General features: G+C 37.5%; 7 protein-coding genes across 8 annotated transcripts; 3 read left to right on the forward strand and 4 right to left on the reverse strand.

The window, feature by feature from the left end:
• The first annotated feature begins 23,531 nt into the window (after positions 1-23,531).
• Positions 23,532-24,871, forward strand: LOC122020566 (protein BIG GRAIN 1-like). Its single transcript, XM_042578543.1, has one exon. The coding sequence runs from the start codon at positions 23,666-23,668 to the stop codon at positions 24,692-24,694; it is 1,029 nt and encodes a 342-aa protein (XP_042434477.1). The 5' UTR covers positions 23,532-23,665; the 3' UTR covers positions 24,695-24,871.
• Positions 24,872-25,497: 626 nt separating this feature from the next.
• Positions 25,498-29,392, reverse strand: LOC122020982. Of its 2 annotated transcripts, XM_042579048.1 has the most exons (3): positions 28,779-29,392; positions 28,264-28,706; positions 25,498-25,958 (listed from the first exon to the last, which is right to left on the reverse strand). In XM_042579048.1, the coding sequence occupies exons 1-3, from the start codon at positions 29,170-29,172 to the stop codon at positions 25,602-25,604; spliced, it is 1,194 nt and encodes a 397-aa protein (XP_042434982.1). In that variant the 5' UTR covers positions 29,173-29,392; the 3' UTR covers positions 25,498-25,601. The 2 variants fall into 2 exon arrangements, with proteins under 2 accessions (XP_042434982.1, XP_042434981.1); XM_042579047.1 differs by having other exon boundaries at positions 28,264-29,392.
• Positions 29,393-31,074: 1,682 nt separating this feature from the next.
• Positions 31,075-36,032, reverse strand: LOC122018668. The gene is made up of 3 exons (XM_042576063.1): positions 35,809-36,032; positions 35,664-35,732; positions 31,075-31,642 (listed from the first exon to the last, which is right to left on the reverse strand). Exons 1-3 carry the CDS (start codon positions 36,030-36,032, stop codon positions 31,540-31,542), a joined length of 396 nt encoding a protein of 131 aa, XP_042431997.1. The 3' UTR covers positions 31,075-31,539.
• On the forward strand, positions 35,925-37,150 carry LOC122018667 (zinc finger protein 8-like). The gene has a single exon (XM_042576062.1). The coding sequence runs from the start codon at positions 36,298-36,300 to the stop codon at positions 37,030-37,032; it is 735 nt and encodes a 244-aa protein (XP_042431996.1). The 5' UTR covers positions 35,925-36,297; the 3' UTR covers positions 37,033-37,150.
• A 381-nt stretch (positions 37,151-37,531) lies between these two features.
• Positions 37,532-40,785, reverse strand: LOC122021693 (pentatricopeptide repeat-containing protein At4g21065-like). Its single transcript, XM_042579847.1, has 2 exons — positions 40,177-40,785; positions 37,532-38,956 (listed from the first exon to the last, which is right to left on the reverse strand). The coding sequence occupies exons 1-2, from the start codon at positions 40,725-40,727 to the stop codon at positions 38,107-38,109; spliced, it is 1,401 nt and encodes a 466-aa protein (XP_042435781.1). The 5' UTR covers positions 40,728-40,785; the 3' UTR covers positions 37,532-38,106.
• Positions 40,786-41,494: 709 nt separating this feature from the next.
• On the forward strand, positions 41,495-51,614 carry LOC122021605 (casein kinase 1-like protein HD16). The gene is made up of 16 exons (XM_042579741.1): positions 41,495-42,264; positions 43,914-44,039; positions 44,198-44,271; positions 44,998-45,067; positions 45,223-45,278; positions 46,266-46,337; positions 46,405-46,499; positions 46,624-46,690; positions 46,761-46,890; positions 46,986-47,204; positions 47,282-47,412; positions 49,592-49,766; positions 49,847-49,937; positions 50,688-50,845; positions 51,025-51,213; positions 51,294-51,614. Exons 1-16 carry the CDS (start codon positions 41,839-41,841, stop codon positions 51,351-51,353), a joined length of 2,139 nt encoding a protein of 712 aa, XP_042435675.1. The 5' UTR covers positions 41,495-41,838; the 3' UTR covers positions 51,354-51,614.
• A 378-nt stretch (positions 51,615-51,992) lies between these two features.
• LOC122021606 (metal tolerance protein 4-like) lies at positions 51,993-56,212 on the reverse strand. The gene is made up of 7 exons (XM_042579742.1): positions 55,864-56,212; positions 55,052-55,221; positions 54,665-54,863; positions 54,264-54,442; positions 54,010-54,160; positions 53,575-53,708; positions 51,993-52,431 (listed from the first exon to the last, which is right to left on the reverse strand). The coding sequence occupies exons 1-7, from the start codon at positions 56,063-56,065 to the stop codon at positions 52,252-52,254; spliced, it is 1,215 nt and encodes a 404-aa protein (XP_042435676.1). The 5' UTR covers positions 56,066-56,212; the 3' UTR covers positions 51,993-52,251.
• Positions 56,213-71,144: the final 14,932 nt, after the last annotated feature.

Below are 71,144 nucleotides of genomic sequence, written 5' to 3' on the forward strand. Positions count from 1 at the left end.
ATCTTCCTTGGATTAACAACCACATCGGTTGTAACCAAGTAAATCTTTTGTGCCTCGCTTTTCTTTATGCTTTTAATTTATCTGCTTAACTTAATTATGTAAGTGTTAACCTAAAGAGTTCGAGGAGGGTTTGTTTTCTTTTTTGTGTTAGCAGGATATCTAACAACCCCCTCCTAGCCGGCCCAACGGTCCTACATAACCACCGAACGAAGCAACAAGATGGCCAGATCTAACATTCATCTGCCAAAAAATTCGAGGGGGACTTTGCAAGATGGAAGAAACACATGGAGGTATTTTTCGGTACCGATTTCGATTTATTACTTACAATGGAACTCGGTTTTGAAGCTCCTGAGGGCAAAGCGAAAAATTCATGGACAAAGAAAGAGCACTTACAACTGCTAACAAGAAACCAGAATTCCATCTGCTAAGTGTACTTCCGCCACAAGAAGTCAACTGTATCGGCACTTACAACTCGACAAAGGAGCTTTGGGAGAAGTTCCTTGAACTACACGAAGGAACATCCGAAGCCAAGCTTGCGAGACGGGACTTAATTCGCATCCATCTCACCAACCTCCGTCTTGAAGAAGGTGAAACAATTGCACATCTACACTCAAGGATACAGGAGCTCATCACCGGACTTTCGAATCTCGAAGAAGAGGTAAGTAATCGAGATTCGCTCAGGTACACTTTAAATTCCTTTCCGAGAAATTCAAAATGGGCATCACTAGTAGATGCCTTTTATATTTCAAAAGACCTAGAAAAAGTTTCTTTAGAAGAATTTTTTCGACATTTGAAGTGCACGAATCAAGATGTGCAGGTTCGAAGGAGCCCAAGAACAACATCGCCCTCAAAGCATCGAGAGACGAGCCTGAGTCGGAATCTTCTGTCGACGACGAGGAAATGGTAATGATGGTAAGACGATTTAAGAAGTTATATAATTCTAGAAAAACTAACCATCCACAGGGTAGAAAGAAAAGAACGATCCACTGCTACCATTGCGACGAAGAAGGGCACGTCAAGGACAACTGCCCCAAGCTAAAGAACAAGGATAAAGATAAAGGGAAAAAGCCTGTTCAAAAGCACAAAGCCCTAAAAGCGACGTGGGACGATACATCGTCCGAATCAGAAGTCGAAGCATTCTCCGGACTCGCACTGATGGCGAGTCATCAAGACGACGATTGTGATTCAAGTTCCTTCGAGATGAGCATCGAAAGCATCGATGAAGGGGGAGCTTCATCGGAAGAAAGTAGCAGCTCAGGGGGAGAAACGGATAACGAGATCGACAAGGTAAGTCTGGTACGATCTCTTCCTCCTGATAAAATGTTTAAGTTCGTTAAACTTTTAACAAAAGATTGCTGTAAATTAGAAAGTGAAAATAAAAATTTAAAAGTAATTCTAGCTAAGTCTTGTCCCTTAGAAGAATTAGATAAATTAAAACTAGCAAATGAAAATTTGAAACCTGAAAATGATGATTTGAAAATTCAAGTAGATAACTTGAAAAACTATGCATGTTCATCTAAAACCAATGTTAGAAGATTTAATAATTTAAATTGGTATTATAGATATCACCAGAGACAAATTAGGAATATCTCTAGAAAATATGTCCCTAAGAAATTTTTAATCAACCCATTAGGCTGGAACCTTTATTGGGTTCCTAAATCTTGCTTAATCTAAATATTAAAAAAAGTTAGCGCTTTCAGTGAAAAAATTAAACAATGAATTTCTTTATGAGGCTTTGTCTAAGGAAGTGGTTGTTGCTCCAATAACCAAGAAGGTCTAGTGCCTCGCCACAACCTGGAAGCCAAAATATTGAAATAAATGTTTAATTAACTTTCTGTCAAAGCATTAAAATTAGAATTAATTAATGCTTTCAAAGTTTTTCAAACATTTTTTCAAAATTCTTTTTACTTATAATTTTTTTTTGAAAATTCTCTTTAACACTTAGAAAAATTCTCAGAAGATTTCTTGAGTTAAAGGTTATAATGAAATTGAAAATTTCTACTTCAAGTTTCTTTTAGAAAATAATTTTTTTTATAAATGCCTAAGTTAGAATTTTTTTTTTAATTTCCCTGAGAAAATTTTACTTATTTTTTTCAAAAATTCTTTGTGTGAAAATTATTGCAAATTTTTAAAGATCTCAAAATTTTCTTGAAACCCTTAGATTTTTTTTCTTGAAATCCCATTTTTTTTGTGATCAAAGGGGGAGAAGGATTAGTATAAGTCTAGGGGGAGGTAGACCAAAATATTAACTTATTTTTACCCTTAAATTGCAAATTAAGTTAATTTACTTAATTTTATTTAATGTCTATTTTACCCTAACTTAACTTGGGTTGATCACACCAAAAAGGGGGAGATTGTTGGAACCCCAAGGTTATTTTGGTGTGATCAACAAGTTAAGTTAGGTCCTGTGTGTTTCTAACGTTGTGTCTAAGTGTGCATGAGCTTAGGAGCACAGGTAGTCGAGCGGAAGACGCAGCTAGTGAGAAGGACGGCAGTCCGAGGGACGAGGTGCTGCGGAAGAGTACACCGGCGGACGAGAAGGAAGCGTGTGGTGGTTCCGAGGGGCGAAAGCTAGAGCGGAAGATTTCTCGGGGAGCAAGAGACGCAGCTAGCGAGAAGGACGACACGTGGTACGTCCGAGGGATGAAGACTGTGGATGAGTACGCCAGTGGACGAGAAGGGAACACGCGACGATTCCGAGGGACGAGAAGCCGGAGGGAAGCCCGCTTGAAAAGACCGGAAGTTGGGTTCGGGTGAGCCCTTTTTTGGATGGCAGAGATCACCCGATCAAGCGGATCCGGAGCAGAGGACCCGGACGAAAGTCAACCAGAGTTGACTCAGCATCCGGGGCGCCCGGACCAGCCCAGGGCGCCCGAAGCAGTCCGGGGCGCCCTGAGAAGCCCGGGGCGCCCGGAACCCCTCCGGGCGTCCGGAACCTGAATTTTGACCAGATCGAGCTTTGACTCGATCTGGACGTTGGGGGATAAAATTTATCCCTCCCAGGGTGCCCGAAACCCTTCCAGGTGCCCCGACCAAGGCTATAAATATAGCCTTGGTCCAGAAGCTTAGAATCAACTCAGAAATTTATATTCCAAGCACTTGTGCGCTTCTGTTCTAGTTTAGCTTCTGTCTTTTGTGCTTTCACTGCTGTAAAAGGCTTCTCCGCCTGCAGGAGATATTTTAGTGCACGTTCATTCCTTGGATTAACAACCTCCTTGGTTGTAACCAAGTCAAGTTGTGAGCCTCTTCTTTCTGCTTTTTATTTACTGCTAATTTACTTTATGCAAGTGTTCTGTTGAAAGTTCGAGAAAGGTCTTTTCTGTTTATTTTTTCAGGCTATTCAACCCCCCTTCTAGCCGGCCCAACGGTCCTACAGAAGTCATATACGATAATAAAGGTCGTACGTGAGTTCTCATCAACAGTTTTTCCCCCAAAGAAAGGGAGAGATCAATGTAGCCAAGCGGTTGCACTTCATGTCTTCTGAATCTATATAAAGAGATGTGTATAGGGTGAAGCCCTTCTCCATCAAGTTGCATTTGGTCTAAGACCTTTTTAAAAATAATGTTGACGGAATTACCCATGTCTATGAACACTACTTTCATAGTCTAATTGACGATGAGAGCTTCAATCACTAGAGCATCATTATGAGGAGCCTCTACTACATCCAACTCTCTGGGCCCAACGATGATTAATAGGTCGTTTCCTTTTCCTTGACTAGTGCTAACTCCATAACTCTCTAATCTTTGGCTATGGGTCTTTTTGGTTCAAGTGAAGTCTCTATTCATTGGATCTCCCAAAATCATGTAGACAATTTCTCGAGGATGTTAGATTGCAATTTGAAATTTGACTTCTCTTACTACTTACTTAGCAAGTACACACTTAATTAATTAAAAATAAAATAAAATCATATAATAAGAGATAGAAAGTTACTTGGTTACAACATAAGTAGTTGTTAATCCAAGGCAAGTAGAAGTACTAAAGAACTCCTTCAATAATGTCAGAGGTGGAGAAGCCCCTTATAGTAGTTAGAAGTTCATAAATGAAGTACAGAAATGTGTACAAGATGTGTTTTTAAACTCCTAATTCTATGGTGCTATTTACTCTGGACAAAAGTTATCATTGCTGACATGTCATTGGAGGCACTTCCAATTATATCAAGGGTGCCTCTAATGATATAAAATCTTATCTGCATTACAACAACTCCTCAACAATTTTACAGCATTAGAGGCACCTCTAATCATCTAAAAGTGCCTCAACTACTGTTCATCTGAGGCACCTCCAATCCATCAAAGGCTCCTCAAACCTCATTTGCAGCAGTTTATTTGTTATGCATCTGAGACGCCTCTAATCAACTAAGGAACCTCGAGTCTTCAAGTCAGCTTCTGAGTTGACCATTTTTGGACTCCACTCACTTAGGTGATGCTCCCGTCATTCGGAGTTGAGGTCACGTAAATCAAACTCCGACATTCTTCTCGAACAGGCTTCCTCCTGGCTTATCGTCCCTCGAATATGCCATGTACATCATTCTCACTCCATCGGTGTACTCTTCCTAAACTCCTCGTCCCATGAATGCACTGAGCTTGTCGACTCTCTTCCTGTGTCATCCTTCTCGCTCATTGCGTCTTTGGCTTAACTTATTATGTTTCTAAGTTCTTGCACACTTAGATACAAGACATCAAATACACAATCTCAACTTAACTCAGTTGGTCACATCAAAATTAACCCGGGATATTTACAATTTCTCATTTTTTTAATATGAATCAACCTGAATTAAAATTAGGATAAACAAAGCAAAAATAATTTTAAAATAATAAGTTTTGCAATTAAGTCTAAGCAAATTGTTGTAATTAATCTTCCCTTAACCCTTATAATTTCTCCCGCTTTTATCACATCAAAAATAAGGTAAATAAATGAGAGAAAATTGAAAAAATATGGAAAAAAAAATCTTAGGAGTTGTACATCCAATAAGCAAATTTGTATGTCTCAAAGAATTTTTTTTCTCGAATATATAAATTTCTAGGATTTAAAAACCAGAGTTTCAAAAAAAAGATTGAAAATTATTTTTAACCTTCAAAAAAAACTCAAAATTTTTTTTGTCAATGTAAAAAATAAAGAATATGATCAAAAGAAACAATTTTATGAGAAAATAATTTTTCTTACTGTGAAAAAATAATTTTCTTTATAGAAATGTTGAAATTAAATGCTTAAAAATAGATTTCTATGTCAAAATAACTTGTTAATTTTTTTGAGTATTCAAAATTTTTATCTACAGAAAAAATTGAGTTTTTTAAAATTTTTAATATTAAAAATGTATTTATTGGTAAAGAATTCATAAAAAAATATATATCAATCAAAATTTATTAAAAATATTTCTGCTAACCGATAATATTTTTGTCTGTCACAAAAAAACTTTTAAAAATGAATTAAAATAGGATAGAATGCTTGCAAAAAATTATTTTAAAGTAAATATTAAATTTCTAGCAATTAAAAAAAATCTAATATGTCAGATTTAGGAATCCAAAATAAATTTTTACGTATTAGATTTATTAAGTATTTTAGTGGAATATCATTTTTGACTTTTTTGTAATTTTACTCCACTGATTTCTAATATACCAATAAGTTCTCTATAATATCTAAAAGTTTTTTATGAGGCATACGAGTTTGCACGCAAAATATTTTTCTAATTTAAATTTTCTATTTATTAAGCTAATTTTGCATTTTCAACCTTAAATTTATCAAAATTTTCTTTTAAGCATGAATTTTATTTTTCAAATCGTACTTCACTTACCGTATCAGACTCGTAGGTAAATGCTCCCCTTCATCAATATGTTTCACTGAGGTGTCTTCTATAAGTCCCGGGGGGGAGGGGTGAATAGTCATGCACAAATAAACTCAGTGGCGGATCCAGGAATTTAAGTATGGAGGGGCGATCACGATGAACAGGGAGTGATATCCTCCATCTCCATCGATATAGCCCCATCTACTAGGGGGGCCGACCGCCGATGCTGCCCCCCCCCCCCCTTCGGATCCGCCCCTGAATAAACTCAAATCTTTTTCGACGTTTCAAACTAAATTAAGACGACACTTGTTTAATTAAAAGCATAAACTAAAAATAGAGGCAAGAGAATTTAGTAGATTTGCAATCAAAGGATTGCTAATACTAGACAGATGAAGTTCACTTAAATCTCTTTTGGGCGGAGTAGCCTTTTTACAAACATTGACAACTGATAAAAGTAGTATAACAAAAAGAAATCGTTTATAAGTGTTATTTTGCAACTATTGAAATCGGGATTGTATCTATAACGCTGATCCAGGTACCTAGTGGTGGATAAAATTTTATCCATAATGCAACGGATCGCGACAGCTCGACAAAAGATAAGTTAGCTGATGTTGCATATATATATATATATATAATATTGCATATATGATGTTTTAAACTTGCATATTCATTTATTTCAAATGTCTTATTTTTACCCTAACTTAACTTAGGTTGTTCACATAAAAAAAGGAAAGATTATAAGTACTTTGTAATCAACCAAGTAAGAGTTATGTCCTATTATCTTTTAACTCACCCTCTTTGATCACATTAAAAATATGGGATTAACTAAAATAAATTAAAATTAAAGTCTAAGGAATGCACAAAACATTGACTAAGACTGGAAAAAAATAAAATTTATTCTCAAAATTCTAATTATTGTGTTTCAAAAATAATTTCAATAAAAATAATTTGAAAATTATTGTAGGCGTTGAAAAATTCTGAGAATTTTTATAAGTGTTAAGTAAAAATATCCAAAGTAGTAATAAAATTTTCACAAAAAATAAAATAATTTAAGCAGTAATAAATTATTTACTACATAAAGATAAATTTTTCTTAAAAATGCATAAAAATAGATTTATTATTCAAAAAATCTTGAGAAATAGAATTAATGTTTTTATAAAATAAATAAATTTTTAAAAATTAAATGTTCAAGGATTTTTAATATTAAAAATTAGTATTTAGATAAATAATTCATAGAAAATTAAATATTAGTCAAAATATTTTTAAAATATTTTATTGGATAGAGAATATTATAAGAGTTTATTGAAAAATAAATTTTATAAAAATAACTCTGAGAGATATTTTTAAATTGAAAATAATAATATTTGAAAAATAAATCATAAAAATAATACAATGATAAAAAAATTTGGAAATTTTTTTACAGATAGGAAATAAGATTCCTCTTTTCAAACAAATTAATAACTAATTAATTTTGAACATAACTTATATAAAGAAATTTATTTTAGCACAATGGGCAATTAAAAGGCAAATATTAAACCAAATTAAAATTAAAAATATGCACAAATTAAATTAAGCATGATTTTATAACCCAATATAGGTTCCTTCCTACTGGATTGATCAAGTATTTTCTAGGGATATATATGTTTTATCACTTTTCTGATTTGACCATTATGAAATCTATAATACTAATTTAATCCTTGAGAATATCTTAAATTTGAGCATGCATGCAACATTTTTTAAATTTTTTATTTGATCCTTTAGATTTGCATTTTCAAGTTTCAATTTTTCAAGATCCTCTATTAAGCAAGATTTTTCTAAAAAAAAAAATATTTCTAAGTTTTCCTTTTTTAATATTTCTTTTTTAGTTTTTAATTTGCACATTGATTTAACCATTGATTTAATACCGAGATACAGTTGATCATGAGGTAAGAGGCATACCTCACTTACCATGTTGGATTTGAAGCTTGATTCTCCCCCTGCTTCATTGTATTCATCTGATATAGCTCCCCCTTCATCGATGTTGGTTTCTGAGGTGCTTTGTTCTTCGTGGCTAGCCATCAGTGCTTGTCTGGTGTATGCTTTTATTTTTGACTCGGATGATGAGCTTTCGTCTCAAGTGGCATTCTTGTGCTTGTTTTGTTTGGGCTTCTTGTCTTTTTCCTTTTTGAGTTCTAGGTAGTCCTCCTTTTTAACACTGGTAGCATCGAACCTTTTTTCTATTTATTAGATTTTTTCTATTCTATATTTCTTTAAATTTATTAGATCTAAAAAATTTCCTAAACTTCCTTACCATGTAAGCTTCTTAGTCTCCTTCAAGATTTGAGTCTAACTCAGGTTTGTCCTTTTTGGTGACTTTTAGTGTCAGATTTTGGCTTGATTATTTTGTTGTACCTTCACATCTGATTTTATGTAATTTTAAAGTTGAAAAGAGTTCCTTTAAGGTACTTACCTCCAGGTTCTTCAAGATATAGTAGGCGTCGATTATTGAGGTCCATTCTGAAGTACTGAGAAAAATGTTGAGTGTGTAGAATACCGTGTCCCAGTTGGTTATCGTTTCACCGAGGTCGACCAGTCCGGTGATCAGCTATTTGATCTTCACGTGTAGTTCAGCTATCTTCTCACCTTATTACAGGCAGATGTTCATTAGCTTGTTCCGAAGAATGTCCCGTCGTGCAAGCTTAGCTTCAGATGTTCCTTCGTGGAGTTCAAGGAACTTCTCCCAAAGATCTTTTGTCAATGTGTAGCTTTTGATGCGATTTAATTCTTGAGGCGGTAATACACTTAATAAGTGATATTCCGCTCTACTGTTGGCTATGAAATCACTTTGCTTCTTTATCCAGAAATACTCTTCTTTCTCTATGCATTGTTGATCTTGTTTCTACACCGCCTGTTGGAACCAAATTAAAAATTCAATTATCGTGTTTCTACACTCCTATGCATAACGGAAATTTAAAATTTTATTTGTGATTTAACAATTAAATCAAAGGAGTATTCGTATATGATTTTTAAAACATAATGATATTTATCTAAGCATGCATTACAATCTAACCGTATAAGTAAGATCCTAAAAGCATAACAAAGATAAATTATCATACAATTGATTCATATAATGCTAATTTAATCATTTTATTTAGACATGCTAAATTATCTAAAATAAACATATTAGATCATTTAAGCATAACCAAAATAAAACTATTAACATGCTCATCAATATATATATATATATATATATATATATATATATATATATATATATAGATAGATAGATAGATATATCGCGAAATAACTCTTTGTTGATTGTCATGAGCTCGTATTTCCTTCGTCTAATCTGGTCCACGATCGGAGTCCTCTTTCCAATACCTAATCGCACTAGAGATCAAGTGTCATTTTTCGTCAAGATGATCAAAACGTCTTCCTTAAAGATGAGGAAGGGGCTGCCCAATTACCCCTTCACAAGGGGTTGTCTAATAGTCCTCAACAAGGGACTACACCTTCCAAAATTCGACAAGAAGATGGGCGACAACAATGTTTCTCGGAGAGGAGAAGCAATAACAAAGAGATAGGACTTTTTGATAAAAGAGAGGAAGAAGATCTCTGTCTTCCTTCAAAGAAAGGTGGCTGCCAAAATTCTCAAGGAAGATCAAAAATTTTAATGCTGAAGGCTCCAAGAGGTGCTACTGATGGAGTATATTTTTCATCCCATAAGCTCTATCCGTTGTTCTTCTTTTTGAGTGCTGCCATTTCTTTTCAAAAGGAGTGGAGAGAGTGGCTTAGGTGGAGTGGATAGAGTGGGAAAATGGATAACGTAGAATCAGTGGAAAAGAAAAAAAAATAAAAAAATTCTCTTTGTTTTTTTCATTACACGTTGAAATGAAATTTCCATTTTCAATTTCATGGTGCAAATATTAAAATATTACATTTCCTTTTAGGGTTAGAATTTTCAAAGTCCAATATCTCTTCCATCTTTGTTTATTGGGTTTTTAAAATTTTTCTAGAACCCAATAATATGAGTTCATTGTAATTATATCAACGATCTAATATTGTTGATGCGACAAACATACTTACTCACTATTACAATAATATAAATCTAATTTATATACTTTATGTGGAACTCTTCCACTCATTGTTTCCATTGATTGGAAATCACTATAACATTTGATCATATCAAACTCTCTTTGTCAAATTTTGATTACATCAAACTTTATTCATCAAATTCAACTACTTGAATTTTGACTTTCTCAACGGGAAATAGGGAGACCAATACTTGTATGACCCTCAATGATTCAGGGATACAATTAGTCGTGAGTTCACAACTCTTTGTGATTCAGGATTATACTTGTCTTTTATTCGGGCATACTCTTAATAGCTTCATCCTACGATTAACTTTTTAATTATAGGACGTCAGAACTAATTCTGATTAACACCCAACGAATCATGATAAGAGCATTTAGTAGCACCACCCCATGATTCCCTAGGTATCACTGAATAGTATCTATAAGAACTAATCGATTATGGTTAACGTACAGTTCGGTTCCTTCATCTCATAAATCTCGATCGAATGAATAATTATTGGTACATCAAGAATTGTATATGAAAATAAAAGGAAAAAAAAAGGGAGAGAGGATTGTGACATTTTAGATTAGCACCAAGGCGGCTATTTACCTTGGCTTTGGGAGGTAGTTACATGAAAATAGAAGGGAGACGGAGAAATGATAACAGAGAATATATGATTCAATTCGACCTCATCTCTTATTAGAGATAGTTTGGACAAATTCTAATAACAGTGTAGTATTAGGTTTTAATTAACTAATTTAACTGATAGACCAACAAATGATAATGTTATTACGCTTATTATAATGGACAATGCTAAATGACTCAATTCTAGCCAGCTAGAATGAATTTTTTTATAATTTTTAGGATCATTATATCTAACTTTTAAGATAATATCATATTTTATGAGTCAATTATATCCTTTCTCATCTATTTTCATATTTAATTTTTTAAATAATACCTAATTAATTTTTATTAATAATACTTAATTAATTTTTTAACTAACCTAATTAATTTTTAACTAACTAAATTTATTTTTTCTAGATGATTAGATTTTAATCATCCAGATTTACCGTATTCTAATTATGTTTGTTTTTACCCTGCCTTCGGTTTTTTTTCATTTTACTCCAAAAATTTAACCAACAAGAATTTATTTCTGCTGGCCGTTAATTTGAATGTATAAACTGTAAGTGAAGCTCACCCCCAGCGCCACACCGGGGGATTAAAGACTACCTCCACGCTCAAAATTTGGTTGCCTCGAATCTGGTGCTGTTACGACTTTAAAAGTCCAGCCAACTTGGACAACAATCTAAACTCAAGAAGGGCAGGCAGTCAAAATCTTTGAACAACATGACATATTTTTTATTCATTAATATGGAAATATAAGAAAAAATAAAGGATAGTGAGTATAATAACTTAGTGGATATAAGAAGATAGTGCATGATGCTATATATGAGAGGATCATGAATGCAATTTCAAGTAATAATACTTACTATAAAAGTAAAAATATCGACATAAAATCATCTACTAAACAAATCATAACCAACAACGAAATCTTTCACTCACTAGCTCCGCAAGTATAACTAATAAATCGGGAGTACATACAGTACATTCAAAAACCACTTACATAAACTTAGAATATTTCAAACAAATAACAACTCTTGATTGTGTGCAACAACATACTACCGCGAATGAGTCTTGTGGACAGTCAAGATATCCATTATCTACGGGCGACAATACACGCTACCATCATGTAATCCAGTGGGCAGATAGGACGAGGTAGGTATTTAGTTCCTCAACTACATACTACGGGTGACAATGCACGCTACCAACAACTGGTCCAGTGAGCAATCAGAGCACATAAATGTCACTGTCTACGGACGACAATACATGGTACCACTACCTAGTCTAATAGGCAGATAGGACATGTAGTTATTTAGCTACGGACTGCGAGCGACAATACATGCTACCATTATCTGGTCTAGGAAAACAGATCCTCTGGTTCACAATTTACGAGCAAGAGGATGATCCACTGATGGATTGGTCCATTTTGATGGACCCTGTCTATTAAACAGGTGGGATCCATCATAATCTACCAATCAAATATAGTGGATCATCCTCTGATTCGTAATTTGCAGACCATAGGATCCCATCTAATGGTCTAGTTGGCATTCCAGAGGTAAATGTATATACACAATGATAACCAAACCAATAGAAATAATCACATCTAAAGGTAAAGCTTTACAAACTACACTATAATATCACAAATATAATGACAAAAGTATAAATAGTAATAAATGCATGGATAACAACAAGACTGCATGAATATTAAATAAACTAAATGTAAGAACAAGTAATAAAGTATCAACTCAAGAAGTTAATAAAATAGAGTTAAGGTAAATAGTAATTGCTGCCTAATTAATAAATGATAATAAATAATTATGTACTAAGATAAAAAAAACTAAAGAGATTAAAATAGAAAGTATCCACCTCTATTATAAATTATTCTAACCATCTTCAAGTCTAAGATTCATCTCAAACTCAAATCCTACGAGTATAAGATACAATGCAACACTATGAACTAGAATAATCCTAATTAGAAAGTCAAATAGACTTATGAGCCTATAGATTAATTTATATATTATCCTTTAAATATCTATTAGTTAATCACCAATTCAATTAAAAATTCCATTAAATATCAACTATCAAGTTAAGTAAATCTCAATTATTACTCATAATTTACATTAATCACCCAATTATCACAAATTAATCAATTAACTAACTAGATCTCACTTTAATTAAATTAACTTCTAATTAAATTCAATTACTGTTATACTAATACATCAATTAAATCAAATACTCCTAATTAGTTCATCAATTTAATCCAACTATAAATCAATTAATCAATATTAATTAATCAGAATCTTATTAGTAAATGAATCAACCAGTATTATAATTATCGAATAACAATTCAACTAACTATATTATGTTGGATACCCAAGTTATTTTGATATGATTAATTAAGTTAGGTTAGGTCTTGTTTTGATTTAATCACTGTGTCTAAGTGTGTAGGAGCTTAGGAGCACAGAAAGTCGAGCAGAAGACGTGGTTAGCGAGAAAGATGACACGAGAAAGAGCCGATGGGCTCGGTGCGTCTGAGGGACGAGGTACCGCGGAAGAATACACCCGTGGACGAGAAGAACGTATGCAACATTCGAGGGATGAGAAGCCGGAGCGGAAGCCTACTCGAGGAGAAGGCCGGAAATTAGGTTCGGGTGAGCCCTATTTCGGTTGGCCGCAATCACCCAAGCGAACGGAGCAACGGAAGATCCAAAGGAAAACTAGAACTATTTATACGCTGCAGGTAGAGGGCGCCCTCCATGATGTAGAGGGCGCCCTCCATAGCATTGAGGGCACTGTCGACCTGGCCAAAGTGGTCGTTCATAGCGGATAAAGTTTTATCTGTGCCGCCTCACTGGAGGCACCCTTCATACCCTTGGGAGATGCCCTCAAGCTGTAGATAGAATTTCTAGGAGCTATAAAAAGGCTCTTAGAGTTAGGAAATAATCAATCAACTCTTGTATCAACTTCCTAGCAATAGTCTGAGCGTTTAAAGATTGTAAGAAGCTTCTCCACCTACATGAAGGAGTTTTTCTAGTGCTATCATTGTCTTGGATTAACAATCACTCCGGTTGTAACCAAGTAAAATTCTGAGCCTCTTCTTTCAGTTCTTTTATTGTTTATTTTTATGTTGTTGCTAATAATCTGATTCCAAAGTTCGAGAAAGGTCTTGATTTATTTTTCAAGCTATTTAACCCCCCTTTTAGCTGATCTACCCGGACCTACAAGTGGTATCAAAGCCAAGGTCGCTTCAGGAGGACTAATCGCCGAACGAAACACATGAGATGACCAGATCAACCATTCACCCACCAAAGTTTGAAGGGGACTTCGCCAACTGGAAAAAGAAGATGGAAGTATTTTTCAAGACTGATTTTAATTTATGTTTGATAATGGAGGTTGGTTTTTCAGCACCCGAAGGTAAAGATAAATTCCACTGGACAAAAAAGGAACAAGCCGACTTCGTGGCAAACAGAAAAGTAGAATTTCATCTGCTGAGCATCCTACCGCGACAAGAGATCAACCGGATCGGAGTTTACGAGTCTGCCAAGCAGCTCTGGGAAAAATTCCTGGAACTTCACGAAGGAACCTCGGAGGCAAAACTTGCAAAACAGGACTTACTTCGCAACTAGATTAGCAACCTCCGATTAGAAGAAGACGAGATTGTAGTGTTGGACCCCGTGGGTGTTTTGATGTGATCAACCAAATTAGATTAGATTCTGCTTGTTATTTGATCCATGTGTCTAAGTGTGCAGGAACTTAGGAGCGCAGGAAGTCGAGCAAAAGACGCAACTAGCGAGAAGGATGACATGGGTAGGGAGTCGACGAGCTCGGTGCGTCCGAATGACGAAAGAGTTATGGAAGAGTATACCGGCTGACGAGAAGAACGTGCATGGCGTTCAAAGAACGAGAAGCCGGGTCGGAAGTCTGCTCGAGGAGAAGGCTGGAAATTATGTTCGGGTGAGCCCTATTTCGGTTGGCTGAAATCACCCAAGCGATCGGAGCTTCGAAAGAAGAGGAAAAAGAGAAGTTGAAAGCTATTTATATCATGCAGGTTGAAGGCACCCTCAACATTGAAGGCGCCTCCATCACCTTGAAGGTGCCTCAAACCAGTCCGAGGCTCCTTCAAGGGCATTGGAGGAGCCTCAGACCCAGTTTTCGTGACCGTTTGCAATCGGATCGAGCTTTATCCGGTCAAACTGCTTGGAGGCACCCTCAACCCTCTTGGAGGCGCCTTCAACACTCAGGATAAGATTTCCAGGAGCTATATAAAGGCCCCTGGAGCTAGGAAATTAATCAATCAACTCAATATTCAATTTCTAGCAATAGTTTAGAGCTTTCAGTGTGTAAAAGACTTCTCTGCCTTCAGAGAAAGAGATCTTTCTGAGCTTTTTCATCGCCTTGGATTAACAACCCCTGGATTATAACCAAGTTAAATTCTCTGTCTCCTCTTTATTTCTGTTAGTTTATTTCTTTATTATTATTGTATTTTTTTGAGTTGAAAGAAATGAGGAGGGTATTCTTATTGTGCAGGCAATTTACTCCCCTCTTGCCGACCCCGCTGCACCAACATGTAGCGCATCTTCACTCGAGGATCAAGAAGCTAATCACCGGTCTTTCGAATCTTAGAGAAAAGGTAAGCAACCGAGATGAGCTAAGGTACACACTTAATGTTTTCCCTAGAAATAAAAAATGACCATCATTAATGGATACATATTATATCTCTAAGGACCTTGAATCTGTTACTTTAGATGAATTATTCTCTACTTTTGAAGTTCATGAAACAAGATGTGCAGATTCAAAGAAGGAGCCAAAGCACAATATTCCTCTTAAAGCAAAAAATGGACGAACAAGTGTCAGAATCCTCCTTCGATGATGACGAAACAACGCTGACAGTACGTAAGTTTAAAAAATTATTTAAATATAAGCAATTTAATCAAGTGCAGGGTAGAAGAAGAAGAAAAATAAAATGCTACCACTGCGATGAAGAAGGGCGTGTAAAGGACAACTGCCCTAAATTGAAGAAGAAGGACAAAAGCAAAGACAAGAAGCCTGTCCAAACAAACAAACACAAGACCCTAAAGGCGACGTGGGAGGATGCATCGTCCGAGTCAAAAGTTGAAGCTTTCTCTGAACTTGCGTTGATGGCAAGTTACCAAGAAGTCAAACACGAAGCAAGCTCGTCCGAAAATGAGCATCGAGAGCATTGATGAAGGGGGAGCATCAACAAAAGAAAGCAGCAGTTCAGGAGGAGCAACGGACAATGAGATCGATAAGGTAAGTAAGGTATGATCTCTCCCACCTGACAAATTGTTTAAATTTATAAAATTATTAACTAAAAAATATTACAAGTTAGAAAAAGAAAACATAGATTTAAAAATACAATTGTTCAAAGTATGCCCACTAGATTTATATGATAATATAAAAATAGAAAATAACAAATTGAAAATAGAGATAGAAAATTTAAAAAATCGTGCATGTTCATACAATGAAAATATTAGGAAATATAGAAATCTGAACTGATATCTTAGATTTCATAAAGGTCAAATTAGGAAAATTCCTAAAAGTTATGTACCCTGCAAATTTCTAATTAATCCAGTAGGAAGGAACCTATATTGGGCTCCTAAAGAATATTTGAATTAAAATCTCTATTAGGCTTTCAGATAGTAGATTAAATGTTTAAATTCATTAAGTGGGTTTGTCTAGAAATAGTTGATGATCTAATAACCAAAAAGACCTAGTACCTTGTCACAGTTTGGAAGCCAATTTCTGAATTGAATATTAATTGACAAACTGATAAACATAAAATAGTTAATTAAATTAAAAGATTTCAATTTTTGTCAATGATTCAACATTTATTAAAATATATTTTACTTAACTTGCTAACTTCACTTAGAAATATTTTCAAATTTTACTTAGAATTTTTTTAAAGTTTTTCTTGTTAAAACTATTTTTTTTACCCTTAGATTTTATTAAGTACCCCAATTTTTGTATGATCAAAGGGGGAGAAGGTAAGATTATGTCTAGGGGGAAATAGTTCAAAATTTTAAATTTTGAAAATCTTTGCACCTTATTGCATAATTGTAACTTTATTTACTTAGTATTGCAATTTTATTTCTTTACTTTATGATTGTTTTACCCTAACTTAACTTGGGTTGCTCACATCAAAAAAGGAGAAGATTGTTGGATCCCCAAGGTTGTTTTTGGTGTGATCAACTAAGTTAGGTTAGGTCCTATTTTGGTTTAATCCCTATGTCCAAGTGTGCAGGAGTTTAGGAGCACAGGAAGTCGAGTAGAAGACGCGGCTAGCGTGAAGGACGGTACAAGAGAGAGCCGACGAGCTCGGTGCGTCTGAAGGACGAGGTGCTGCGAAGAGTACATCAGTGGACGAGAAGAATGTACATGATGTTCGAGGGACGAGAAGTCGGAGTGGAAGCCTACTCGAGGAGAAGGCCGAAAATTGGGTTCGAGTAAGCCCTATTTCAGTTGACCACAATCACTCAAGCGAACGGACCAGCGGAAGATCCAAATGAAAGCTGGATCTATTTATATGCTGCAGGTAGAGGGCAAGTACATTTTCCTAACCATCCTATGAAAAGATATGTTAGGAAAGCGTCTCTTACTCTATATCTTAACAGGGCATGCAAATCCCTAACAAGACAGTAGAAGCTTCCGTCATACAATTTACCTGTTGACCATGCCTTGTTGTCAGCGGCATTACCTCCTAGAGAGATATTAAAAGATATGGGAGGGGACCTACTATTTGACCGAGCGAGGAAGCCGGTCGACCAGGATTTCTCGCCCGGTCGACCTCAGCTGTTTTTCTTCGTAGTGATTCGGTTTGGCAGACTATTTCTGGTCCGACCGAACATGTGTTCTGGTTGGCCTAACACTCACTTAGTCAATTGTGAGCATATGATGTTCTGACTGTTCCGTCCAGATGAGTAATTTGTTCGAGCAATCTGAGTACCTTAGGTTTTGATGTTTGGGCAAAGGTTTAAGTTAAGTTTATTATTATATTTGATATGCATTATGAGTGTACATGATACAGGTACAACAAGGAAAGTCCAAGTGTGATCTTGGTAAAGGAGGAAAGTCCAAGGATGAGTCTTGACGATATAAGTCCAAGCATGTAGTCTTGGCAAGGTAAGTCCAAGTGTGACTTGGCAATGGATGAAGTCCCGAAGGCGTAACCTCTTGGCAAAGGAAGACCCGATAATAATGACAAGGCTGATGGAAGCTCCAGAAGGCAAGACGTGAAGGATGGGGAGGTATCCGAGGGACGCAAGGCTGATGGAGGAGGCTAGAAGACTAGGTCTAGGTTGGTCGGGCGAGGACAAGTGCTGAGTGAATGTACTCGAGAGTTAAATCCCAGGATTAGGGTTTTATTGTAGCAGTACTGTAGCAGTCGACTGTGTTTTCATCAGTCGACTGGTGCGATCGACCGGGCAGTCGACTGTGAGCGAACAGAATGCTTCTGTACGTTCGGTTAGTATGGAGCAGTCGACTGATGGAAGTATCAGTCAATTGGTATCGAGCCGTTGGATTTTAATGGTTGAATCTCCACAGAGGACAGTCCACTGATGGTTTTGGCAGTCAACTAGTAGGCGAGGTTTTCCAACTCGTGGCCTATATAACCAAGCATTGGAAACTTGGTTAAGGTTGATGAAAATAGAGATGGTTAACCCCTATTAGAGTCTCCAAGGTCTTCTTGAGTGATCAAGAGCTTGCACGAGTTTGTGGCGAGGTTTCTCCACCCACAAGGAGCTACTCGAGCTAGCCGGAGGTTTTTCGGGGAGTCATCCACCGATGGATCAGGATCATCCACCTTATGGACAGCCGTAGAGTAGGAGCTTCATCTCCGAACCACGTTAAACAACGTGTTAGGTTTGCTTTATTTTATTAGTGTTTATCTTGTATTTCTGCTGTGCACACTAACCATTGTAGGAAGCGACGTTTTGAGTGAGACGGTATTCACCCCCCTCTAACGGACGTCAAGGTCCCAACATAATTTGCTCCCATAAACCTGCTGGTTGATCGGACATTTCTAGACCGATCAGCAGTTGGCGACGAATACTGCTCGTTCCACTTTTGGTGAGCTCGTTGGTCCTCTGGCTTTGACTTTCCTAACTTTGACATCCATGTTGACTGCTGCCTTCGCCCTTGATTCATGCTCGATGGGCTCCCTTTTATCGCTGCAACACAAGTCTTCCCCTCAAATCTAGTCGAAGGAGGCAATAAGTCCGACTAACTGGACAAACAGTCTCTCCGGTGATCTTTACAGCTGATCGGTAATTCTCAGTGTGCAGATGATGTCATTTGTCGAGCACGCTATGTCGCATTTGTAGGGGGAAAGAAGGCGACGACTCCATGTGTTCGCTAATTAAAACTTAGGTTTAAACAATTAAAATCTATGTTTATATTTCAATCAACTTCCACATTAATGGAGTATTTTAAACCGACTTTACATCGTACCCTTTTATCTCTATAAAAGTTAAAATGACTCATTAAAAAACTATAAAAATTTCAAAAAATTCCTAAAAGTCACATAAACTTTTTATATTTATTATTACTTATTTTATCTAACAATTCTATTAGATCAAATTTTAATTGTTTTAGTATTTCTTGTTGGTGCGATATTCCCTAGGTCAAGGTTGACATGGTTGATTGAGCTTGAATTGGTTCAAACTCGAATCTTGATGTTTGAGTTTCGATGTTTGACAATATATGTAGACAATACATGGAGATTACAGGTGTAATTGTTCATGTGGGGAGATTGTGAAAGACAGTTAAATAGGTCAACGTTGACCGGATACTTGACTGGAAAATCCTGATAAGTGATGCCAGGTGAAAGTCCTAACTGGGAGGTTAGGCAGAGTGGAGAATCCTGGGGAGTAAAGCCAGGTGAAAGACCTAGTGAGTGAAACTAAGCAAGTGAAAGTCCTAGTGAGTGAAGTTAGGCAGAAGAAAATCCTGGTGAGTGAAGCCAAGTGAAAGACCTAGTGAGTGAAGCTAGGCAGTATGGAAAATCCTGGTGAGTGAAGCCAGGTGAAAGACCTAATGAGTGAAGTTTGGCAAGTGAAAGTACTGGTGAGTGAAGCCAGGCAGGGGAAAGTCCCGGTGAGTGAAGCCAAGCACGAGGAAATCTAGATAGGTTAAGGTTGACCAAACATCTGGTGAAAGCCCAAGTAGGTCAAAGGGATTGATCGGATACTTGGCACGAGGAGAAAAGTTCAAGTGAACCAAAGGGATTGATCGGACACTTGGTGAGGGAGTCCTAGCAGGTCAAGGGTGATCGGATGCTAGGCATGATGTACCAACAGGTCATGGTTGATCGAATGTTGGTTTAGGGGACTTTGGACTTGGTTTTGGATAAAAACCATGAGCTGGATCGATTAGCCGATCGATTGGCTCATGCTCAATCGATTGGGTGAGTCCCCACGACAAGCCTCCTCCCAATCAATCGGTGGATTTATTGGGAGAAGCTCGCGATCGCACAGAACAGCTTTGGATTGATCAGCGGATTGATTCAGAGCCTCCAATCGATCGCTCGATCGATTGGGAGCTGCAATTTCGCACGATAAGCCCTGGATTGATCGGCCGATCGATCTAGGCAATTCCCGAGAGCACAGAGGCACTCTGGATCGATCGACCGATAGATCCAAAGCCTCCCCAATCGATTGAGAGCAATCCAATCGATTGGGATCTGACCGTTAGCACATATATTAGTCGTTGGCAAGCATTTCTTCGGCAAGCATTTCTTCGGCACTTTTTCGATTCTTCTCCACGGGCAATCATAGCAGTTCTCCACAGCGATCTTTTCTTCCTCACTGCCAGTTCTTGAAGGTTTTTGAAGGCTCATCTAAGTTAAGAGGCGAGTTGCAACAAGAAGAAGAAGAAGTTAGAGTTTTCATTGTAATATTGTAAGATTCATTTGTATTTTGCTTCTTTCTTTCTCATTGTTGTATTGTGAGGTTGTAAGACTTCTCCGCCTTCGGTAGTTACCGAGAAAGAGTGTTTTTATAGTGGAGGGTGCGTGAGTGTGTGGATCTTTGGACTAGTCACCTATTCTTGAGGTGGATACCAAGTAAATCCCTAAAGTTAGCGTTGTTGTTTATGTTTCTTGTATTTTCGTTGCACATCATTCCAAGAAGCGAGCAACGATGAGCACGACGATCGCGACGAGCTATTCACCCTCTCCCCCCTCTAGCTACATTTCGATCCCAACATTTCTCTTCTGAATATATATATATATATATATATATATATATATTATAATATCTGGAACCCTTCCCTAGTTCTCATCTTACCACTCCCGTGTGATATTTCTATGATATGCGCATACTCGTGAGTACCAATTTCGACTATACTTTCTTACCCCACGTGAAGATCCGAAGTTTACAGCTTCTCTTCGAGTTTTGGCCATCAATCTTCCCACTATCAACATCTTTGCCCTTGTTGCCGGTCCCTCCATCCGACTAAACTTCTGGGCTAGATCAAAGAGAAAAGGAGGGAGAGATGATTGTGACATTTTATATTAGCACCAAGTGGGATACGTGCCTTGGCTCAGAGAGGCAACGATATGAAAATAAGAGGGAGACGGAGGGATGAGAACTGAGAATATATAATCCGATTCAATTCAACCTCATCTCTAATTAGAGATAGTTTGGACAAATTCTAATAACATTTACGTGTAGTATTAATTTTTAATTAACTGATTTAACTAATATACCAACAAATGGTAATTTTACTACGCTTATTCTAATCAACAATGCTAAATGATTAGATTCTAATCAGCTAAAATGATTTTTTTTATAATTTTTAAGGCTATTATACCTAGCTTTTAGCTTTTAGGGTAATATCAGTCAATTATATTCTTTTTCATCTATTTTCGTATTTAATTTTTTAAAATAATACCTAATTAATTTTTATTAATAATACTTAATTAATGGTAAATTTACTTTTTAGATGTTTTTAAGCCAGCCCCGTGCACGGAATAGACGCCGATCGAGAATGACGAAAGGACGGATTCACTAGAGTCTAAAGTAGCAGAGCCAAAGCTCGAGAGAATTGAAGGAGCTCACGAGACCCACATTCATTCCAAACCCACATGCACGAAATAACAGCCAGCGGGCTTATTAATTATGTCTACGGTTCTTGCGCACGGGAAAGAAAGAAACCCATTCACGGTTGGGGTCGAATGCGACGCGTCGTCGGAAGAGATAAAAAGAGGGACAGAACAAATCATGGTAAAGAAAAGTGAAAAGAGGAATGCACGTGGGTCGGAGCTCACGCGTGCCGGCATGTGTATCATTCTAATCTTCGTGTCCATGGCTCTCGAAAGCCGCCACCACCACCTGGTCGATCCCTCCCCGCCTCGGATCTGTTTCCCATCGGATTCTCCATCATATGCCTTGCCTTGCCTTTCACTAAAGCTGTGAATGCAGGGTGGGCCAGTAAATGACCACAAACGGGTCGGATCCTCCATCAATGAATGAATGACCTGCTAGAGCGAAGGACAAAAGCACTGTAGAAGAAGGGAACAGAAGATTGCGCTGTCTCCTTCATCCTTAATTCCCTCTGCAGCTCTGCTCCGTCTCCCCCTCCATCCTTCGGGATTGCCTTAGCGTTTTTTTTTTTTTTAAATTTTCCTTGTCCCCTCTCGCCTCTCTCTCCCTTCACGCCTTCGATCCCACGACACTCTGCTTTGGTCCGACGAGGGGAAAGGAAAGATAGAAACTGTGAGAGGTGACTCCTTTTTTTCTCTCCCTCCTCCACATCGCCCGTCACTTCTCATTCTATGCACTAGATATTATGGCGTCGAGGTTAAAGAGGAGGTCCCAGTTCCCGGGACCACGTACAGAAATGAAGGCTTTTGCTTGGCTTCCCACGGAATGCTAAGAAAGCGGTCTCATTAGTGAAGAACTGTGAAACGCGTCCTCGTCCGTGCCCACCCTTCAATTCCAGCTTACACTGTACTCTAATCCGACCAAAATGATGGAGCTGTTGCTCATGTCTGCTTGTAAATCAGGGTGAAGGACTGAGCGCCAGCAATTAATAAGGGCCCAAGGCACGAGATATCCAACTGTACATGTTGGTACTTTGGGCATTAGGTAACGTAATACCTTCCGATCCTTGAGAATCTACTGCTCATAAGAAAGGCACTCAGAGTAATAAGTGAAGCAACTTTGAAGGGTGCTTGAGCAAAGCCATCTTGGTGCACGATTGTGCAACCTTTTTCTTTTTCTAAACCACAATGTTCCGTCTTCCCACAGTCTCACGTCTCTATCTCGTATATTAAATCTAGCGAAGACAGCGTGCTCCAAGGTCTCAGAAGCTTCCCCTTCTCCAATTAAGAACGTCGCGAGGACCATCCTATACTCTTAAAGCCCACTATAGGTTCCACGGGGGCAAATGATTAGTGCATCACGTCTTTATACTCCAATGTAAGTGCTTCCATTAATTTAATTAGTCATCTACAACCAATGGTTTCGCCAAATAGTTTTGGAACAATTTATATTGCACAAAGTAGAACGCAATTAAAGCCTATCTAGATCTACTACTAGGTCGCTAAGAGAATATAATTTGAAATTGACAGATGGTCTTAGATAACGTGATAGTGCACGGACGAGTTTGTTCCGGAAGAGGGTGCTATATTTTAAGAGTAAATAGACGCAATAATAATAATGCTCACACTACGTTTGATCGTGACATATCTAGCAGTTTAGAAGTGACTGATCATTCAATTAAAAAAAAAATAAAGAACTAGTTTGAACCTTCTCTTTTGAATGAGATCGTATAAAAATGCGTTAAATGCACAGTTCACTGCCTTCCTTCTCTAAAAAGGGTTATTAAAAATAAATGATATACTATTATTAGATTTATTTTTTTTTTTTAAAAAGGCCGATTAACACAGACCAGAAGGGGTCATTGTACTTCGATTGCGTGATGGATGCCGTTCATCACGAATCCGACGGACCCCATCGACCGGGCCCAGCACTTAGAGATGGGAGAAAATAGGGTGGAAAATCCACGTCAGCATGTAATCGCGCGTGAACTCGCCTCAAAAAGGACTGCTGTGCGCGAGTGAATCGATCCGCTCGCTTACCGCCGACCTGTCCTCCTTCCTTCCTTCCTTCCTCCTCCTCCTCCTCCTCCGAGTCCCTTCGTGGTTTCCTCGCCTCTGGAGAGGAAAGGACTGAATTTATTAAACAAGGAATGGGAGAGCGGTGGGCGAAGGATAACAACCAAGGCGGTTACCAGAATCCATCCTTCTCCTCCACCCTCCTCGACGCAATCTACCGCTCCATCGACGAGTCCGACGGCAACGCTGCTGCCTTCGGGGGTGGATCCGCACGCGATCGCTGCTGCGCTCCCGCAGGCATCATCCCAAATCGCCTTCCTACGACTCTTCGGCCTCCCGCGGAGGCAGCGAACAAAAGGGGTTCAAGCCGCTGCCGAACTCTGCCGCCTATCTCCACATCTAGCTCCTCCGATATCTCCAGCTACGGAGGCTTCTCCTCCTCTTCGGATCCCGACTCGGCGGCGACCCGTCTCCGGCCGATCCGCACCGGCGTGGCCCCGCTCCGCTCCGTAGCTCGTCCGCCGCCGCTGGCAGAGGAAGACGAGAAGAAGAAAAAGAAGTCCGGTTCGATCCGAGGCAAGCTCCGCGACCTGGGTGGTTCCAGATCGGCGACGCCGGCGTCTCCAGGTGCCCGCCTCGCCGGATTCCTCGGGTCTCTGTTATCCGCAGTATCAGGGGCGCCGCGAAAGCAGTCACCGTCTTCCTCCGTCGCCGGCGCAGGCGGACGCGACGACTCCGCCTGCTCCACGGCGTCGTCCCACTCGCGGTCGTGCCTGACCAAGAAGCCCTCGACTAGGGAGGGAGCGGCGAAGGGGGGCAAGCGGACGGTGAGGTTCTACCCGGTGAGCGTGATCGTCGACGAAGACCCTCGGCCGTGCGGCAAGAGGAGCGTCTGCGAGCCGAATCCGTCGTCGCGGCGGCTATCGGCGGCGGCATTGGAAGCGCGGAGGAGGGTGGAGGAGCTACTGAGGGGGATGGAGGAGGAAGAGGAGGAGATGAGCGATTCGAGCTCCGATCTGTTCGAGTTGGAGAATTTTACGGCGACGGAAAGTGGAGGCGGCGGCAGCGGCGGCGGGCGGACGGACGAGCTTCCGGTGTATGAAACCACCCGCCTCGACTCAAATCGCTCCTTTTCTCAATCTCAACGCTTTCTCAAAACATAACCAACCCCCAAATTATCTGTGGCATTATCTACCTTAATCCTCTTACTCTTGGCTGCTAAATAGTGTTTAAGTGGGTTTAGTAATAAACAACTATAGTAGTATTACGAATGGCTTTGTTAATTTCATCAGGTTGGGGTGCACTGTTGTAATAATACGAGAAAGCACAATTATCAATCACTAATGTAACTGCCACTCAATTGTGTTTCCATTGAGATCGAAGCTAGCTAATTGTTGAGCCACACAAAATGATTGGCAAGTCAGAAATGTTTTAGCACAGTCATGCGGCTCGATCGTCTGAAAGAGCCTCCTGCAAAACGCAAATGGTTGCTTCTATTCACTGAGTTACTCGCTTTTGGACCACTCACTGCAGCTGCTGCATTCACTCTGCTAACATTTCAAATAATGGAAGCCAAACCCAGTCGAAAAATCATTGGATGAATGTGACTGGCAGCAGAATGGCAAAGATCCTAAACATTTCTCCTTCTGTTGCAACAATTCCGAGGGCCCGGCGCCAGACTCTAGTGAATTTACAATAGAATTGGCATGGAATGGACCACAAATCCACGGCAACCAAAAGAGTATACTGCTGATGCGCTATAATAATATCTGCTTCTTGTCGTCTAGCCTTTGTTGCATGTCCATCTTCCATATCTTTCCATGGAAAGGCTGCTTGTGTTTTTTTTTTATTATTTATTGAAGATGATCAATGATGGTAGGAGATAAATGGGGAGGAGAGTGAGTTAGTAGGGTGCTTTTTTAGGTGTATCAGTGACCTATGTCTCAGTGCAGAAATTAATTTAAGGTTCCAAACTAGGGATGACAGGAATTGATTTCTCGAACGCTTCATTGGTAGGTCACATAAATCACTAGAGAGATGTGTGTCACAGATGTTTTCAATCGATTGGTATCAAGCTTTTGCGTGAAGATTTTGGGGAGAAGAAGTGACAGCAGGCGGCAGCAGCAGTCCATGACCAGCATCCATCTTGCAGTTGGCCGAACAAGGCCTGTGGTTAGGCCAAGCCATGACATGGAGGCGAACCTCCTCCAGCTCTCGTATGGCAGTGGCAAGCGCCGCCTTGATGCCCGCCTGGTCGCAGCAACGGATGAGGCCTTCGGGCGACGCCTCCGCCGGGATGATTCCTCTCCCTTCCAACCGAGAAATCACCAACAAATTCCTGCTTTTGCTCGCCTCATCGCAGAGGCTGAGCAGCCCCGCGCGGTCAGCTGCGGAGCCTCTGGACACCGAGCTGATGTAGATGAAGCCCTGCGCGCCATGTTAACGGATGGGTTTGATTTCATGAGAGAATAAGAAGCATTGAATTTAGATAGGGGTGGTAATTTTTGACCCGACACGAAAACACGACCCGAACCGAACACGAAAAAATCATGTTAGGGTTGGGTAGTTTCGGGTTTGGGTCGAAATCGGGTCGACCCAATTAATAAACAGGTCGGGTTCGGGTCAACCTGAAATGACCCAATTATAACCCGTGAACCCGTTTATAATTATAAATTTAAACTAAAATTACAAATTTAAAAGAGTTAAAAATCCTAAACATAGAGATGTGCTATTGATAGCAATGTTGCTATGATTTATCATTTATGATATGAATTTTAATTTACGTAGATAAATGTTATTTTTAATTTTTAATTTAATATACAAAATTTTTTTATTGAATTCAGGTCATGTTCGGGTCAAACGGGTCAAACAGGTCAAATGAGTCAAACGGGTTAAACGGGTCAAACGGGTTAAACGGGTCAACGGGTTAAACGGGTCAAACTGGTCGGGTTCGGGTCAAGTGAAAATAAACAGATCAGGTTCAGGTTGAATAATTTGACCCGAATTCATAATCAAGTCGGGTTCAGGTTGTCATTTTTCAACCCGCCAACCTGCCAACCCGAACCTGTCAACCCGAACCCGAACCGAATTGCCACCCTTAAATTTAGCCTCTATAATTTTTTTTTTAATTTAATTTTTTTATAGTTTAAAACAATATATTGTACCCCCATAAAAACACCGCTCGTTCTTATTAATACGTCTAGACCAAATTCAAAATTAGTAATTGATGCGACGGCATACTCTGCAGCCTCACGTGTTCTATATTAAAGTTATACTGAGTTACGAAGGTGGATTCAATACACGCATCCCGATTATTTGAGTTTGATTAAGGACAAGTCCATTATTATATCCCGGTCTCCATCTCAATCATCGATATCATCCTGAGCTCGGCACCAACCACTGACTTCATCTAAGACTCGGCCTTCATCATCGATATCAATACGTTTCAACTTTAGATCCTGACATTCTCCCTGCATCAATCTTAGTCACCAATATCGTGCTTGCCTCAGCTTTAGATCCCAATATCCTTTTACCTCAACCTCAGTCGTGACATCGTCCTTGTCTCAATCTCAGGTCCTGACATCCTTCTTATCTCGGCCTCAATCGATTTCGCCCTTAGAACCTGGTCTCTTCTGTACCTCAGCCTTGGATCTCGACATCGTGCTTGTCTCGACCTAAGTCGTCGACATCATTTCTATCTTAGCCTCAGTCTCAGACATTGGCTCTGTCTCAGCCTCAGATCCGGACATCTTTCCTACCCCAGCCTCACTCGCCAACATCATGTCTATTTCGGCCTTAGTTTCCAACATCCCTCCTGATTCGGTCTCAGTTGTCAACACTGTCCCTATCTCGACCTTGAATCTCGACCTCCTCCTTGCCTCGACCTTAGATCCAGATATCATACTTATCTCAGCCTCGGATTTTGACATCCTCTCTATCTCGACCATAGATCCCGACATCCTCGATCCCTGCCTCGACCTATGTTGTCTACTTCATCTACCCTCAAGGCCACTCAACATAAACCACATATTTTCATCCGTCCTTAGATTGGGCTCATACCTTACGTGGCCCGCCAAAAATATGCGACACGTGGATAAGAAGGCAGCGTAACCACCTCATTAATGAGACTGTGACTCCCAAAAGAGTGTATAACAACTATGAATATTTTAGAACATGTGACACTGTATAAATGAAGAAATAATTGAGTGGTTGTCAGATTTGATCTCCTGGATGTCCTCCAAATACACGGCACTTGGTGAATGGAAAGACAACTAACGACCGTTGGATATGATTTCCTCTCTGATTTATACGATAATGATGGGGAGAATGCAACATTTGAAGACTTTTCTAATAACTATATTAACACTAAAGAAGTTAAGCAGATGAGACTCTCTTTAACTCTACTAAGTTCTCTTCTTCTTCTTCTTCTTCTTCTTCTTCTTCTTCTTCTCTTGCCTCTTCTAGTTTGGTATCTAAGTAACTCTTAACTTGAGTGTTGAAATGATCTATCGGGATTCATCCCCCGTTTCATTCGAACTCTCTTTTGAAGTATGTTTCTAGTCTTTTTCATCTCCTTCATCGATAATCTTCATGTACATCAGCATGTTCATTGATCAATAATTTGATTATCCATGGTATTTGACGGGAACAGAAATAATAAAATTATAATTTCAATGGAGTAAAATGAGATATGTATATAGACACTGTATGCAAGGTGTTATGATAATTTTACCTCCTCTGTTCTTTTAATGTCGAGTCCGAACCTGGTCTCTCCTTCCTCCGGGGAGACGAGCACTGGGATCTCGTGGGTTCCCGGAAGAAACCAGAGGCGTACGGCTAACAGTTGTTTGACTGGCAGCAACGAAGACTTCGAAGCCTGCTGGTTGTGTCTGCTCCGTACTGTAGAAGTACTCCAAAACAACTCTGTTTGAACGTTGACGAAGACGAGCGGCGCACCTGAGGAGACGGCGGCAGAGAACCAGGCCATGGCTCGCCTCGTTACGGCGTCCACGCAACGGTCCGTGGGGAAGGGCTTAAATAGGATGGAGCTCACGAGGGTGGCGTTGCGATCCGGCAAGTAGATCGCCTTCTTCTTCTTCCAGTCGTAGCAGATGTTTTTCTTCCTGTCGAAGGCGCTGCTGATTCCGTCCATGTTCACCACACTTCTGCTCATTTCTGTTTCACAGAGATGAAATTTTTGAAATTTTCTTTTCAATTTGGAGCGTTTCAATGGCTTCAGGCTCTCACCTTGGAGCTCGGTGCATCGTTGAGGCGTCATATCCCCCAGCACGGCGACATGGCGATCGTCGCCGGCAGCCATGACGGTGTACCGGCGATAGAGGTTGCTGCCGCGGTAGGAGGTGACGCGGGTGCGGAGCTCGAGCGTGACGCCGCCTCGCTGGACCTTGACCCAGACGGAGCTGGACCGGCGACTGAGCAGGCTCAACAAATTGCTGAGCTCCGACCTAGTCCTGGCAGCGGAGTAAGCAGCGAGGCGCTGCTCCTGGTCGTCTCCGGCGCTGCAGGATGGGGCGACGCCCTGGACGATGTCGCCGGGGAGCGGCATGGTGTCGTCCCACTCCTCCCGCGGCATGGAATCGCCGACTCGTTTCACTCCGACCAACGTCGCGGCGCCGCCCATGACTCGTCGGGATCAAAACTTAGCTAAATCAATCATTCAATTTGCACGCGATCCAGGAAGAGCTTAGGACGTTGCCGGTGCTCGAGATCTTAAAACGCATCGCCTCGCCTCAATTGCCGTCGTGAACTAATAATTGTTCGTGAATATTGAGGAGAAGCGACGACAATCTTGTTTCAAGTCAGCATTGAAATCGACGCAATTGCCTCGTCGAGCTTATAAAACTACTATTTTTTTTATCCAAACTCAAAGAAGTTAATTTTCAATTATAGGGGGATTTTTAAATAGGTTCGTTAAGAATCTGTAACTTCATTCACATAAACAAACATATCGAATCCAATAATCTAAAGATTTATGACTCAAGAAAAAATCTCAATGAAATATTAAGGATAGATACATAAATTTATAGTCTATTATTTCATTTTTTATGGACTTTATTATTTTATATATCTATCCTTGATCATTCATTGAGATTCTTTATTTGAACATATCATTTTTCTAACTTAAAATATTTAAAGTACGAATTTATTAATGTATATGGGCCGGGATTGATACTTCAATGGGCCCAAGAATATACACCTAATGCCTAAGGGGCGGTGTCATGTTAATGTGGGCTAAGAATGGATTGGGCCGTTGCCTATTAGGGAGTGATCAAGATAGCTGACAGGGGTGATGCCTTGTGGTCTTCTTTGTGGTCCTTGCTGGGCACCATATTCAATTCACGTTCCTCGACCCGTCTCAGAATTTGCTGAGCATGAACAGCGACTGAGAAAGGACTTCAAATAAATCAATTATATCACCCACCGATTCCCAGATCCATTTTTGATCTTGTTCTACCTGATCATGGCATGTTACAGTTAAATTCTCATGGCATCACTACTAACGGCATTTATACAACTGTGGCTATTTCAGTACCAGCGTGTCTTACCTGTGACCTAGTGCTGCACTAATTTAGTCCCTGTCCTTGGCATCAATGCTGCAGGTCTACTCGACCATCAAGTCCTCAATAGAAATCTCGAGCAAACACGCCAATAAATTAAGGGCAACAAAGAGAGATCGGTGACACCGATGAAGACTGGTACTGACGATGATCATGATCACACACACAAGCCAACACTAGAAAAATTAATGCAAATAGCGACTCTTTATGAGACTTCCTCTACTCAGTTACGTGGCTTAATTAGTTTGCCACTTCTATTTATGACGGATCCTAAAGAAGAGAAAAAACGTATGTGAGGTGAAAGTGGATAAGTCGATAAGTATTCCAGTGAAGAAGAGAATTTTTGTGAAGGACCACCTCTCATTGCTGCTTTAGATCTGAGGTAGATATGATATTTAAACAAGCGTGGTCACTTACAATCAATATAAAAAGTGGAATAATAAATGGGGGAAAAAACTTTCAAATGGAACAATTCAAATAGTGTGATCCCCCACTGAGTTCTGTCAAGCAGCAAGATGTAATTATCACCTAAAGAGACAGTTGCAAATGGGCAGTCCAATTCGATTTATTAGGATAGTGACTTGGTTGTGTAGGTGGTCTTGATCCATGTACTGCTGACATTTCCCTATAGCATTAGTTAAACCTCCCTATCATCAATCAGCCCCTCAAGGCTGGTCTATCTTAATTTCCACAGCATCCAAGGTTTGTAAAAGTGAAATGTAGATATCTACATGTGAATACGAGGGTGGTCCAGTGGAGGAGCTATCTTGCAAATAAAGTATACAAGCAAGCAGGCCCTCTTCTCTGTGGCTTTCTTAATTACACATTTCATGCCTCACATGGGATCCTGCTTACCTCCTGCTAGGTAGGATATATGGACTATTAGAACAATTTAATCAAGCTAACTTTAAGATATCTAATCACAATTCACATCACTAAACTTGGGCACATAAATTAGGAGGAAAAACTAGGAACAGTCAGGGATAATCGCAATAGAGTTCGAGTGTGGAAAATGACAAGAGCTACACAATCAACTTAAATGAGAAGGCCTAATCATTTTGAAGCCAAGTCCCCACATCCCCTCATGGGCATTCATAGCACATGAGAAAAGAACCACCACCACATCGCTTTCCTTTCTTTTTTGGCTTCACTCAAAAGACAACTGCAATTTATTTGGTTGAAGGGAACTTTAGCTTAGAGATCATACTCCATCCATAGTGGTCCTAGGATTAAATCTTTCTACCGACAACACAATCGATTCATGCCTTGAGAAGACCACCAAAGTGAGTATTAATGAGCAGACCCAGTTCTGGTGGCATTGATGGTGGTTTATCATGCACAAAAAACATCCTCTTGTTCAAAGCAGTTCAATAATTGATTCAAATGTCAGTGTCCATCATATGTGTTCTGCTCCGATTGGCCTCGATAGATCAAGCTTCTGTAGTTAAAAGTGAATCGTTCTCCTCTCTGCAGCCACATATCTTGGCAAGTTTCCAAGTCCTCTCCATATTAAATGGTTGATGGTTCTGCTCTCTGCAATTAGTGCATCTTAGTTTGATATTTTCAAACATAAACAGCATTTGCTTGAGAGAAGAAAGGAAGAAGAGGAAAGAATTGAATGACCATTATAGAACGTGTAATTAATCATCTGAAACAAAGATGCTAGGCAAGATCTATGAGATGGACCCCAAATTGATTCAGTTTAAGATGTGAAATATTCTCATAGTAGTCATGCACATCAGGAGCGTGTATGCATTGGAATTATTAGGGGACATGGTTCCTTTAAGCTCACCGAGCTGGCTTTTGCATTGCATGCATACATCGTATAAACACATAATTATCCGAGAGCCTTGGCTTATTAAACCCTTCCTATTGCTATGATTAAGCTGATTTCCCAGGAGACAAAACAAGTACATCTTTGGTCCACTATTAAAGACAATGAGTAGGTGATCCAATTGAGTACATAGTTGGAATTATGAAAAATAAGCTTGAGAGAATACCAGAGTAATGCATGGTTATAATGTGTTAGTAGGTAATTAAACCTAATTTTAGTTTGTAATTAATTACTAGGGTTCTTTTATGTATGGGATGAATAAGTCAGATGACTTCAGTGGATACGGATTCATGGTTACTATGTTGCGTCCACTTCACAGGACCATTGCAAGTGTAAAATGAGGGAGAAGAGAACATAAAAATGAAGCATGGCAGTAAGAGGAAACAATCACAGAATGTGTCTGGCATGCATGATTAAAGCAACCTCTTTTTTTTTTCTATAAAGATACGTAGACATAGAGGGAAAGAAAGAAAGGGGAAGGGACAGGGACAATTTGCATAATAGCACAAAGATACATATCCCAGTTAATATTTTTTTTTAAAATTCTTCTTAAAATTATTAAAAAGTTTAAAATTGTCCAAATGTTAAATAATGAGATAATGTTTAATGACGGTTTAATTTTCATGAAAACATCAACTAAAGTTTTTACAAAGAATAGAAAGATGTTAAGAGTATCTACGGTTTCTCTATAATATCTCTAAAATTTAGGATAAAACACCCACTTTATTAAATTTAGACAATCATTTTTCATTACACACTACATCAGCTACACGAAAATTTCCATTATCTTTATTGTTTTATTATTTTTCCTCACTCTTCCACTTTTTTTAATTATTTTTTTCTCTTATGTAATATCTACTTTTCATTATCCAATCCATTCCCTTTATTTTTTTTCTCTCTCCCAAATTAAATGATATTTTAATATTTAGGGAATAGATTTCATTCTCTAAATTTAGAGAAGTATTGTTCATGAAATCTAAATTCAGGAAATGGATAGGGTAACTGATGCAAAGGTTTTTATTTTATGTAAAATGTAAAATTTAAGGTAAATCCTGTGTTTAGGGAAGGTGATGCGGATGCTTTTAGGATCCCATATATTATAATAGTTTTAATTAATAAGCTTCTCTTTGATTTTCCAAGTAAGACATTTTTTCAATGAGAGGTTTTTTCGCTCTCGGTGAGTTTTTTTTTTTCGTGAGATATTTATCTTTTTACTTTATCAATTTCATTCCAATCTTTTGGGTGATTTGAGGGTTTGATTTTAATGTTGCATCAATTGGTATCGAAGCAAATATAAAAAGTTCAATTCTAGACCTCACTCTATGATCATCATAGTTCTATTTTTTTTTTCAGTGCTTGCTATCAGTCATCTCCATTATTCTGTTCAACACTATTCCACATTATTCTGTTCAATACTACACCACTACCCCATTTTCCTCTCTTAGCAAGACACTATTATTCCTCTCTTTTTATTTTATTTTATTTTTATAACAGGTATCGAGATCTTACAGCTAATCCTTGGGGGACACAGTCCGACCCTATATTTTGCCCACCAAGTAAATCGGGAAGTGCTCGTGATTGTCTATCTAGAGTGGCCAGCGTACTTAGGTTTGTCATTCTATTGGAGGAAAAATGTTTTACAATGTGTTATAGCTGGGATTCGAACCTTAAGTGTCTGGTTAGCTGCTGAAGTGCCTGACCGCTGCACCAAAGCCCCGGGGGCATTATTCCTCTCTTTCTTAGCGCTTCACTTTGCATTCATTTTCTTTATCGCCATCATCTCCACTAGTAGCCCACCGTTATTGTTGCTTGTTCATCGCTTTAACAAACATTGTCTTAACAGACATTGTCTTCTCCTTGTTGTGCTGAACTACCCTTGTTGTCACAACTATTCCTTACAATCTCGCTGATGAGCCTCCTAACCACGAGTCTCTCCTCTCCAATCACCTTTGTCGTGCCTCCACATGAAATTGTATTGAATAAATGATTATATGCATAAATTTTCATATTACGTTCATGAATTTGAACTTTTTTATAACATATGGTGTAGAAGCATTATTTAGCCATATTATGAGAAAAATTAATTGTAATGCTTATTTATTTAACTTTTTAATTTATTTAAACATAAGCTTAATTTTTAAAAACGAACTCAAGCATTTATCTTTGTATATTGACTTTGTTATATGCTATGTAGATTCATCATCACCTTTACAACATTCACACCCCATTCCCATGATTTCAATGAAGGGTTGGGCAACATTCTTATCATATAACAAACTCAGATGTTTTCTTATTCTTTAGAAAAGGTGACTAAAAAGAAATACAACAAAAAGAGGAGCAAAGTGCATCAATTTCTTGCCTATTAGAAGAGACATTCAAAGAGAAGAATAATGAGGTAACATTGTTTAAAAAAATTAGTGACACACTTGTTCTCTATGCATGGAAGCTACAAATCAAGAAGACGAGTTGACAACTTGCCTATTTGGAGTCAAGTTCTCCTCAATGGAGGAGAATAATGCAATTAGAAATTTCAAATCCTATTTAACATTGTTGAAAAGCTCAAAGTTTTCTAAGTCATTTAAATTTTCATAGTTTTTACATTTTTAAAAAAATAGGATAATTGTCAATAGTTATTTCGTTTTTAGAAAAAGTCAATTAGATTCACTATTGGAATAATCTAATTTTTATTTTATAAAAAAAAAGTTTGACAGAGTCCCATATATTGCAACAGTTTTAATTGATACATTTCCCTTTGATTCCTTGTATGCAATTTTTTTTTTTTTTTCAATAAGAGTTTTCCTTTCAGCAAAGTTTTATTTTATCTTCATGAGATCTCCTTGCTTCATCAATTTTGTCTCAATCTTATGGATGATTTAACGGTATGATTTTGGCATTGCATCAATAAAGTTGCTATATTACTAGTCGAGGGAACAAGATTCATCATACAAACTACCTTTTGCAGCAAAGAGCAAGAAGTTGATCTTTCCCTTATACGACAATGGCAAGAGTCCCATGGCCAGATAGTATATAGATTTTGCAGTTCATATATATTTTACCATGGTCCTGTTTTATTGCTTTTATACGAGGGGTCTCATGCACATCCATTGATGTCTTATTCAGATCATAGAACTACTAATTTTAGCCACATGTACAGAAGCCTACATAACTGGACAACTGGATGAACAGAAATATTCTACATACTACAAGAAAAAGGAATGAACCTTACATGAACCTTACTGGGTCATATGGACACAATTTGGCTTTTATGGCTCATACCAATGCAAAGAAGTAAATTTCATGGACATTATACCTATAAAAAAAAAGATATTTTTGTGGACAATGCCAATGCTGGTCCTTTTCCTTGACAATGACAAGGAGGTTCCTTTGTTATACTAAACATTAATTTCAAATTGTACAGAATTGATCATATCTACCTGCATGTTAAAACTACTTGTTAACTTAAGCTGTAAAACACACCTTTGCAATATTTTTCTTTGGTGACAAACTTATAGTGGCTGTTCATGAGTAATTTATGGTGCATCTACTAAAATCTTAGCCCAGTATGAGCAGCAAACATCAGAGAAGAAAAAAATATATATCATGTAGGCAGGTAAAGATAAATGCATGTTATTTAAAAACAGCTAGGTAAAGATAAATGGCAAATACAGACTTGAATGAGCATGTAGGCAGGTGAATAAATCATCAAGAACGTCCACATACCTTCTTATTTCTCCAGGACCACTTTCTTTGCTCTGCAGCATCCAGCCACCAAGTATGAAGAGGCTACAGCTATAAAAAAAGGTAGCACCCGATGTAGTATCACATACTGTGTGTGTGAAGGAGAGAAGCAGAACCAGTCACGTACTTGTCTACTCCTCCTCTACTGCTACCTGTGCTGCTTTCTTGCACATGCATGAAAGCCAAACTCGTAAAGTAGAAAATTGATAACAGACTGAGCAGATTGACCCATGGCGAGGTGACGGTGTTGTTGCTGTGGTACTTGGTTGTTGTTTGACAGGGCAAAAGCCAGCTCCCCCACCAGACCAGCTCAGTCACTCCACCACCAGCATCAGCAAACAACTGCTGCATCCAGTGTCAGTACTGTTTTCAACAGATGGGGTCTGCTTCGTTTGTCCATATTCCTCTCTCTCTTTACCTCACTCTTAGTAGATAACATACCTCATCCCTTCCATCATCCTCCAAGCTACTGTCAAAGGGGAGATATGGAACATCGCGGTTTAAAGAATTTGGATCAACAGAGTTATATAGATCTTTCTGTAACATCTCCCTCTTATTAGGAGTTCAAACCTACAGAGGCAATTCGACAAACAGTTAACAAGCGGCGGCCAACAAGATGAGCGAGCGCGAGGCGCGCGACTTCACGAGCACGGTAGACTCCTTCGCCCAGCTTCCCTTCATCCGCCCGGCCGCACCGAAACACGCCGGCAACGCCTCAGCCATCCGCCTTTTCGGCATCGAAGTCCCTCACCACCAGAACACCGAAGAAGACACCAACAAAGACCACACCACCATCGGCGCCGCCTCCGCCGCCACGTCCGCCAACGGCGAGATCGCGCGCAAGTTCGAATGCCACTACTGCTGCCGGCAATTCCCGACCTCGCAAGCCCTAGGCGGCCACCAAAACGCCCACAAGCGCGAGCGCCAGAACGCGAAGCGGGCTCACCTCCAGGCCCACCACGGCCCTCTGGTCATCGACGGCCGCCACCACGTCTACGGCCTCTTCAACTATCACCACCAGTACCCCGCTCCTCCGCAACCTCCTCCATGGCATCACCATGCAACTAGCTTCTTCGGCGGATTCGGCGCGGTGGGCCAGCCCATCAGCGCCAGCCCGATGCCGGGGATCTGGCGGGCTCACGGGGGCGTGACCCACGTGGACTCGCTGACGCCGCCGGTGCCATGGATGATAAGAGGAGAAGATCGAGCCGAGTCGAAAAGCATTGCCAATGTTAGTAGCAGTTTAACTGCTGCTGCGGCTTCTACTCCGTCTGCATCTCCCAAAACCCAACTCAGCTTCCAACTGATGCCAACTGCCAAGGAGAGCGTGAGTTTGGATCTGCGCCTGTGATCATCCGATTTCTCTTGCTACATTTTTTTTTTTTTTTTTGGAGAGAATAATTAAATTGTTTGTTTCTTGTTCATTAGTTTTTATTAAACTGCTTTACAATCTTCTTTTTATGAGAAGAACTCAATTTACAACCTTAAACAAATTCTTAGAATCTCAAACGAGTCCCCAGTTGACCAGTAGATCGATGAATCATATATAATAAATCGAATATATAATGTATAATATTTGACTTCTATTATATCACAGATTATTTGCACATTATGTTAGAATTGTCCTTAGCCATAGAGTTTTCTTTAGAATCACCTTTATTAAAACACTAAATCTTTCGTATAATTCTTCTAATAATTTTTAATTAGTGGTTTTTTTAAACAAAATATCAGGTAGGCGATCTTCTCTTCTAATTCATCTTCTGAGTAAATATAGACTACAATTTATACATGCCCAAAAACTAATCTGTGATTATTTTTATCAATCATGCAGACAGAATATTCAACAGTAGTTTTGATAATGATAGATGTAGGCTGACTTGTATTAACAAACGAGAGATCCACATGCAGACAATTGTTCTAGCCAAAAATTTAATATTTCATCAAAAGGGATCCATTAAAGTAAAACAAAATTATGCCCCAGTTTTACAAGATTACGAGCAAGTTGCTCATATAATTAGGCCTATGCTTTTCTTAAATTCAAGAGGGTAATGATTGAGAAGTCTAAGAACACAGGCACATTATTTTAAAATTTTCTGATAACTCGGAGATAGCAGTCATCATTAATTTTCTCTTTGAAATTCTCTGAAGAAATATTGAACATTTAATTTGTCTCTTGCTGACTAGTGAGACTGACTCTCTTAGATATCTGTTTCAATCTTCCAACACATACAATTTCCATTTCTACGACTGCTCGCAAAAGGGACCTTGCCCTTCTTGTCTTCTGCGTTGATAAAATTGCTTGTATTCATCAAAAGCCAAGCACCAAGAAATCCTTTACAAAATTGTGTAAAGAAGACCTTGATCCAGATCAGTGATGCAATTTTGAGTAAATTTAAGCACAGAAATCCCTCGAATATTAGCATCCTCATCTGGGACTTTCCATTAGTCGTCGATCAGGAAGTTCTAGACTCCCTTCCACCCAACTGCATGCGCGAACCTTCCTTAAACCTTTCTTTGAGATGTTGCTTCTCATCTTCTCGACTTCGTTCCATTTACCTGACAATGCTGACATGTTGGCAGCAATCACGTAGTTTGATCCTAAGCCAGGCTCCTTTTCCAGCAGAATCCTCATGAAGTCTTCATCGATGCCTATGAATTTGCCATTCTCTCGACAAGCCCCAAGAAAGGATCTCAAGATGACATTGTTTGGAATGATAGGCATGTTTTTAATGAATTTGTAAGCAGTTTCCAATAAACCTGCACGGCCGAACAAATCAACCATACAACCATAGTGTTCGATGGTGGGTGTAATATGGAACTCTTCTACCATTCTGGCAAACATCTTCTGGCCTTCGTCAACCATACCAAGATGACTGCAAGCACATAAAATGATGGAGAATATCGTACTGTCTGGTCTAAAACCACTAGCTTCCATCTGCGAGAAGAGATTGATCGCTCTTTTCCATTGACCATGATCAACAAATCCCGAGATCATAATTGTCCATGATTGCAGGTCCTGCTTTTCCATGGATTTGAAAACTTGGTAAGCCTCCTCTAACAACCCACATTTAGCATACATGCCAACTAGAGCAGCACCTAGAGCAACATCCAATTTCATATTGTTAACTATAATGTAGGAATGAATAGATTGTCCAATACGTGGGCTGCCAAGATAGCTAGAAGCAGAGAGAAGGTTTAACAAAGTAACTGAGTTGGGCTTAACATTCACTCTTTTCATTTCAAAAAACACCCTTAGGGCTTCGGGAGGATGGCCGCTGTGGGGAAAAGCGGAAGCCAAGCATCAGAACTTGCTATGCAATAAATGTAAACTGAATAAAATTAAGCAAAATAACATGGCTGAAGGTTTACAGGTATCACATGTCAGGAACAATATAATCTTAATTTGCTGTGAAGATTATGTTAAATGTCATAATAGAAGTGACTAGAAATTTGTAGGTGTTTGTAGGATTCCACACAACAACAAAGGAACCAAAAGATTTAGCAGAAAGAGATATTTAAAGGACCAAATACCATTGCATTTTACATGCTAAGATTAGTTATTTACTTCAAATAACAATTGTTCACATCATCCACTCAAGAAAGTACTGATAATTCACATTTTACTCATTGTTGGGCATGCCTAGAGCTTTATCTACCTACAAGAAAATGAGTTATGATACTTACGATGGATCAATATGCATATTCTATCAAGGTCGATAACTCCACCAGATCATTATTTATGCATTTGTATATGCTTGATAAGGCTGTTACAAAAAGCAAAAAAGGAATAATGGCTAATTCCAAACTGATTCCAGATAAATAAGAGTCCAGTTTTCTTCAATGATGTTATTGAGAACAGAAACAAAAGGAAAAAAAAAAGGATAAAGGAAAGGGAAGGGGCAAGAAATGCTCAACTCGAATAATTATGAAGGCAATTCAAAAGTAACCAAAATGTTGCCATGGCATGGTGTCAAGCAACAATTAAGAAGGAACTGGAACTGGATCTACAGAAGCATATATCACATGGAGTAACGTGACAAAACAACACTAGTAAAAAGACTGGAGAAGCTGTGTCGGTGCATAGCTTCACCATTATGAAAGGGAAACCTATAACAAAATGTGAAGACAAAACAACAAGGACATTGAAGAGCTAAGAAACAGGGACGAATTCCAAAGAAAGCATTACAATCTTCTTAAAGGTACACCACTCTCTGCTTTTCCTCGACTTATAATCTATTCTCCAGTCACTTATTCAGTTGCATATTGGTCTGCAAGGGTTTGATTCATAGAGGACGTATAACTAATGTTCATCTACTTTATACTCAATTCAGAGTGCGTAGCCAATAAGTAATACCTACCTATCCAGGATTCACAGCTTAGGCATCGAGATGCATGCATGAAGTGCCATTAACATGTTGATCATAATGTGAAATAAGTGCGCACTTTAAGGTCATTGAACGGAAAAAACAAATGAATGCTTCAAAAGCTTACCTACCAAGAAAGACACCCTTGGATCATGGAAGTCCACGACACAACATCTCTAACACTCATTCCATCAAACACCTGGTGAGCACATTCCAACAACCCGCAACAACTATACATGTGCAATAGCGTATTCCCCACATAAGAATCATCCAAAAACCCCGCCTTTACGATCAAGCCATGAACCGTCTCTCCGACTCGATGCAACGAAGCGCGGGCGCAGGCCCTGAGAACAAACGGATAGGTAATGTGATTGGGGCGCACGACCTCGACTAGTCTGAGGGTGGAGAAGATGCGGATGGCATCGTGGGGGAATTCGGAGTCGTCGTAGGCCCGGATGAGAGTGTTCCAGATGAAGACAGGGGGAGGGAAGGAGAGGCCGGAGAGGAGGGAACGGGCGTGGGGGAGGGAGAAGAGGCAGATCGAGGCGATGAGCTTGGAAGCGACGGCAGGGTGGTGGTCGAAGGCAGTTTTGAGGAGGAGCGAGTGGAGTTGGAGGAAGTGGAGGAGGGAAGTGGCGCGCAGGAAGAGGGAGGAAATGCGGCGGGAGGTTGGGGAGATCATGGCATCTTGCCACACGCTATGGGCATGCGATTGACCCGATAACCCACCTCTTTCTAATTTCATTGATGAATATTATTACATATCTCACAGATCATCTGAGTTGATATGCGATAGTATATCAATCAAAACTTAGGATAGTCGGAATATATATTTCTGGTCTCTGTGTAATTATAATTATTTTTATTTATCCATAGGATAAATTCAGAGTAAACTATCGTATTAGTTGGGTATAATATAATCTTATTTATAGACTATATTTGGTAGGGTGTAATCTACTTTGTAATATAATCCGATTACATAATATTTACTTTGTAATTCAAATTATAAAATTTTAATATTTTTTATAATCTAGATTATAAAACTTCAATACCTTTTGTAATCCAAATTACATTACATTACAAGTTTAAAATTAAACCAAACAAAATAACCAACCTTATAATCTAATCCTGATTATATTATAAGACATATTATATCCTATCATACGTAGTCTAAGTAAATTTAAAAGTGCAAATGATAATATCAAGTGATTATTATTCAAGTATTAACTCAGCTACACCTTATCTTACTGTGAGTCTGTGACAATCATCTAAAGTTTATCTGATTGGTTAAAAAAAAAAAAATCTTCAACTAAAGTTTTGATTTTTTTTTTTTTAATTTTATATTGACTAAATATTATTAATTTCCTCTATAATCACACTCGATTAAATTAACTATATTGTCGACTAAAATGAAGATATATTTTTGAAAAAAATAGAAGTATATTATAGAACACATATAAACAGTGGAAAGTACGTGGTGTTTTTGTTTTCCCTTCGCGGACGCTTCCCCAACCTTGGTCTTCCCTGGTCCTGGGATCGAGCCTCCATCGACCGATCGCCAAGAAGGGAGTGATTATTTTCCTTCTGCTAGATCTGTTTTCATCCTCTTCGCCTTGATCGCATCGAAACCCTGACGACCGGAGGAGAATCTGCCGATCGCCAGCTGTTTCCGGGGTCGCCTTTGGTGTATCTGAAGATTCGAGGTCGAGGGTCGGAATGGGTAGGAAATCGGAACGAAATTAAGGGATAATGGTCGGATTGAGGTCGCCGTGGCGCGATTGCATGGGTGAAGAATGCCAGTCTTGCGGAGAGGGGCGCGTCGTAGGGGCCGTGCTCCAACGCTGTCGCCTGTAGATCGTCCTTCGCAGAACACCAGAGCGCGGACCGCGGCCATACATAACAATCCCGGGCCTGCCGGGGACGCTGCTGGCGGAAGTAGGCGGGGAAGGAGTAGGGCCCCGGCGTCTGCGCCTAGGGGGAGGAGGAGAGTAAGATCTGCCACAGGTAGGTTGGTCTTCATTGAGGAGGAGGAGGGGAAGGAGGGGGATCAGTTCAAGGAGTTGGTCGTATTGGAAGAGGAGACGAAAGGAAAGGGGACGGCGAGACCAGCAGAAGAAGTAAAAGAGAAGGAAACGATGGGTGATGATAGTGGTGGATTGAGCGCCAATAGGGTTGCAGGACAGGAAGAAGAAGGGAACACCACTCCATTCCCTGAAAAGGTTCACCTTTCTTGCCTGCCCTGTTGTTATTCATTGTGGTTTAATGCATATTGCTCTTTGTTAAAGAGAAAGAGGTTATCATGATAATCTCCTATGGGATTTACCTCGATATATATTTTACTATTCTGGCTTCTTAATTCTTGCATGATTGTCTATTTTCTTTGTTTTTTCATTGTCTCTATGAGGTTTTAGTCCTATGTCTTATGTTGGTCATAAAAATATATAGTGAATATTAATTTTATCGAATGGTAATGACTTCAATCCTTTATGCTGTTGGTTCATGGGGGATAGTGGACATGCTGTAGATCATGAACTTCCTCCATCTTGGTATCCACTTTTCATCTGATTCCTCCTCCAACTGTTAGTTCCCTCAACTCTGCCCCCTCAAGGGCCAAAAGTCCTCTGTCGTCTCCTTCTGATCTGCTCCAATGCCATTATATCGATATACACATCCATGCAAATTGAAGTCTTGATTTCTATTTTGTCATACAGTCAATCTTTTATTAAACATCACAACATCTTGTAGGAATGCCCATAGCATCAATAGGTCACTTGATATGGTGTTACGCTGTAATCTGGTGTCTATGTTTCAGTGAACATGTTAGTGACATCGTAATATCTTAAAGATTGCACATAATATCCTCAGGTCCAAGCAAGCATATTGAACTTTAATTCTGTAAGTTGGATGCCTCTGAAAATTTAATGATTTATCATCCTTGACAATATTTGATAAAAAAGAAAATACTGTGGTGCCTTCAGTTTAGATGCATTAGATGAAAGAGATTATCATGATAATCTCCTACTTGATATGCTTCAACAGTTCCTTCTTGATTCAGCATGATATTTTACTAATCTAGCATCTTAATTTCTTGCATGATTGTGTAATTTTTTTTTTATACCTTTCTTATTGTTACTTCATCACTAGTTACTCTGATATATCTTCAATTAGTCTTTCCTTTCTGGTACAGTAATGAACACCTAATATACTTCTCTTCACAGTTAACCTAACTTCGCAGTTCAATATAGCTAAATAATTGCTTTACTTTATTTAAATTTATCCTTTTCAAGTAAAATCTCCTGTAAATTATTCTTCGTTAGACATTCACAAATGTAAGTTTCAGTTTTTCCTAGGAGCTGATTTTCCTGTTGTTTTCACTTGCTCTTGTTTTCACTTGTTATTGTCCTTGATCCTCCTTTTATGTCATGTTTACACAACAAGTTACTTTTTTAGTGGATATATCTTCTCACACGTTTGCACTGTTTGTTGGGTTTCTTGTCATCTTCTTATCTTGATACTTCAGTGTCCATTAGGTAGTGAATATGATCTTTTCCTAGAATTAATTCTAAGTTTGTATGCCAGCTTATTTTTTTCATGTTTTGAATGTTCTACTATAGGCTTTTATTCCAAGGTTACCGTACTATCCACTTGTCATTATATCCACTTTTAATCAAACCTAGGTCATGTAATTTCTTAATTCACAATTTATTGTTCTATTAGTTCAATTCCATAAACTACTACTATCCAAAATCATCTTGTACATGATGCTTCTGCATGTTCTTGTTTACTTATCATTATTGATCTTCCTTGTTATTCTCTCTACTTCCTGAATGTGAAGGTAAAGGGTAGTCATATTTGGACATAATTTCAGGTCCAAGTTGGTGGTTCACCTATATATAAGATTGAGAGAAAGCTTGGGAAGGGTGGATTTGGTCAGGTTTTTGTTGGTCGGAGAGTCTCTGGAGGCATTGAGCGATCAGGTCTTAACGCTATGGAGGTATTTCTGTGTCGTATTTATTGCTTTCTTTTTGTAAGGTCGAATTTTATATAAGGCCAATGATGACCTAAATGAGCTTGAGATAAAAAGTTTTTGCTAATCTACATTGTTTCCATATTGATGGTTGTCTCAAATTTAGTGCATGCCTTTGCAAATAGGTCGCAATCAAATTTGAACATCGAACTAGTAAAGGCTGCAACTATGGCCCTCCTTATGAATGGCAAGTTTACAGGTTTGTTTTGCTATCCTCTTTTACAGGTTTAGCTCTCACTTCTTTTCATTTTTTTTTTTTTGCCTCATAGAGAAAATTTTTTAAAACTAAAAGTTTAAGAGAAGTGGTGCTAAATCTGAATATGTAAAATGTGCCTTCAACAACACTGATTGAAGAAGCGAGAGGATAATTAATCTGAATTGAGAAGAATCTTCACTGTTGTGAATTTAAGATTCCTGATTCTATTAGTCAATGATAAGGAGATGTTAAACCAAAAATATTATAAACTTGACAATGGAAATGAATGGTTAAAATGGTTAGAGCTTTTTGAAGTTATGAATTTCTCGGTACCTCTTAGGCTTATTTGGTTGTTGTGCGACGAAACACATGAAAGTTAAATGGACAGACATGTGGAGTTCCTATAAAAAAAAAGAATCACAATCTGAAAGAGTAGTTAAGTGTAGCTATAATATGTAAAATTAGGAAAAATATGGTATCATCCTGTTCAAAGATGACTAATGAGCTATGTAGGTAGATAATTTGAATCAATTAGGGTTTAATATTTAAGGAATAAGGAGAAACTGAAGATAATTTCAATTTAACATAATTAAACATGATTTCTAGAACCTGGTATTGCTAACAGCCTAGCAGTATAATCTTACATAAGTTCTAATGGAGGGATAAGTTCTATTGCTAGCATTATAGCCTTACATAAATAATTGGGATTTACACCTTGTTTTTTCTTAGTGCTCTTGGTGGTAGCTATGGAGTGCCTAGGGTACATTACAAAGGCCGGCAAGGTGACTACTATATTATGGTATGGGTTTCCTTTTATCCTGTGTGCATTCTTGGCATCTTCCTAGTCAGAGAGTTGGCTGTTATGCTATTTTTTGTTGCTGCATGATTTGTCTGCACAAAACTCTGTGCTAGAAGCTTTTACCGCTTTAATGCCGGATTTCTTTGGCTATTCAGGTAATGGACATGCTGGGACCTAGTCTATGGGATGCCTGGAATTCTTCAGGTCAAACGTGAGTATACGGTCTCTGTGATTACATTGCTCTGTCACTCAGCATTTTCATTTTAGTAAATTATCTACCTCTTTCATTGACCACATGACAATTTCCTTCTTGAATTCTTTCATTTTTTTAATTGAATTTGTCGGTAATTGTTTTGTTGAATACTATGCATTGATCTTCTCTAAGCATATCCAATATTTCTGTTGCTAGATTTGATAAAATACCTTGATTTGTGTATTAATCAAGTATATTCTTGTTTTACGTTGAATGCTTTTCTTTTCTTTTGTGATTTTTTATATTTGATCTCAAAATATGATTATATTATCAAATATAAATAAGATCTTTCATTTTTTATTTTTAATGAGCAATAAAATTTCCAATATATATATCAAATTTGCATTATCTTATTATTATCTTTTTGAATCTTTTATATTTTCATTTTGTTTATATTGATGCCACACGATATTATTTGTGTGACTGACAATGTTTGACATTGTTGTATGCCTCAGTCAGAAATCTTGCAACAATGAAAGGAGAAATGGTAGTAGGAACCTTTATTAATGCTTGAATGAATAGAATGATGAGATGCCACTTTTATTGGTAACTCATGGCGCAGGAAAATAGACCAGGCATACCACAGGTGGCAAATGTAGAAATAAAATGAAATTGTGTTCAAAGAGAAATAAAATTAAATTGAATTTTAAACCTTAATCAGTTTATATTATCAATCATTTTATTTTAAAGCGTTCATTCTTTTTTTGCGTCTGATATGCCATTTTCTTGAATAATAAAGAAATTGGGTTCACTTTTTCAAGTTTATTCATCATTCATTTTAGAACTGGAATTATTTGTAAAACAAAAGTTTTTGAAACTTTTACTTTTAGAAAGAAGTATGCAAATATCTTAGTGGTATTAGTGAGATTGATCCAGTTCCTTATAAAATGACAAATCTGTGCCATTAATTTTTGGACGAATACTGAATGTTCTGAAATTTCTCAGGATGTCTTCGGAAATGGTTGCCTGTATTGCTGTTGAATCCATCTCAATCCTTGAAAGCATGCATTCAAAAGGGTAGATATTTTGATCTTTTCCCTTAAAACTCTTTAGAAATATGAACTAATTAAAATCACATTTTCAGATACGTCCATGGGGATGTGAAGCCCGAAAATTTTCTGCTTGGTCAACCATCAACACCCCAAGAAAAAAAGTTGTTTCTTGTTGACCTTGGATTAGGTGAGTGATTTTCAGTGATTAATTATTTTTCTTAAGACTTTTTCTTTTGAACAAGCTGTTCTAGTTTATTCTTTTTGTCTGATTTATGCTTCCTCTAAGTAGTTGTGCTTTCATGTTTTTTTAGCTACTAGATGGATGGATGCTAGTAGTGGAGCCCATGTTGATTATGACCAACGACCTGATGTGTTTAGGTATGATAGGAATTTCCTCTTTGTTCTCCTTTGGATATCATTTTTTATATTGGTGGTTTATTTGCTACAGAGGAACTGTTAGATATGCTAGTGTTAATGCACATCTAGGAAGAACAGCAAGCAGGAGGGATGATCTGGAGTCTCTTGCATACACACTAATTTTCCTTCATCGAGGAAGATTAGCATGGCAGGGATATCAGGTCGTTGAATTTAAGAAACACAATTCTATCTATATTTGACTGTTTATTATGGATGGGAGAGTGAATCTTTTCTTATACAATTTTTGACATTTCAGGGCGATAATAAATCTTTTCTAGTATGTAAGAAAAAAATGGCAACATCTCCAGAAATATTATGTTGCCTTTGTCCTCCGGCATTCAAGCAATTTCTTGAGGTTGTGGTTAACATGAAATTTGATGAGGAACCAAATTATTCAAAACTTATTTCTTTGTTCGATGGATTAATTAGTCCAAATCCAGTAGTTAGGCAAATTAGCATTGATGGTGCTCAAAAGGTGATTTCTTTACTCTTATTTCATTTTTGACTTGAATTTGCTAGTGAAATTATGATTACTCATAATAAATTTGTCAGGTTGGTCAAAAACGTGGTAGATTGACTATTGATGATGGAGAAGAGAATCAACCGAAGAAGAAAATTCGCCTAGGTGTACCTGCCACCCAGTGGATTTCTGTGTATAATGCTAGGCTTCCGATGAAACAAAGGTACATTTTAAAACAAATTTTTTGTTCCAAGTAATAAACTAATTTCATTTTATGGACACTCGGTTTTGGTGGTTAGGTTGATTATTTGGTGCTTAAATCATCGATGGCTGTTTTTATACTTCTATCCTTGTTACCCACATCTTCCAAATGAACATTGCTTGACAGGAAGATAGTAGAATGACATTCAAATTATACATATGAAGATAAATCAAATAGAGTTTTTGAGAAAGCCGATCCTAGTTGTTCTTGTTCAGGGCCTCTCCAAATGGAGACTCAATGCCTATACATCAGGCATGATTGATGTCTATAGTCAACAATTTTCTGTAGTATTAATTGCACTAGTTCTGTTTATTGACTGAGTATGGGAAACATGAGTGTCTTTTTTTAATGCTTTTATATTTACACTTATGTAAATAATATTTTTTATAGTTTTTTGTGTTTTACGATAGTAAGTACAATCTTCATTTATTTTCATATTCTATTTCTGTTTGGGTGGTGTTTTTGATAGGTCCTGATGGTTTAATTTTTCTTCTCTAGATCACACCCTGCTTCTTTCCTCTTTATTGTTATTATATTATTTTATTGGGTGCCATATCTCTTTAATCCCCTCATTCTTTTTGCTATTATTCCTATTGTCTCAATTCCTCTACCCTACAAATGTTTGCAGAGTTGGTTCTTTCTCTCACATGTTGATCACAACTTCTAAGCCATCCACCAATTCCTATTATTTCTTGCATTGAGGCATCTATTTCCATAAGCCTCGTATCTATTTCTCCATCACATACCATTTGTACACATGGGTGATAAGCCTCACGAAAGTTCTCTACCGGCGTAAATCAGAAAGTACTCGTGGAGGCTAATCAAAGCGGCCAACTTTCTTAAGTTTGTCGTCCCACTGAAGAAAAATCCTTACAGTGCGCTGTAGCTGGAATTCGAACCTTAGTTGTCTGGTTAACCGTTTGGATAGCCTAATCGTTGTATCGTAGCCCCGAGCGTTTGCACACATCCACTTGACCCTTAACATCATCAAAGCTCATGGATAATGGGTGGTGGATTGTTTTTAACAAACTCTGTAGCTTGGCACAAGATGGGCAATTAAATTCATTGGTAACAAGTGAAATGTGACACTACTACAAATTCATGTCTCAGTCAATAATCTCACGAGTTTGCATGCCTTGGCCCACTAACTTTGTAGATGAACATATGAGAGCATGATAATGTAGGGTGGGGACTTAGAGTGTAGCTGAACTCTAGTACCACTTGACATAGCATCATGATTTCATGATTAATGTCCTCACAAGAGTGCCTAGTTAGCTAAAGAGTGGTAGATTTTCTACAATGGGACATGGATCAATTCTCGGTGGACGCATGCCCGGGGAAAACATCCTCCCACCCCCTAGCCATTTGGCGGTCGGCTATAAGCGGACCCCATGATTTACCTCCCTTCATATAACCTACACTGTAAGGGGTGCCTGAGGTGAACGTAATCACCTTTTTGCTACAATGATTTCGTGATTAATTTGTTCTCAATTGCTGATTTTGCAAGGGAGAAAATATATGAGAATAAAAATTGTATTATTTATCAAATGATTATAACTATGTCATGGGGGCTTAGGATTTATAATAACTTGCTCAAGATTCATACAAAAATTGACTAGGTTTACTAGAAAGCATTAAATTAGAAATAATAAAATTTGAAAAAAAAATTGAAATTAGAGTCTGAGTGAGTTTTTTTTTATTTGGCCAATTTAAGTTTCACAAGAGTTTTTTTCCTTCTTTTGCATCGAAGTTTTATATAAACTTCACAAACCTCCTGTAATTGTGGCAGAATGCTTCATACCAATGTTTGTTGTGGAAGTTGGCATCTTACTCATCACCTCAATTTGCTCAATAGTGTCAAGTTCTTCCTAGATGGGTGGGGTAGAGTAAATACAAAATACCTTTTGGTGTTGGGAGTTCACTACTGACTCCATGTTTTCATCTTTTGTTTTAGACTATAAATATAGCATTACGCACAAAGGTTGATATGAGATGATTTTGTCTTCTCAAATCCTGCTGTCTTCTCTTCTTAATTTTTTTTTTTTTAGTTCTATGTTCTCTTACATGTTCAGTTTTGTATTCATTTTGAATTGAAGTGTTTAACTATGCATCTATATAAAAAAGTTTACCGTGTAATTAGGTACCACTACAATGTAGCTGATGCACGTTTGTCACAACATGTGGAGAGAGGAAATGAAGATGGCCTCCTTATTAGTTGTGTTGCATCTTGTTCTAATTTGTGGGCCCTCATCATGGATGCTGGAACTGCTTTCACATCCCAAGTGTATGAGTTGTCTCCATTTTTTCTTCACAAGGTATCATTAATGGTAAATTGTGAAATTTTGAGTGTGATATATCTTAAGATGTCATTTATTATGATTAACAAGTAATGCAGGAATGGATTATGGATCAATGGGAGAAAAACTACTATATCACCTCACTTGCTGGTGCTAATAATGGAAGTTCACTTGTAGTCATGTCAAAAGGTTGGTCTTGCCTTAATTAACATTTGCATTTTTTCAGTTCTTTGCACTTTTAGATTTCTCAGCATTGTTGGAGAGTAACAAACTAACAATGACAAATTTTATCATTATGATGGTTTTACTAGTTATTGATTGCTAATTAGTTTTTTAAGAAAATTTGATTGTTATCAGAGTATGCATATCAGAGATGATTGCTTATGGGCATTGTGCATACAATGTACACTTATTTTTTCTTTCTGAGTTATTATTTGCAGAAATAATATATTAGTTAGTCTTGATAAAAAAAAAAAATCTTATATCAAACTTCTGAGGACATTATTAAATATGCTATCTTTATCACCAGAGAAATGTTCATTAGCATTCATTGATTACAAATCCATTAAAAATGGTTAGCCAGAAAAATAAATAAGGAACTTTATCGAAAGGAGTTTAGATAAAAAGAACTTGTTAAGAGGCATGGCAAAGGTGTACCACAACTTCAAAGAATTACATCATCTTCCATATATTAAGTTGCTGTGGATTCTATAAAAACTTTCTCCTGCACTATAATCTTCCAACTTTGAGATTTAGGATTTCCTTTGACATAAGTTATCAAAGTTCTAGAACCCATCGTTTCTTCTTTTGTTCTTCAGGGGTGGGGCTGAAATATTCTTGAGTTTATTAAATTTAATACCCGTTTACCATCAAAGATATGTTTCACGGGGTGGTTAGTAAACGTCTTTAAGCTCTAACTATGTTTGCAATTCAACTCAGGCACTCAATACACGCAGCAGTCTTACAAAGTAAGCGAATCTTTTCCATTTAAATGGATAAGGAAGAAGTGGAAAGAAGGATTCCACGTCACATCCATGGCAACTGCTGGCAGCAGATGGGGCATTGTCATGTCACGCAATGCTGGTTTTACAGAACAGGTAGAATAACTTCGCTTGAGCTGATCAGTAATGGGCAATGCAAAATGGGAGTCCTGTTAAATTGTCTTTACATGTTCAATGCATAAAACCTCTCCAAGCTTATTCTGTTAGTGTTGTTTGGATTCCAATTTTATTTGGCCCAACGAAGTGTTTGTTAAATTGTTCTGGCTCATGGGCAGGTTGTTGAGTTAGACTTCCTGTATCCAAGCGAGGGCGTCCACAGGCGATGGGACAGCGGATATCGCATTACTTCTATGGCTGCCACTTGGGACCAGGCTGCACTCATCCTCAGTGTGCCCAAGCGGAAGCCTAGCGATGAGACTCAGGAGACCCTACGGACGTCGGCATTTCCAAGTGCTCACGTTAAGGTACATTTTTTTTATTCTTCGTCGTCCATAAATTGATGTGTGCTAGCAGTCGACACCACATTTCCAATTTTGACGTGCAGGACAAGTGGGGAAAGAATCTGTACCTGGCTTCCATTTGCTATGGTCGGACCGTGTCATGATACTTGCTGTGGTTAACCTCACAACCATTTGCAAAGTGCGTTTTCCTGCATCTCAATTTAACATGCACATCAACCAATGCTTGTCCCATCTATATTGATTTTCACTGTACCATCGTAGGTGTTGTACACATGCCGTCACATGCTTCCCATGTTATTTATGTACTAGTTAGTCATAAACTTGGGGGTTGACTGTGCTGACTTTATTGACGGCTTGTAAAATTTGGCATAATTTTAATAACTAAACAAGTATATTCTAGTTCACCCTCGGTAGGCTTCTTTTAGATCTTCATCTCGACTGTTGCTATAAAATATAATATAAGTCTAGATAAGAAGGTAAACTTACCTGGTAAATTCTGAAAAAAGAGTATTGGTAAATTATCCTATTTAAAATAATGATGGAAAGAAGAAAAATACAGACAGTGTCTTACGCATGTTCATCATGTAGAGGTGGTGGAAAGTTGCCATTGTGCACACCGCGCAACTTGAAAGAGATTTTGTACAGATGATCCAAACAAAATGCTCTAGTTGATTTATGTGAACAAGAATCATTCCTGAGCATTTGGCAGTCTTGTTAGATGTCTTGATGGGGTAATCATTCCCCCAAGTTATGTTGTCTGAATTATGATTAAAACAAGAGAATGAGCAGAAAAAATGGAGTCATTTAATGCAAACGACCTCTGCAGGGATGACAAGTTCAACAATCATCGTCAATTCTATCAAGATTCTAGTAATTGAGCCGATACCAGAATCAGGGCCGTTGTTGATTTGTTTTCGACCTTTCAGACGATTCATCGAGCTCATGACTGCCTTGTAAAGCTATAAAATTTCCACAGACAGAAGGTGAAGTGTATGCTAATTAGCATAGCACAAAATATATAAACACAAACAAGAAGCAAGCTTAAGGTTGGCTGCTAGGTAGCTTGACGAGGATGTTATGCTCTGGCTTGTGGTCGCATTCGAAATCAAGGTGTACAAATGCTCGTTCTACTTCTGGAAGTTCTTCGATCTTTATCTGCAGGGATTCTCCGATCATGTGGGCTTCTTTCAGAGGCAAATCTTCTGGAAGTTCAATATCAACCTATGGATAGAAGGACATACAGTTTATCCAAAAGGAAGCTCTGACATATATGCAACTGAGCTCAGAAAATATAAGCTGTCATCGCTTTGAACAAATAATACAGACAAATGTATTTATTTTAAGTTTACATAAGAATAAACATACCTATAGGTTCAAAGAGAAACTTGTAAGTAGATACTATCTTATAATTAATGTTTAAGTAATAGTGGAAATTATATTATACACGTAAATCATATATTATTGAGAATATCTATTCAAACAATTAATAAGTCAATAACCCTTAAAATATATAAATATAAAATCCTAATTAAGAGGAGCTGATACTACTCTAACTTCCTTCCACTTATTCTTCTTCATTATTTTAAATTATATATTATAATATAATTTCTTAACATTAAAAGTGTCTCACTTGATATGTGAGAGGATCAGATTAAAACCCATATGAGGGCAAGATTTATGAGCTTCTTCTTGGCTTTGAATTCTATTTCACTAAATCTTTTTATTTGTCTGACCACTTATTTGGAAGTTTAGGTTTTATTTATGATTATATCTCTTGATCAAAATAGGCTAAGTGCAATTTTGTTATTAATAATTTACGAAATCAATATTTTATATAACACAACACCAAAATTAAATGTTTTCATAACTACTATAACAATCAAGTAATAATTTTGTTAAAACAAGTGAGTCATCATAATCATCAAGCTATATTTGATCATTAAGTGCTGTGTTAGATTATATCACTAATAATATTCAAATTAATTTGATCATTTTTATTACATTATTTTTTTTTTTCATTAGTCTCCGTCTAACGCTTACATTGATCAGAAACTTTAGTTTATCGGCAAAACCCGGAAAAGGAGAATGAGAAAATTAGAAAGAAAAGAAAACCATGAGATTTTAGTTTGGCGGCAGCAAATGGTGGGGACATTGTTAAATATCATGTCATGCTTTCTCATAGAACAAAATATGTGAAATATCAGATAATTTTCTCATTTGATTAAAGAGAAATTGTATGTAATTTTAGATATTTTTTCTTCAACTTCTCAATGGGGTTTCTACTCCACTGCAAGGAAGCTCAAATACCTCAAGGATAATATATTATCAGGATGACAAGAAATAACAATGAGGAAAGGAACTGACCTCAACGAAGTAAAGGACTCCAAATGTATAGGCTCGGACAGTGTCGACTCGTTTAATCTTAGGATCATGCCTTATTACGAGGTAAGTTAATTTCTGCAGCATCTCTGGTGGAGCGGACTGCCCAACCAGTGAAACTAATATCAAGAAGAAATAGACAAGCAACAAATAGTTAGTGAAATATAAAACTATGAAGCATGAGCAGAAGTTACAGGAAAAACAATCAAACAAAGGAAGGGAAAATGCCAGGTTATCATATGATATACTATGTGCTGCATCATGTCCTGTTGTATTGCCTTGGTTGATTGCCAAAACCAATACGTTTCAATATTAAACTGCTGTAGATAATTCAGATTCATACTAAGGGACATATGTGAATACAGAAAGAAATGCTGGCTGAAATAGTTTTGGAACAAAACTGCAATTAGAAAGGCAAACCTGCATTCTCCCAGACAGTTCCTGACCAATTCGTAATTGTATATATTGCAAGAATGATAGCTCCAGCAGGGTCAATCCACCAGTAGTATTTATCACCAAGAATAGCAGCAGTCAAGCCAAGAACATTGGTGACGACATCAAAATAATGGTCCTGGATATCATTCAACAAGCCACCAGAATCAGCATAATGTTAATGTATGATGTCAACGGAATCAAATGCGAAACCATGAAGTTTACATAATCAGAAGTAGAACCTTAGCATAGGCACGGACAATATTGTTTCCTGAGGTTCTGCAGTACAGCCACAAAGCTAGCTTTATGAATGTGGCTGTCAACATGATTGAGTATAGCCATATCAATTGTGTTGAGGTCATCTTTTCAGAGGGTGTATTTTCAATCAAACGCTCAAGAGCTTGAACAAAAACCTGAAATCCTGATAAAAAGAGTATATGTGAAGTTATACAGAAAAAAAGGATGATAGTTTGTCTTCAGCTTGTAGCAAATAGCAACCAAATAAGCTTTGAAAATATATTTCATTGCAACAGAAGCATGCAAGGAAATCAAATCCACTAGTCAAATTAAACCTTTAAACAAGTTTAAAAGCACAAGAATGTTACGAAGTCACAACACAAGCAATATTTCAGAAAATATGTACCTAGAGTAGCCATAACAGCAGCAAATATGATAATTCCAACTGGCTGAACACGCAACTTGCCAATAGGATACTTGTATATGTTTATGCTTTTCATTGACAAATGTGTAAACCAGAGGATTCCACCAGCCATAAGATCCAGTAACGAATCAAGTGTTGATGCAGCAATAGCTATTGAACCACTTCGTATAGTAGCATAAATCTACAGTCAAAATCCACCTCAATTTTAGCTTAGGTATATGAAACTGACCAATATACGCTACCATTGAAAATTTTCTTAGTCAATGGGTCCTGGTAATACTAACTTATAACCCCAGTAAGACGAAAATATAACTTTCCTTTTTCTACAAGTTCAACAACAGCAAAGATTCAGACTACAAAGATCAACACCTTTAGTGCCAAGAGAGCAATGTTTGCATAGTTAGATATCTTTATGGCAAATTCACTCTGTGCTTGCTCTTCAAGATCTTTATCCTCATCAATGGTTTTTGTATGCAAGGAGTCAACTTCCTCAAAGGATCTCAGGGTTGCAAATTGTTTCTCGTAGTATTCTTTTTCCCCTGATATTCAAAATGAGATGATGGTTAGTATAAGCATTCAATCGCATAACACAAAAATTTGTTGTACGTTCACAGCTTCTATTATCCATTCTGAGAAAAAAGAGTGGAACTCTCAGCATAAAGTAAGATATAGTTGGACATCTTGTTACTATGAATATGCAAATAGGTACGATTCGAAGCCAATAAGACACAAAAAGCATGTTGTAGGTGTAAGGAACATTGGTAGGTGATCAGCATGCTAATCTACACAACAATTTGACAGACAACAACAAGAAAAAACTGTAAAAATATATACTAGAATTAGATCATTATTAATTATAAAGAAAGCTAAAAAAATAGCAGACTTGTTGCTAAAGTAATGGTTTTCCTTTCCCCTTTAAGACCAGATATTCTACGGGCAGAAAGGGGCAAAAGCGATTTTTAGCCTTTTTTTCCATCAACGTCATCCGCAGGCAAAAAGCTTGCACTGATCTTCAAAAAGGAGCCAAAAAAACAAATAGAAAAACTAGATAGATTTAGAAGGTACACGAGGAAACGAACAGACCAAAGAAAACTAAGATAATAAGCGCCAAGCAACTTCAAAAATCAGCGTTTTTATCGCAATCTGAGAGGGCGGTATGTGGATGAGCAGACAGCGATAACCTTCGATGAGATCTCTGGTTTGGGAGACGTCTAGGGTGAAAGGCCTCTCCAAGTCGACGCCGCGCCTCACCTTATCCGGCAGCCTGGACACGAACTCGCCCCTCATTGAGGTCACCGAGTTCTTGCGCGGCATCCGGCCGGCGGGCCCCAAAAGCGGCGTCCTGACCTCCGCCGCTGCCCGATCGTTCTCTCCGCCCTCCATGCTCGCCTTCCGGCTTCCTCCTCCAGGGATTTCTCGGCACTATCGCTCGCTGATTAATTTCCGATGGAGAAGGGAGACAGAATGGAAAGAACCGCAATTTATAAACTAAAAGAGGAACGAGGAGGAGAGAGGAAGGTGTCAATGACGCCGGTATTTATAACGGTTACAGCTCATCAAATGTAAACCGCAGAGCCCGTCTCTCGTAATTGTCGTCAAGCTTGACATTTTTCCCCCGAAAACATACGTCAAGCAATTCAAACTGAAAGGGGGATTTTTTTTTTTTTTTTTGCATTTTGGTCCTCTAAAGTTTCTTGCTCAGGCGTGTTTCTTACGGCGGGGAGAGAGATGGAAAAAAACTGAAAATAAAAATAAGAATGAATATTGATCCGGTAATGAGGAGGGACCCGTTTAGTAGGATGGTCAATGACATAGTAGAGGTCAAAGTTAAGATTGGTGAAAGCTTTGGTATTATCGTCCGATCGTGCAACCTCCTTTTCCGATTGGGAGGAAGAATCGCCTAGCCTATTTGAAACATATATTAGCACAGCTCAGTCATGTACCGAGCTTCTGTTGTTCAAACAGATAAGGTATGCGCCGAGCGTCCAACCCACTCGGACTCACATCGGCAGACAGTGACGACTGAGCAGACTACATTCAGATCAACTTCTTTGTTCCGCATAACAGCGGAGTCCGGACAGTAGAATGTTGGTCGAGCGATCATTCTGCTCGGCTCGAGGACAAGATCGTCCGGACAGTCAATAGCTGGCCGAGCAGGTCTTCCGCTAAGCCTGTAACAGATAAAAGAAAGATCAGAGGATATCCTTATGGGAACCTGTGCCGCCAACAGACGGCATGCTTGCCGGCATGGTCAGGCAGAAGATCGTACGACGAAAACTTCCGCTGTCTTGTCAGATATATACTCGGGTTGTTAAGGTATGATGTCAAAACACTTTTCTGACACGTCTTTTCAGGGTATGCTTTGAGCAGTGTGCGTGCCTCGAAAAACATACACGCACTCTCCGGGAGTCATATATAAAGACCCCCAAACTTGGACGACGGTATGCGAAATCATTACTATAGCTACAGTAACTTTGTCATTTTACTTCTTTGTTTTTTCTATATCGTCGGTGTTTGACTTGAGCATCGGAGGGTCATCGCCGAGAACCCCTTCCTTGTTCAGCACTGACATTGTTATGATTATAGGTTTCACTGATGAGAAGTCTACCAATGATCAATAGGAGTGTCACACCCCTAATATTTATGACCTTGACTCTTAGACAGAATCAAATATATTATTGAAGGATAATTTCCTTTTTACAAAATAGGCCTGAAGTTTCCGTTTTCATTTTCAATCGACAGAAACAGGTCAAACAGTTTATTTTTTTATATATTAAAGGAGAGTGGCTGGAGTTCAAGATTTTAAATCTCATCCAATAATTTTTCTGTTTTTTTTTGGGGTCCTTTTTAACTACCTGCAGAAAGAAGTGCAGGCGCTGGTGCAACTTTATTATGAAAGGCATACGCACTGGTGCAACTTCATTATGAAAGGTACGGAAAATAATATTCTTCTAATTTAATCAGGAAGGAAAGTTAAAAGAAATTAAAGGGATTTTTTTAGTTGTTATGTATTCATAGCGGTTATTTTATGAATATTAAAGAAATATCATTTAATTTTTTTTTAAAAAAAATCTGGATAATTTATCTTGAAAAAATTATATATTATAATAAATATGAAATCATAGTTGTTTAAATTATATAGCAGAATCCTATTACTATATATAATTATATAGTAATTATGATCATAATTACTACAACACACTTAATCATTCAGGATTTAAGTAGGATGTGGACATTATTAAAGGATAGTTATATCATTTCCAGGTAGATGAAACAGTCCTTTTAATAAAATTAATATTATATATAAAATACTCTTTATTGTTAAATTAAGAAAAAATATTTTAACTCTATTAAAATCATTTCAAAAGTATTATACCAATTATATAATAGTTATTTTGATAATCTAAACTTATTTTAATTTATGTATCAGATAAATTTAAAATACAACTCATCCCTACTTTTAAAATCAACCTCTAAAATATTCATCTCTTTTGAAATTAAAACCTTAATCTTTTTATGAATGCTACTATTACACTACAGGTTGAGATTAAATTATATAATAGTTTTGATGTGATTTTAATTAAGTTAAAATATTTTTTATCAACTTCAAAAAAATTAACAAAGTTTAAAATAAAATAATTTGATATAAAGGATTCTATGTTAAGTCAGTTTATTTTTATCATGTCAGAGTAATTATTACATATCGTGTAACAATTATTATAGCTGTAATTATTAATATATATTTTTAAAAACAATTTTGATAATTAGGCACGCTCCTTTTTAAATAATTGTTGCTTCTTTTTTTTCTTTTGCTACTTTGGTTGAATAAGATGGAGGAAATACGTGCATAACTTATAAAAGTAAAATAAATTTGATTTAAATATTTAAAAAATTTAGAACGTGTGGTTTGATAAATTACTTAAAATTAGCAAACTGACCCACTAAAATACGAAAGACACAAGTTCATTATCCAAAATAAGAACCAATGGAGTTAATTTTGACCTCGTGTTCTTGTTATGTAGTATTTTACCCATAAAATGATAAAATCAACTAGGAGGGTAGTTTGACATTGCTGAAATGTTGATGGGCATTTCGTAAAATGGCTGCCATTAGTGATTGGGAAAAATATTTAACTTTGTTAAAATAATGGGCACGAGATGCACGATTTTAAAAGGACGAGATCGCGACGCTTGAATAATTAGGCAGTTTTTTAAAAAAGTGAACTTAAAATTGAGGATTCTTCAATGGGTTAAATGCATTCCATTTTTAATACATAAAATATTAATTTTCTCCTTTTTAAAATTTGTAAGGGTACAAATATTAATATTTGAGATATATAAGAGTATTATTAGATTCGTCAAATTTGTTTTTTTCAAATATAATTTAACTGCGCATTCGAGTATATTTAAATTTATTTCAAAAGAATTTAACTTAATTTTTTTTAATATATATTTTTCATGCATTAAAATAAAAGTGACAAATAGGTCAGACCACTGTCGGCACAAATCAATCCAACTCAGCATGATATAGGTCTCTTAAATTTAGGTGGGACCATCCTTGATTTAAAAAGTTCGGGATAAATAGTCATTAAAAAAAATTAACAAAAAATAAATAAATATTCACCCTTATTGATGCGGTGGTAAGGAGTCACCAAATATAAATTAAATATGAGAATAGCAGTGGATACGAAGATCAAAATTAAAACAGTCAAAGATAGAAAATTGTTAGTTTATAAAGTTAGACGAATGGATTTGAAGGGTCCAATTGGCTCGGAGGTTCATTTGGACAAATTATTCATCTCGCCGGGATTATTATAGAAAGGATATTAGATGTTTATAATTATAATGACCCTATGAGGGCTAGTTCAACCAGACCATATGTCTGGTCACACGAGGAACAACTTATAGAGCTGAATGATCGTGGAGAATAACAACTGAGATAGATCGGACAGGGAATCATGGGCGAGCAAGGCCCTCACTCGGCTAGAAAGTGGAACCCTTCACTTGGCTCATCGTATTCTTCTGAGAGTCAATGTCGCTGACAACAGGGCATGGTTAACTGACAAATTGTACGATGAAAGTTTGCACTGTCATGTTAGAGATTTATACGTTCTATTAAGGAAAAGTTCGCAGAGACACTTTTCCAACGTATTTTTTCATAGGAGATCAGTTAGGAAAACGTGTACATATATTGGGAAGTATGCGTGTCAACTACTAGAGCACTATATAAAGAGGGGGGATATGCACCGACGAAGGTATGCGCTATTTGTATTTATGCTTTTGTTGCTGTTACAGTTCTTTGCTGTCTTTCTACTATTTCAATAACTGACTTGAGCATCAGAGGACCAACGTTGAGACCTCTTCCCCGGTCTAGCACTGTTATTCTTGATTTTGCAAAGCGGAGTAAAGTCTTCACATAATCAATCACAGAGTCATATCTCAACCAACTATCTTCACTATTTCCGGACAGGATCACTTATTTTTATTACGAGAAAAATAGTGCTCTATTTAAAAATAAATTAAAAAAATATCATATCTAAACAACAATGTGGTTTGAACATGTTTGATGTAATAGTTTTAACCAAAGTGATTGCTTAAAATTATTAAATAATTACATTTAAAATTATTTAAATATCAATTAAAATTGTTCTAATTTAATTAAAATTATATAAGTTAAAATTAAAATTATTATAATGTAAAATAATTAATCAAAATTACTTAGAACATCTTTGCTAATTTCTAAATTAGGTGTTTTTAAAAATATAATATTTTTTTAGAATGAAATGTTTTTTTTAATGATATTAAAAATAAATAATATTTTTTTTGAAAATATCCTATTAATTTTACAAATAGATAATACTAAGGCAAGTTGTGACGTGACGTTTGCGTTCAATGGCCCATGATCAGTTAAGAGTAGACTTAAAATTATTTGGAGCAATAATTGTACAAACCATCATCACCTCTTTTTCCCGATTGAAATAATTCTTGTCCTCGTGGTAATGTCTATTGAATGCGATTCTTTCCGATATTTTATACTCAAATTTAAAGAACAAATAAAATCACGGATAAGAGAAGAGACAGACCATGAAATCACGGCCAAGTCGCAACCAACTCTAAAATTGTGGCCGTACGTCTAGCCGGTCAAGTCACAACCAATTCTAAAATTGTGACCGTCAATCCACGAACTTACGACATTGATAATTTTGTAATGACATGTTGGCGGTCGCCTAACCACAAGGCCATGACAAAATCGTGGCGATTTTACGGTAGCAATGATCTCCACCGTTAGGTTAATTAGGTCGTGGATGCTCACTGTCAAATCGGAATTTTCTGAAGTTTTGTAATTTTTTTTTTTTTGGAACAAGTTTGTTTCCTCAGAGACACTAAATAAAAGGTTAGAAATGTGAATGAAATAAGAGTTTAGTTATATATTGAAAGTTTTAACGTATTATGGTTGATTTATATTATTATACATGTATTGATGATGTGAATAGATATATAGGGAGAGATTCTTTCTCATATTTGAATATGTAAGAGATGTAAATCTAAGGTCTAAATTTATACTGAATCAAGTTGACTCGTATGTGAGCACGATCTGTGCGCATCGAATGCCAAACCGGTCGAGACAAAATTTGTTCAAACGAATAATATCCAACATTAAATTCATTAATGACGATTCCGTAATATCTAGGTAATAATAGCGGGCATTAAACCCAACATTGAATGGTCATAAGCCAGTCATTTATTATAACCATGGGTGAGCCCTCCTATAAAAGGAGGTAGTAAGCAAGAGTAGAAGAAGAAAAATAGAGAAACAAAAGAATTCCTCCACTACTCGGCGATACAAAACAACAATCTTCTTGACAACCTAGTAACTCGGCCTGACTTTTAAGGCTTTCAACTTGAGATTATCAGCTCAGGTTATCTTAACATTAAGTCTGAATTTAGTTTGTAAATTTAATATATTTCCCCAAAAACTCCGACAATAGATTGTCCAATAATCTTGAAACAAATTCATTTTTGTTGATGACCACATAAAGTGTTGATATGCAACAAACTGATCATATGAAAGCCCTCTCCATCCCGATTGGAAATATTCCAATCAATCATGGAGAAAGATCAAAGTAATTTACTGGGTTGAACTTCAAGAGGTGGCAGCAGAATATGCATTTCTACTTGACCACGCTCAATCTGGCTCAGTTCTTGACTGAGGACCCTCCCAAGTATGTTGAGATGTTGATGTTTAGAATCTCAATGCAGTGGAGGCATGAATTCATTATGACTTTCTTTGTCGAAACCACATCCTCAACTGCCTTATCGACTCGCTGTACACAGTGTATAGCACAAAGAGAATGGTTAAGGAGTTGTAGTAGTCATTAGACAAGAAGTCTAAGATGGAGGATACGGGGGTTAAGAAATTCATTGTGGACCGATTCTTGGACTACAAGATGGTGGTTGACTTCAAGACAATGATCAGTCAAGTCTAGGAGCTTTTAGTGATCCTGCACAAGATCTACTCGAAATGTATGGTTCTGAGTGAAACCTTCTAGGTGGCTGCTATCATTAAGAAAATATATCCCGGCTATAAGGACTTCAAGAACTACTTGAAGCACAAGCGAAAGGAGATAAACATAAAAGAACTCATTGTTAGACTTCGAATTGAAGAAGACAACAAGACTTCATAGAGAAAACTATTCTCTCAGGCTATGGTGAAAGCCAACATAATCGAGCACGGTCAAAACTCGAAATGGAAGAACTCCAAAACTTTCAAGATGAGACCCAAAAGAGGTATAAGCAAGAAATTCTCTAGAAAGTGCTTTAACTATTGTCAAGTCAGTTACAAATCTTCGGAGTGCAAGAAACCAAAGAAGAAATAGGAGACCGACTTGAACAAGGGACTAGAAATGAACGACCTCTGTTCCAGGTCTCCGAACTGAATATAGTGGGTTCAAATTTGCAGCAATGGTTGATCGATATTGGAACCACCAGATATATCTACTGCAATAAGGAGTTGCTCCATAAATTTGAAGATATTAAAGATGGAGAGCAGCTGTTCATGGGGAACTCAGCAACCTTAGACATTATAGGTGTTGGTACCCCAAAATTATTTTGATATAATCAAACAAGTTAAGTTAGGTCCTACTGTGTTTAACCCTGTGTCTAAGTGTGCAGGAACTTAGGAGCACGGGAAGTTGAGCAAAAGACGCAGCTAGCGAGAAGGACGGCAGGGAGAGAGCCGATGGGCGGTGCGTCTGAGGGACGAGGTACTGCAGAAGAGTACACCGACGGATGAGAAGGGAGCGTGTGGTATTTCCAAGGGACAAGAAGTCAATGTGGAAGATTGCTCAAGGAGCAAAAGATGCAGTTGTTCGAGGGACGAAAATCTGTGGAAGAGTATGTTAGCGGACAAGAAGGAAGCACGTGGCGATTCCGAGGAACAAGAAGCCAGAGCGGAAGCTTGCTCGAGAAGAAGGCCGAAAGTTGGGTTCGGGTGAACCCTATTCCGGATTGCCAAAATCACTCAAGCGAATGGAGCCGAAGCGGAAGACCCGGACTGAAGCAAGTGGAACCGAAGCTGGAGGTCCGGAGAGAAAGTCAACAAAATGTTGACTTTACCCTTCGGGGCGCCCAGAGCAGTCCGGAATGCACAAAACTCTTCTGGGCGCTCGGAACCCAAGTTTTATCAGTTTCGATGTGACCTTTGATTGTTCCATCGAGGATAGAGTTCTATCCCACTCGAGGCGCTTAGAACCCTTCCAGGCGCCTCAAGCAGGGCTATATAAGAAGTCTTGCTTCCAGAATCTAACAACAATAAGAAATTATGAAACAACACTTGTACACATCCATTGTTCTTTTTTGGCTTTCTATTTCTTGCTTCCATTGCTGTAAAGAGGCTTCTCCGCTTGAAGGAGAATTTTAATGTACTTTAACTTCTTTGGATTAACAACCTTCTTGGTTGTAACCAAGTAAATCTGTGAGTCTCGTCTTTTTAGTTTATCTCTTATTTTGTTTATGCAAGTGTTTAGTTTAATTAAGTTATAAGTCCGAGGAATGTTTGTTTTGCTTGATTTATGCAAGGGTTATTCACCTCCTATAGCCGACCTCCGAGGGTCCTAACAAGTGGTATCAGAGCCAGGACGCTTCAGAAAGACTAATCGTCGAACGAAACACACGAAGTGGTCGGACCGAGCATCTATCCACATAAGTTCAAGGGAAAATTCGCGAGCTGGAAAAAGAAAATGGAGGTATTCTTTAAAACCGATTTTGAATTGCTTTTAATAATAAAATTCAATTTTGTAGCAACCGAATGTAAGGAAGAATATTAGTGGAAGAAGAAGGAGCAGACCCACTTCGTGGCAAACGACAAAGCAGAGTTCTATCTGCTGAGCGCCCTACCACCACAAGAAGTCAATCAGATCGGCGCCTACGACTCAGCAAAGGAGTTTTGAGAGAAGTTCCTTGAGCTACATGAAGGGATGTCCGAAGCCAAGCTCGCAAGACGGGATCTGCTAAGGAATCAGTTAAGCAACATAAAACTGGAAGCAGAAGAAACCGTTGCACATCTTCACTCGAGAATGAAGGAACTAATCACCGGACTCACTAATCTCGGAGAAAAGGTAAGCAACCGGGATTCGCTAAGGTGCACACTTAATGCATTTCCTAGAACTACCGAGTAGACATCATTAGTAGATGTTTACTATATATTTAAAGATTTAGAATCTGTCACCTTAGAAGAAATATTTTCAATATTTGAAGTCCATGAAACGAGATGTGCAGATACGAAGAAGGAGCCAAAGCACAATATTATCCTTAAGGCAAAAATGGATGAACAAGATTTAGAATCTTCTCTTGATGATGACGAAATGGTAATGATGGTAAGATAATTTTAAAAATTATTTAAATTTAGAAAAACTAACCATCTGTAGGGTAGAAAGAAAAGACCAATCAGATGCTACCGCTGCAATAAAGAAGGGCATGTTAAAGACAACTGCCCTAAATTGAAGAATAAGGACACGGGTAAGAACAAGAAGCCCGTCTAAACGAACAACACAAAAACCTGAAGGCGACGTGGGATGAAACATCGTCCGAATTAGAAATTGAGGCTTTCTCCGAACTTGCGTTAATGGTAAGTCATCAAGATGACGAAAATGAAGCAAGCTCGTCCGAAATGAGCATCGAGAGTATCGATGAAGGGGGAGCGATATTGAAAGAAAGCAGCAGTTCAGGGAGAGCTACGGATAACGAGATCGACAAGGTAAATTAGGTATGATCTTTTTCGCCCGATAAGTTATTTAAATTTATTAAATTATTATCTAAAGACTATTGCAAACTAGAAAAAGAAAATAAAGAATTAAAGTTAATTCTAGCCAAATCTTGTCTATTAGAAGATTTTAAAAAATTAAAATTGAAAAATGAAAAATTGAAAATACAAGTAAAAGACTTGAAAAATCGTGTATGCTTAAATGTGAAAAATTAAAATATTAGAAAATATAATAATTTGAACTGGTATTTTAATTACCATAAGGGGCAAATTAGGAAAATTTTTCAAAAATATATTTTTAATTAATCCAGTTGGAAGGAACCTTATTAGGTTCTCAAATCTTATATAAATGAAACTTTAATTAGACTTAGGGCTTTCAGCAAGAAAATTAAATGTTTGATTTTCTTAAGAGGTTTTGTCTAGAAAGTGGTTGCTGCTCCAATAACCAAGAAGGTCTAGTGCCTCGCTATAGTTTGGAAGTCAATTAATGAAATAAAATGTTTAATTGGTTAACTGATAAAACATTTAATTATAATTAAATAATACTTTAAATAGTTACTCAAATATTTTTTTCGGTGTTTTAACTTAGATTTTTTTTTAAAAAAACTTAAAGTATTTTTAAATTATTTTTCTATTAAAGTTTTTTTTTTTTTTTTTTGAAGACTATGTTATATTCATTTTGAACACTATGTTATATTCAATTTTAAGTTAGTTACCCATTTAACTAAATTGAATATTCCATACAACGCCTAAAGTAAAAAATCGATATCCCAATTTTTCTATGTGGAGATGATACTAAAAAGTAGCGAGTTTTTGTTACTAATTCCATCAGTTTCATCATCAGTCTTAGAAAACCTCTAAAGTTGTGGTATGGTAACAAAATAGGTGCACGAAGCTCCCGCCATGCGGAGTCCCGGGGAAGGTTCCATTGTACTCAGCCTTACCCTACTTTTTTGCAAGAAGCTGTTTCCAAGATTCGAACCCGTGACCTTTTGGTCACATGGCAACAACATAACCGTTGCGCTAAGGATCCTTCTTAACTTTTGTAAAACTTAAAGTTTCTAAAATTATTTACGTTGAAAGTTATTTTCAAAATTTTTAAAAAAATTTCCAAAAACTTGATAAGTTTTTTTATTGGAAAATCAGAGTTTTTTTTTTATATAACTAAAAAAACTTTCTTATTTTTGAAAAGTTACCCTTAAATTTTTTTTTGGTACCCTATTTTTTATGTGATCAAAGGGGGAGGAGGGAATATTAAGTCTAAGGGGGATAGTTTTTAATTTTTGTTCACTTTTCCACTTTATTGTAAAATTTATTTCTTTTACTTTATGTTTGTATACTCTAACTTAACTTGGGTTGTTCACATCAAAAAGGGAGAGATTGTTGGTACCCTAAGGTTGTTTTGATGTGATCAAATAAGTTAAGTTAGGTCCTGTTGTGTTTAACCCTGTGTCTAAGTGTGCAGGAACTTAGGAGCAAAGGAAGTCGAGCAAAAGACGCAGCTAGCGAGAAGGATGACACGGGAGATAGCTGACGGGCTCGGTGCATCTGAGGAACGAGGTGTTGCGGAAGAGTACACCGGCTGATGAGAAAGGAGTGTGTGGTGTTTTCGAGGGACGAGAAGTCGGAGAGGAAGATTGTTCAAGGAGCAAAAGACGCAGCTGTCCGAGGGACGAAAAGCTGTGGAAGAATATGTTGGCAGACGAGAAGGAAGCACATTGCGATTTTGATGGACGAGAAGCCGGAGTGAAAACTTGCTCGAGGAGAATACCAGAAGTTGGGTTCGGGTGAGCCCTATTCCGGATGACCGAAATCACGCAAGCGAGCAGAGCCGGAGTGGAAGACCTGGACCGAATCAAGCGGAGCCGAAACTAGAGGCTCGGAGAGAAAGTCAACAAAATGTTGACTTTACCCTTCGGGGCGCCCGGAGTAGTTTGGGGCGCCCGAAACCATGCCAGGCACCTGGAGCAGTTCGGGGCGTCCAGAACCCAAATTTTATCAGTTTCGACATGGCTTTTGATCGTTGTGTCGGGGATAAAGTTCTATCCCACTCCAGGTGCCTAGAACCCTTCCATGCACCTTGAGCAAGGCTATATAAGCAGTCATGCTCCCAAAAGCTAACAACAATAAGAAATTGTGAAACAACACTTGTACACGTCCACTGTTCTTTTTTAGCTTTCTATTTCTGTGCTTCCATTGCTGTAAAGAGGCTTCTCCGTCTGAAGGAGAATTTTAGTGGACTTTAACTTCCTTGGATTAACAATCTCCCTAGTTGTAATCAAGCAAATATGTGAGCCTCGTCTTTTTTAGTTTATCTCTTATTTTGTTTATACAAGTGTTTAGTTTAATTAAGTTATAATTCTGAGGAAGGTTTGTTTTGCTTGATTTGTGCAGGGGTTGTTCACCCCCCTCTAGCCGACCTCCGAGGGTCCTAACAATAGGTTAAGGAAAAGTGGCGCTAAAGCTAATCTCTGGTAAGGAGTTAACTTTCAACAATATGTTGTATATTCTGAAGATTCAGAAGAATTTATTGTTTGGATCACTATTAAGTAATCATGACTTTTACATTATTTTTGAGTCAGATAGAGTTATTTTGTCCAAAAATATAATATTTCTAGGAAAGGGTTATGTAAACAATGGGTTGTCTAAGCTCAGTGTAATATCGATTAAGCCTAAAGTTAATAAAATTGTAAACTCTTTTGTTTATATGCTTATTTATAGGATGGTAGACTAGGACATGTTAATTACGATGTGTTGCGTATATCAATTAACATACAAAGCATACTAACATTCCACCTTAATCCGAAATATAAGTGTGAAATTTGTATTGAAGCGAAAATGACAAGGTCATCCTTTAATTTCAACATGTTAAAAGGAGCAGTGAACCACTCGGCTTAATTCACACCGATGTGTGCAACCTCAAAGGTACACCGACACATGATAAGAATAAATACTTTATCATTTTTGTAAATGATATCACAAAATACTGTTATATGTATCTTATCAAAAAATATCAAGTTATAGAGAATTTCTTTTCTATAAGAATGAGGTTGAAAACTAATTTAATAAAAAATTTAGGTGGATTGAAATGATCGAGACGGTGAATATATTTCACCGTTCGCTGAATTATGTGTTAAACATGTGATCAGATACGAAACGACAACTTTTTATACTCCTCAACAAAATAGAGTTGCTGAGCAAAAAAACTGCACTCTAAAGGAGATGATGAATGTTCTTCTATTAAGCTCTAAGCTGTCAAAGTTCATATAGGGAAAGCTATGTTAACAACTAATTACCTTTTAAATAAGATGTCTTGAAAGAAAATAGATAAAAGCCTTTATGAGTTGTGGAATAGAAGACAATCATCCAACAAATATTTGTAAATGTGGGGGTGTCTTGCTAAATTTTTTGTGTTTAATCAGAAAAAGAATAAGATATGATAAAAAATTATTGATTGTATATTTATTGGATATGCACATAATAGAAGTGCATATCAATTTTATATGTATGACAGTATGAGTCACAAATACCAAATATACATAAGAACTCAATAATATAATCAAGAAATATTCATTTTTCGAGCATATGTTTCCGTTTAAGACACAAGAGGAAGCTAGCTCCTTAAAACAGACATATGAAATACAAGAAAAAGAAGAAGATAATGAACCAGTTGAGGTTGAGCTTAGATGAAATAAAAGAGATTGGGTGAAAAAAATCTTATGAAATGGATTTTATCACTTTCATATTGGAAAGTGACTCCCACATTTACTCAAATGCAGTAAACTCTTTTGATGGACATCACTTGAAATAGGTAATTACATCTATGATAGACTTTATCTTGTAAAATTAACCTGAGAGCTTGTGGATGTTCCTCAGAGGAGCAAACCATTAGGTTGCAAGTGGATCTTTAAAAAGAAAAATGAAATCAGATGACACGATTGATAAATACAATGCTAGATTGATTAAAAAAAAGATACCGACAACGAGAAGACCTTAATTACTTTGATATGTATTCTTTGGGGTCGAGATTAACTTCTATTAGAGTATTATTAGATATCGCTATTCTTTAGAATATAGAATTACTTCAAATAGATGTAATGACAACCTTTTTAAACGTGGATTTAGAAAAAGAAATCTACATGAAATAACCTAAAAGATTTTCTGTTACAAGGTAGGAAAATAAGATTTGTAGATTAGTAAAATCCTTGTACGACTTGAAACAAACATAAAAGCAATGACATAAGAAATTTGACAATGTCATGAAGGATTGTGGATTCAAAATCAACGAATGTGATAAATATGTCTACATGAAAGCCAGAGAGAATAACTTTATCATCTTGTGTCTATATGTAGATGACATACTTATCATTGAGAGCAATGATAAAATAATTAAATCTATTAAAGATATGTTGAACTTAAGATTTGACATGAAAGATATAAATCTAGCTGATGTGATTCTAGGAGTCAAAATTCATAGAACAACAGAAGGACTTGTTCCTACTCAGTCATATTACATGATACTACGTTGGCATGAACGCCGATAGACATGAGTCAACGTCTATCGAAGAATCAAGGAGAAAGTATCTTTCATATAGAGTATTCTCGAGTAATGAAAGTCTTAGCCTAAGTAGTAAATAAAATGAATAGATACACGAGTAATTCCGGTGTTAAACACTGAAAAGGAATAACAAGGGTACTGAGGTACTTAAGGTATACTCATAATATGAACTACATTATATAAGATATCTTAGTATAATTGAAGGATACAGTGATGCGAGTTGAATATCTAATAAAAAAAACTTTAAGTCTACGAGTGGATATGCATTTACTCTGGAAGGTGTAGTCATTTCATGAAAATCTTCTAAGCATACTGTAATAACTAGATCTATGATGGAATCTAAGTTTGTAGCTCTTGACAAATATGACAAAGAGGTTGAATGACTATGACAATTCTTAGAGGACATTCCTAGATGGCTGAAATAGGTGTTAGTAATTTGCATACATTATGATAGTCAATCAGCAATTGGTCGAGCACAAAACCATTTGTATAATGGTAAGTCTAGACATTTATGTTGTAAACATAGTACTATTAGACAACTACTCTTAACGGGAGTTATCATTGTTGATTATGTGAAGTTAAAAGATAATCTAGCAGATATGTTAGCCAAAAGGTTAAACAGAGAATTAGTTGCAAGTTCATCGCGAGAAATGACTTGAGACCGATGAGAAATATTAGTGTAAAAGAAACCCAACCTATGCATACTAGAGATCACAAGAATTATGTTAAAAGGAATAACCTAACTGCACCGATAAAGTTGCTCACTATGGGGGAATGACCCTATAGATTAGTGAAGGATGAAGGTTAAACATATGACTTTTAATGATCTAGTAGAGTATTGCGGAATATTTTTAAGAGATCACCTATGTGAGAAAGAAGTCGGACCACTTTGAAGAGAATTGTAGGCATAATTCTTAGAATTTCTTACAGAACCAGACGTGTTCATCATCAAGAATGAACACACTCATTAAAACTAAGTTGTATTAAGGAGAGTCTTGGATAAGATATGTCAATGCTTACATAGATGGTAGAACAGTTCAAGGACAATGTGTCTACTATTGTCAGTCAGTAAGCAAATATATATTCGCAAGAAAAAGTTCAAAGGGTAAAACCTACCAATCCTACACTTGACTCAATTGTTAAATGCTATCACTTACCCTGTTTCCATTCATGTGAAAGATTATTAGAAATGTGAATAGAAAAGGAGTCAAAAGGAAGAAGGAGATTCCTTTGTGTATGAGTTTAGTCCCACGTTTAAAGTTTTAAGGCACTATGGTTGGCTTATATCATATGCATTGATGATATGAACAAAGGCATGGGGAAAAACTCTCGCGCGCGCGTGGGTGTGCAGGGGGTACAAATCCAGGGTCTGAATTAGTTGACTCGTGTGCAAGCACTACCTGTGAGCGTCGAATGTGAGATCGGTTGAGGCAAAATTTATCCAAGCGAATGAACCAACGTTTTACCACCTGAATCTCTTTTCGCTACTTGCTCAAGAGTGTAACGAAAATATTAATATGAAATTAATGTTTGATATTAAACTCATTAATAGTAATTTCGTAACGTCTCGACAATAATATCCAACATTAAACCTATTAATGACTATTTCATAACGTCTTGACAATAATCTCTGACATTAAATAC

This window comes from Zingiber officinale, chromosome 9A, assembly GCF_018446385.1.
Source record: "Zingiber officinale cultivar Zhangliang chromosome 9A, Zo_v1.1, whole genome shotgun sequence".
NCBI classification, from domain to species: domain Eukaryota; kingdom Viridiplantae; phylum Streptophyta; class Magnoliopsida; order Zingiberales; family Zingiberaceae; genus Zingiber; species Zingiber officinale.

Excerpts from the sequence above, each read along its gene's own strand:
- LOC122018668 (XM_042576063.1), bottom strand. The coding sequence starts at position 36,032 with ATGCAGCAGTTGTTTGCTGATGCTGGTGGTGGAGTGACTGAGCTGGTC. Across the intron at positions 35,733-35,808 it reads AGTAGAGGAGGAGTAGACAA|CTGTAGCCTCTTCATACTTG; the intron begins GTACGTGACTGG and ends CTTTTTTTATAG. Across the intron at positions 31,643-35,663 it reads GGTCCTGGAGAAATAAGAAG|AGAGCAGAACCATCAACCAT; the intron begins GTATGTGGACGT and ends CACTAATTGCAG.
- LOC122021693 (XM_042579847.1), bottom strand. The coding sequence starts at position 40,727 with ATGATCTCCCCAACCTCCCGCCGCATTTCCTCCCTCTTCCTGCGCGCC. Across the intron at positions 38,957-40,176 it reads ATCCAAGGGTGTCTTTCTTG|CGGCCATCCTCCCGAAGCCC; the intron begins GTAGGTAAGCTT and ends TTTTCCCCACAG.
- LOC122021605 (XM_042579741.1), top strand. The coding sequence starts at position 41,839 with ATGCCAGTCTTGCGGAGAGGGGCGCGTCGTAGGGGCCGTGCTCCAACG. Across the intron at positions 44,272-44,997 it reads TATGAATGGCAAGTTTACAG|TGCTCTTGGTGGTAGCTATG; the intron begins GTTTGTTTTGCT and ends GTTTTTTCTTAG. Across the intron at positions 46,891-46,985 it reads TAGCATGGCAGGGATATCAG|GGCGATAATAAATCTTTTCT; the intron begins GTCGTTGAATTT and ends TTGACATTTCAG.
- LOC122018667 (XM_042576062.1), top strand. The coding sequence starts at position 36,298 with ATGAGCGAGCGCGAGGCGCGCGACTTCACGAGCACGGTAGACTCCTTC.
- LOC122021606 (XM_042579742.1), bottom strand. The coding sequence starts at position 56,065 with ATGGAGGGCGGAGAGAACGATCGGGCAGCGGCGGAGGTCAGGACGCCG. Across the intron at positions 55,222-55,863 it reads AACCAGAGATCTCATCGAAG|GGGAAAAAGAATACTACGAG; the intron begins GTTATCGCTGTC and ends TTTGAATATCAG. Across the intron at positions 54,161-54,263 it reads TTGTCCGTGCCTATGCTAAG|GACCATTATTTTGATGTCGT; the intron begins GTTCTACTTCTG and ends AATGATATCCAG.
- LOC122020566 (XM_042578543.1), top strand. The coding sequence starts at position 23,666 with ATGGGAGAGCGGTGGGCGAAGGATAACAACCAAGGCGGTTACCAGAAT.
- LOC122020982 (XM_042579047.1), bottom strand. The coding sequence starts at position 29,172 with ATGGGCGGCGCCGCGACGTTGGTCGGAGTGAAACGAGTCGGCGATTCC. Across the intron at positions 25,959-28,263 it reads ACATTAAAAGAACAGAGGAG|GGCTTCATCTACATCAGCTC; the intron begins GTAAAATTATCA and ends CATGGCGCGCAG.